Genomic DNA, 72,089 nt, shown 5'->3' with positions numbered 1-72,089 from the left:
ACATAAGTATTTTCAAGAAACGTTGGCGTCATAATAATCCTTGTTACATTTACGATTTCTTTATTATATAAGGTTTCGATTATATTTCATCACGCTGCTCCAAAGCGGGTTGATATATACACAAGTGGCTGATTACTACCAGACATATGCAGCACCGCCGAGTATGAAATACACAAATTAAGCACAAGAATATTCGAAAATCTCGTGTAAAGTAGGTAGCTACTGGACTATCTATGCGAGGTGTCAATAAATATACGCTTTGCCTAAATTAAAAAAAAAAAAAACACAATATCAATACTTCAATATCGACAACTTAAGAAAGCTCAGGAGACATTCCTAATCTAATCACGATTGGAACGGTTCTTGTTTGTGATTATCGTACTTACGAGGAGTTCTATGAAGAGGATAAGCCTGCTATCACACGTGCTCACTTGTACGCAGATATCCTATCCTGTACACCTATATATATATATATATATATATATATATATATATATATATAGCATATGAACATAATTATAATACAGCTATATATAAATTTCTTTGTTTTAAATATATTTAAGCTCGGCGTGCAAGGGACACAGCCAGAAACATCACCAACTTCGGATTTTTTTTGTCCAAGCAAAAAAATGCTTGAAAATATTATTTTGACACACGGGACTCACTCAAAGATTGGGTACCGTGTCAGAACACTCACATTAATATGGGGCTTCCTATGGGCTAAAGACTGTGTTGTATATATAGTGCACAAGTTGATGTGCAAACACAGCTTCCAAATCCAGCTTGCTATTGACACTTTTTGAGATTTTGAGAGAAAAACTCAATATCCTTAACTGAGCCAATTTTTGAATCCAGGACGATGAGATCTGTAACATTATGAACTACCCACTACCTGAAAAATGTTGAAGCAGTTGTAAAATTATATTCTTGAAATATTTAAAAACTTAAACAGCTAAGTAATCCGCACAACGCTGCTTATTACAATAATAATAATAAGCAATGAGGCTAATCTCCTCAAGTGCACTAATCCTCATATTTAACGTGTTTGCGGGCTGGCGGTCTGTGTGCTCATGCTTGTACCTTGACGTTTTGTTAACGTTCTGTCGTCGTTTATGTTGGAGCTTCTACGATTTAAGCGGAAATTTTGCACTTTTCTTTCGCTTATTATATGTACTAATGGTCTCATAGAACATTATGTACATAAGTGAGACATAACCATTATATAATTGAGAAGTGATATAGGAGTTGAAGTGTTGACAATAATCCTTGCAACTGTTTCCAGTTAAAAGGGCTTACCACTTTATGGGCAAAAAAAATGTTTCTTTCGTGTCACTTTTTCCTGTCACCAGTAGATGCAAAGATGGGTGTGATATCTTTTAGTTTTTTTTTGGTATCAATTATTTATATCCTAATCGTTTTAACTGAAAAAAACATAACTACATCATTTGGAAAGTATTATATATTTAGTAGTCAAATCGATGGACGAAAACTCTCTCGTACTATACTCTCTCGGACTCGTAATATAAAATATTAGAATAAGAAATAATTTTATTTAATTAATTCCTTAATATCCCACAATCCAAATTCCTACATATTGAACTACATTACTTAATTTTTTTTAAAACAAACATATCTCGACAGCACGTTCCGTCGGCGTCGGTGCCTTTGGTATATTTTGTATTACTTTTATTTACTCATATTTAATGTGCTTGCATGTTTTTCATTCCCTCATAAATCACATAAAAAACGTAAGGATTACAAACTATGTACAATTTTATTTGTGTCTGTCTGAGTTCATCGCGGCGCTAGCCTGTCTGATAAAGATGCAAAGGCCTCAACTGCAACTTGGGCTGGTGATTGATGCAAGGAAGCAAACACTAATCTTATTAAAAGGCCTTACTTAGTCTAATTGTGTTGTTATAATGAATATTTTTTACTATGTCTTTTACTTTTACTTATAATTTTGTCATGATGTATTTGATTTTTCCTTTCATGTGCTTTAGATTAAATTCATCGATGCTAGTTGGCTTATAAACTAACTAATATATGTCTTATTAGTACATATATATAGTAATAAGTATAATACAGAAGTGTATAGTAATAAGACATATATTTTGATAATTATAACTCAAAAACTACATTACTCTTCATTTTGTCGATATCCGTTGTATACGCGTTGATGTCTTTTCAATCACATCGGTTTCTTAAAATTTCTGAATCGTTATCGTTAATAGTGAGTCAGTTTATGAAACACGGGATTCTTAATCGGGGGTTGAAGGTTCAAACCTGGGCAAGGTTCACTGGTTTTTTATGTGTTTATGCTTATAATTTATCTCAGCGGTAAGCATCATGAAAACTAGGTGTGGGACATGTGTCCACATATGGACATTTACTGTCCATAGTGATGTTACATCCTCCAAACATTTTAAAGACACAATATATAATTATTATTAAACAACCCATGATCGTATTTTTTATTTGAAACAACCTTTGGAGGTCAGACCAATTCGTATGCCGTGACGGCAAACAACATGACGCTCTCTTATGCTCTTATACCCTAGGGGAGCACCTCGTCCCCCAAGGGAGCCGGGTACCTTTCTCAAGGTTTCCATTGCGTAAGAAAAAAAACGAAAATAAGAAGAATAGCGCGCGTGTGTGCATCGCCCGTATGCTATATACTTCTTCGCTATATATTATTATTATAAGAAAAATATATTTATTTTATTAACTTTGTTTAGATTTATTTTATTACATATTTATTTATTGGTTTTCTTGTATTATAAATAATTTAAATAACCATCCACTTTGATATTTCACACACAGACTGCCAGTCCATTGGCGGGCATTTTTTTTTTCATTTCTGAACAATAACTTACTGATTATAACTTGGTAGGTCAAGTATCAGGATTTGTTGAAAGCTTCAATCAATTCATGATTATAAATTGTATGATTATAATGTTGCTGGCGTCATGCAAGCTGGTCTTCGGGCTTTTTGACAGCTGCTTATTTATATTGTAATTAGAATTAAACTAAAGCGATGCCCTGGAGAGTGCTGAACGCGTTAACGCGCAAAGCCGCGGAGTGCTATAAACTGTGAAACCGATGCGAAATTTAATTCTCTTTAGTGTTAACCGAAAACACTATCGGCATACTGATCTTTCATTGTTCCTGTAATGAATGTTAGAGGTTGTTAAATCAAAGGCTATATTTACAGAATTGCTTGAGTGAAACGCCTCCAGTGTAATGGTCACATACCGTTAGACTTTAGAGGCGTTTTACGGTTTCACAGTGTTACTCCCTAATATTTTTAATGATATAGTAATAAAATAGTATCGAGCCTAGGGATCTTCCGCCCATACTGTGCAATTACATTAACATTTAACCTGCGAATCTTACTTATACTTATACATTTATTTAATATTTCGTAATATCTCGGATCGTTGACACAGGTCCAAATGCAAAGTGTAAGTATATTTTATGTTGATAAGAGTCAATATTGCGTGACAAACAAATTTTTTTAAATTGTAAGGCAGTATTATATTTTTAAATCATACTGTTACTTTATTTATTTATATTAAAAAGACCACGGATTTTTCTGTAGACATGTCTGAGATTGTCTAATTTTAATTGTACATTCCGTTCTAATAGCCCTCTTGTCAAGAATCAAAAAATAAATGTGACATATAGATAAACTGTAGAGCGTTTGTTCGTTCTAAAACTTAGAATAAAAATAGTATAAAAGTTTCATATCGATGGAATTAGTTTTTGGGTGAATTTGAAAAAAAAAACAATTACAACTTTTCTCCATTAAAAAATAGATCTTTTTAACGACGAAATTGTCTTCTTATCTATAAGAGATATTCTATCTATCTATCTTAAAATTCTATGAACAACATTGTGATGTAATTGTTGCACGAAGCTACCACATGTTCCGTGGAACTCTTCTGTAACAACAAAGTCGAAACTTACCGCAGAGCGCGATCGTTAATGGCAGAAACTATTATGCGACATTGACATTATAATTATAACAATTATTACAATCATAACATTTATAAGATACACGCAACAATATATCGTATCACCGTTTTCAACATGTTCACGATAGAGACAGGAATAGAGTTCTAGCATTTGACAAGAGATTTGTAATTATTTGTACGTATTTAAAATGTTCCTTACGAAATAAATAATGTATGAATCTACATTAATTGTCTTTGTATCTATTCTATCTGTTTATATTATATTATTTTGTTAAAATACTTTATAATGGTTTCGTTTGCTTCTTACGAAATTGAGAGCAGAGTGTTTTGACACAACGGCAGTCCATCTCAATAGAAGGTTTTTGCTTAAAACTTGTTACATACTGAAATAAATTATTTTTTATTTATTTTATACGCTTTCGATGAATATTTATCGCTAAATATAGCTAAAATAGTCATTAAATATGTAAATGTATATTAACTTTATATATCCCACTAAAATCTTGTTTCGAAACAGTTCTGAACTCGAATCTTCCAATATCAACCTGCATATAATCAAAATCCCTATCTACCGGTGCGCTTCCGTCGCACTAAATCCACCGCGGTGACTTAACGACGACATAAATACCGGTAGGGAGAGCGAGGGTGGTGGGCCGAGGGAGGGAGGTACAATTTAGTGTTTAATTGTGCGCCATCTATTAGCCGGACCGGGAAGTTGGGCCAAGAACTACAAAATTCCGCAGTCATAATAACTTACGTCAAGTTCATTGTGATGTGGTCCGGTCGATGACTTTTATCTTAATTTTTGTTTTATAATCCCCAATTAGCGAAGTGACAGTCGCAGGCACAATTCTGAACGGTACGTTGAACCCACTCCTAACACAAGTTACGCTTAAAAAAAGGAACCACACTGGTTCACAAGTCCAAAAACTTTTTTTATTACTTCTTTATTTAAAGTTTCAAAGCCGCATATGAACAATTTCATATCCGTTCTCGAACGGCTCCGCAGTAACACGTGAGCCGAAAATCCGAAAGTGTCTCACCGTGCCTTAGTAAGCTGAAAAACTCTTCGAGAGTAGTTGGTCGTTCGGATGAAGATATTCCATTTCATGGGCAAATAGCTTTTTTATCAAAATATAATAACAAGTATTTCTTTTAAAATGTGATTTATTTACCATATCAGCGTAATATTGGTATTAAGAAAATCCGCTTGACTTAATTTCCATTGCGTCTTTGACAACTTCTTCTACGCCTTTTTATGTTTTAATGTCACGCAATGTAAATTAAAGCAGTTGATATTGTAATGTGAGCTTATACATGCTGTACAGATGAGTTTATCATTTTTGTCAAATGTAGCAAAAACTGCTGCACACACTTTATTCACTTACGCTTTCGATTATTTTAATTCTGTGTCCTATCTATGTCGAAACACAGGTTGAGGAATTACAATTTTCTGGTGGCTTAAGCGCCATATATAAAAAATTGTATCTAAATAACCTCACTTTTCTTGTCATTTTCACAAAATTTAAGTATACATATTTTCAATAATTAAAGAGAATGATTTTAATAAAATAATATCCGATTTTAATAAATTTATCCGAAACGGAAAATAATCGAGGTTTTTCGTTCGCGTGCTTTTCCCAACACTAAATTGTTCATGACGTCATATTACTAAAAATGAGTCACGCTCGGTTTTCATACAATTTGACGAACTTGCGGTATCTATAACCAAAATATCTTTGTGCAAAAATAAAATTTCCAAAAAAAGTCTACTTATCCTTGCCTATAGCTCGAAAACGACGTTACATAAATTATAAAAAACGACAATAATATAATATAAAAAAATATATATTACCGAGACAATTAAAAAAAAGAACTACAAGAAAATACACCCGGATTTAGTATAAAATGAGCGTATTGACAATTAATATATTTTTAATGTCTTCGATACAATAATTATCGATAGCTAAATTCGCAATTATTATATTAAATAAAGGACTGATTATTACTTAATAGAGCGCGTTTTTATTCCGGTAACAATGAAGTTTCTTGCTAGTTTGTTTCATTGAATATTCATTACGACTCGATGATACTTTTCAATTTTGAACGAATAAAATGAAAAACTAAATTGAATATGGTAATGGTTTAATTGAAACTAGCTATTAATTACACACAGCCAGTAATTATTCTACTACGAGCCGTTTTTTCGTGCTTAGGGGAAATTTTTAAACTAATTCCATCATCCTGGTATAATACGGTAGATTGGATATCTTTTCCTTTATATACATATAATAAATAGGTAGTAAACATAATTTTTTTTTCAGCCTTTTGCCGTCCACTGCTGGACGAAAGCCTCCCCCATAGAACGCCAACCATCCCGATCTTGGGCAGTCCGCATCCATCCCGAACCCGCCACCTTTTTTAAATCATCGGCCCATCATGTCACAGGGCGTTCTATACTACGTTTGCCTAAGCGTGGTCTCCACTCTAACATGTCTCGGCTCTATCGGCCATCAATGCGCCTGGAGACATGACCAGCCCACTTCCACTTCAGCGAGCTAATTCTACGCGCGATGTCGGTGACTTTAGTTCTATGGCGAATGTCCGTATTTCGGATTCTATCTGCCAGAGAAACCCCAAGCATCTCGCGTTCCATTGCTCGCTGAGCGACCCTAAATTTGTGGACCAGTCCTACGGTAAGTGTCCACGATTCGGCACCGTACATCTGTGATATACATTTTGTGAAATTGTTCAGGCGCAGGAGCGACAGCTTTACGTGATTTCTAGGGCACGGAAGTGTACACAATTCCAACTTCCAAACACCGGGCTACTACTGAAAATTTTCTGATAGAAAAATACAATAACTTTTTATTGACCCGACCTGATTTAAGTTAAATTAAGCCCAGGAACTCCGGGTCTGCGGTCTTACATAAGCTGTAATTATTTTAAGAAAACATTTAAAATTAACGTGAATAAATACTAGTTAAGTATGAAACATTAAAAAAACGACTCTTTGCTTATATCTTTAAGCATATAACTCAGTTTAAACAAAATCCGTTATTTCACGTTATTGAGAAAACAAAAACACGCTAAAATTTACGAAAAGTACATCGATGGCCATTTAAAAAGCAGTCTTTCTCGATTTCTGAGAAACTGTGTTATAATATTACGTTAACAAAATAAAATTGTAACCTAAAATCAATTGAATACTATTATAATCTTCCAAATCGATAAAGCCATTTTCAAAGAATCGGTAAAAAAATAATAATAAGCGTCTAAAATATAACATTTATAATTTAACCATATTATCCGACTTCAAAAGAGCCTCTCTTCTTAAGAATTCCCGCAAAAGTTTACAGGACTCACATCTGGGCTGACAGAAGAAAGGTTACACAAACTTATTCAATATAAAATATAATATTTTCAGTGACATTTTATCTCAATATATTTTCATAATATTTCCTCTACATTACATAATATTAAAAGCATATGTCAGCCGTTTAATTCGCCTAATGGAGCCGTGAGCGGCGAAGACGTTCATTTATTGTTGTGGGGACGCTATTGTCGAACTGTTCGATATCATGACTACAATAGAAAAATATAGAAATACGAGAATAATTCGTTTGTGCGACGAGCCCGAGTTTGTTAAGGTTAAATTTGTATTGATGAAAATTATCTTGTTCGAACTAAATACATCATATTTTTATTATTGACGGCTCATAATTGAGTTACATTTGGCTTTAGAAATATTGTATGAATGATATATAATATAAATAAGCAAATATATACTTCAATGTATATCTAGTCGTATCGAAAACCCAAAGTTCATAAATATGCTGCTTTATAAAAACCCCTCATCATCTAGAATTCTGTTCATGATAAATTATAATTTCTAAATAAACAAATCCAATCATAAATTTTAGAATAAAGTGGTATAAAAAACGTTACATTTGTACGGGGCTTAGGCCTCCTCTCCTTTTAAGAGGAAGGCTTGGAGCTTATTCCACCACGCTCCTTATATACGTGTTGGTGGACCATAGCAGATTTTTATCCACCACATGCAGATCTCCTCATGTTTTCTTTACTGCCAAGATGAATTATAAAAATTATATTACACATATATTAAGTACATAAAATTTCAGTGGTGATTACCCGGGTTTGAACTTGGATTCATTTGTTAAGATTCATGTCTTCTAACCACTGCGCCATCACGGCTCTTAAACAGACTACAAACACCCATTCAGTAAAAAAATATCTGTGTGAATACATCAAAACGAATAAAACCAAGATTGTTTCAGCATCGATTAAAATCGCGCGCTTTAAGAATATCACTGTCGCACTAACTCGACACGCGAGTGATGTTCGTAATCGGTAACAGGGATACAGACGTTTTAGTATCGGTATTCATTATACCGATTGTTTGTTCAGCTCCGTTGGTGTTTTGCTGAACCATGCTGCCATCTAAATAACTTGTTAATCTGCTATGCAAATATTTCGCAACGATTAGATTGTTTCATGCAAATTGCTGTGATGTAATGCATTTAGATTTTAAGGTTTACGTTTAATCAGCTTGATAACGAATGCTGTCTTGTTTGCTTATGTAAATTTGATCTTTAATACTATAAATATAAATAACTTTAATAAAAACTCAAGATATTTAATTAGACACAAATTTAGAAGGTACTAATTTTATGAATATGATATTCTTTATTCTGTGTATGTAATAAGTGCATTTTAAATCAATATCACACACACACACATGTATATATATATATATATACATGTCACTTTATATATACATATATATATATTTTAATATATATATTTAAAATTATAAATATTTTTAAGCTAATATGATTGTTCTATTTACTGTAATACATATCTGTAAAACATTATGTTTATGTGTGTGTTTTTTTTTTGTTTAAGGTTTTCAATTTTTTTATTTACATTTGTATTTTTTAAGCGAATTTGGCTTTTACTTTTTTATATTTGCTCTTACTTATAATGGTCAGTGCTATGGTTTCTATTATTGACTGCATCCCTGGTCTAGTGGCTAGATATAAGGCCGCAGACTCCGAAGTCCTGGGTTCAAATCCTAGATCAGGCCAATAAAAAGTTATTGGGTTTTTCTGTCGAAAATTCTCAGTTCGGCAGCCAGGAGTCTAGAAATTGGAAGTGTGTACACTCCTGTGCCTCGAAAAGCACGTAAAGACGTTGGTCTTGCGTCTCAACTCTTTCCGGTCGTGGTGGACTGCCGTCCCATCGGATTATGAGAGTTAGGGAATAGAGTGCATCTTGTTTGCGCACACATTTGTGCACTACACACGGCCGCCGTAGCCGAAATCGGTCCAGAGGACATTATTATCATTATTATTGAAGAAGCATAAAGATAATATCATTATAAAAACTTAAATTGTAAGTTTATGTTGTATATTCATTGTTGGAGATAAAAAAGTACTCGTATGGTGGCGAAAACTCAACCCACCAACGAAACCCTTCCAATGGGTTGACTTCAGGCAGGCAGCCGCCCCTTTATAACCTGTCAAATTCATTTTCATGCGGCTTACAAACTGACCCAATTTTAAAACATGGGAAAAACAAGCGTTGATGAATTTAAATTCCTTTAAAAGTAATCTTTATATGTATTATTTTATAAAATTACTTAAATGCTCCTTCAGATATATCACTAAGTAAAAGCATTAAGGATATCGAACTCAAAGCCGGTAACACTTCTGCTTCAAAAGTATTATTGTGTCGTCGTTACGTGTGATCACGTACATTTACAAAGTAAAGCATCTGCATCAGAAAGCAGTTTAATATTTTCTCGGAAATTCACCTCCATATGTTTCGTGCCAACATAAATATATCCTAAGAAACAATTGTACATAAGTATACATGCGATCATGCCTCCTAACTAATTGATTTAAAGAATAAAATCGCTTGGCACGTGTACATATTGCGGGCGATGTCTGTGCGGTTCGCTGTTCGCATATAAGAATAGGAGCCGTGATAACCTAAAAGGTGTCACAAAGAGGTCGCGTCGAGGGCGAGGTGCAAATGTGCATCTCACGAGATGAGCCGCTTGAATGTACCCCGTCATGCAACGTGCGATCGTATGGATGAGGTATTTATATTATTACAAAGCTGCTAACGCAATGTTTATAAAGATGTTAACAGTGTTTTTAACTGATGCTGTAGGCTTTTAAAAACTGATGTTTAATTTTTACAACAAGATAAAAAAACTGTGCTGTGAAATTAAAATATTTTGTCATATGATCCAAAAATCTTTATTCAAATTGAAAAGTGTTTATGTCAATTTATATTTAAAATGATTTTAAGATTTATTTAATGAAATATTATTTATTTATCTTTTTAATTATGTACAGACATTTTTGTAAAATACAAAATTAAAATAGAAAGAACAAAATATACATTAAAAATTTGAAGCAAAAACACGCCGTCTAAAAGATTGTCCTGTGGCAATGTACCCAAGACGCTGGCACTATTGTCTCTCTGCACCGCTAGACTCAGCCTTTGGGCTAAATAAGTGCCAGCTCTTGGGTCTCCAGCAGTATGGACCAGTTTCTTAGTCTTTTATATTTTTTTTTCTGTGTCGGACAACCATGGACCCATTGATTTTGATAAATATATTTCGTAACACACGAATATACTTCAGTAACATACTGTAAATGTCTCACTGCTGGGCTAAGGCCTCCTCTCCCTTTTGAGGAGAAGGCTTGGAGCTTATTCCACCACGCTGCTCCAATGCGGGTTGGTTGAATACACATGTGGCATAATTTCAATGAAATTAGACACATGCAGGTTTCCTGCATCGCTTCAAACTTCTTCGCGACAAACTAATTGACTTTAAAAGTTACCCGTTCACCCGTGTCCACTCGTGACTGAAGGCAAAAGACACGAACAGAATATTATCAAAGCTATCGATATTATACATGATACGATTGACTCATGTTGACTGACGTATATTATTTGTACGCTGATATTTATTGCTTTTTTTAAGGAAATTTATTATTAAAAAACTGATACATTTGTTAGTTTCTGATACTTGAATATAAGGGACTGGTCGAAATTGTGCTAAATTCTTAAAACATTTAATTTTAATTTCTATTGGTGGCGTTATTCACAAGTTTCAACTAAGTTTATCTTTTGATTACTAAATTTTATCTACAGATGCAGGTGGAGTCGCGCGGTGAAGTGGTCGTATAGTCGCCTTCAGGCCAATTGAAAAAGTTTTGACTTAGTATTTTTTGGTATTAGATTATAACGTATAAATATGCCGCATGTATGTTTTTGTATATTAACGTCTCGACTCAGGGGCATGCTCCCGATGTTTTGTGCTGCGGATCGCTTCTGCATTTTCACGATTGTCGTCGCCGTGTTTCTACAGTGCGCCGCGCTGTTTAGTCGGTCTTGTTCTAGCTTGCTTTTTATTTAAATATAAAATAATACAATAATAATATTTTTCATTTCTTTTTATACAATTACACACAAATTATGTAAGTAGATTTTAAGATTGACAGTTAATATTATTGATATTTCATCCTATGTATAAATTAATGAAAAATCTCATTGTATAGGATTTAAACAAAAACGTTCTACAGGATACGTGCTTAGTCGAAAATAATTACATATTAATTATTAATAAAGCACTTCATAACAAGTGATACCTAAATACCGCAGTGACCATAAATCAGGGATGCCTGCGGACATTATTTATTACGCTTCCCGACAGCGACCCTATTAGGTGACAACTAACTTCTCATTTTTACTTCAGCATGAGAGCCTTTTTACCGTGCGATACGACATCAGCACACGACTAATGGTATCACACAGTCTAATTATCATTTTATTTATTCCTTAAAATAATATATTATTAATAGAATAACACTTATTACTTAATACAAAATTATATATTTAATAATAATGTACACTTTGTAATTAACAACTTTCATGCGGGACCTGTAATTTAATTGGTGGAAACGAATAAATGCTGCGTTTCCTGAGATTGTAATCTACGTAACTATATAATATTAAATCAAAACCTACCACCGGTTTGGAATGTAGATTGCTTCTTGGTTTTCTTAAATAAACTTTAATTCAAAATATATCTACTTTGATATAGTTTGAATTAAAATTTATTTGAATTGAAATACTTCAATACTAAGAAATATATTTATACAACAAAAACTATAAAAGCCTGAGAATGTTTATAATATTGTATTAAAATAAAAATGTTAAACGCGCTCGTTGGGCCGCACGACCGGTGTTACAGGTGATACAGAATTAAGTTGAAATGAAAACATTGTTATTATTTTATAAATCTGTTGCTGAATATTTTTTAAACTGTACATGTATGTAATGTCTAAATTTGAAAAACCTTTCATACATGTTTTTGGAAACCTATTGAGCGTTGGTAAATAATTAAGGATCCTCAACTTCGATGACGTATTAATTATTGTCATTTAACTTAACTACAAATTGAAATGTTTTACCAATTAATTGCAGTGTTTGCATGAAATACCTTTTAATAAAGTCCGTTTAATCTTTTTATTAATAAAAACGTTAAGTAATAAAAGTGAACGATCGTCTAAGCGCCATGCAGACGATCATAACAATCGAATTGCTCGTGTGCAATTGGCTTTAACAATGTCGGACTATCAGCCGTCGCATCGGCACGTGAAAACGTTCTAGCTCTTCATTCCACTCACCTACTCGTAAGCGAGCCTTCATACAATACGTTCATTACGTGTGAGTCCACGCGCCGCTAATTTCCCGCGCGGCCCATAAATTACGTGCAGTTTGTCCTCTTCCCCCGCTCGCCCGTCCCCCGCCTGGACCGACCGGCCCGCCGTAAAATGTTAGTATAAAATTATGTGAATGTAGTCTTTTGTCTCCTGTGCTAACAGAATTATTGAAATGGACTTTTCTGTTCCAGTTTTTCTGGATTTTTAAAATTAGTTTTTGTTTTACTGATGTGGATATAAATAGTTGTTCGAGTTGTGGTTTGATTTTTTTTAAATTACTTGATATGTACTTATGTACTTGTGTAGAGTTTAATTATCCTTGTAGTAAAACAGAACTTAAACAGTAAACTGTGCACTATAATTAGAACAAAATTAGCCCAATAAATAAATTTAATTTGTACATTATCTTTTGATAATGTATTAGTTAAATATATATGGAATAATAAATATATATTGTAATCTCCTGAACGATTGACTTCGTACTGCTCCTGTGAATTTCATCTTAGAAATATTCAGTAACTCGAATTGGTCCTACCGGGATTTGAACCCAGTACTTCGGGATCCCCAGTCTTATAAGATAAGTAAGTAAGAACATTTAGATCAGAAGTAGAAGATTGATTATAATCTCCCTAAGATCCAACTAAGTAGTAACTGTCCCACTCTCGCAAGTGGTCACCCGAGTGCCGAGTCAGCCACAGTCGACAGAACGGAAATATTTACTTAAGTCTCAGCCATTACTGTAACAATGTGTCTTTGGAACATTCCGTATCCTACTAAACTAAAGAACAGAGAATTAGTTTAGTTCACTCATTAAGACCGGACTGTTACAAAGGTACCTTTTAAATGATTTATGTATACAATACAAATAGGAAGTATCATATTGTTAATAATTTATATGTTTAGTAGTATTTTTATATTTTTTATATTTAGAAGTACACTATAGTATATACAGAATGTATTTTGTTTTCTGTTTTAACATAAATATTGATGTATCCGGAGTGATAGTTTATAAATTTTTAGATAACAAATATATTTTCAAGTGTCTGAAATATTCAAGTGTATACTTTGAATGAAAACAAAAGTGAAGAATCTATAATATATTTGAGAGTAAAGACCTCACTTGTGCAATGAAACGAGAGAAATACAAAAAAAAAATATATATTTGGTAACAACTTCCAATAGTAATACACTATTCGTAGAAATATAAATACGGCGTTGGTACGGCCTCAGTTGTTTCAAAATGATTGTTTGGCTTTGCTTGATTTGCAGTTTGAATTATTATATATATGTACTAAACAGACACAAGGTTCACTTGATGGAAAGTAACATGGACAACGGACAAAGGAGTGCTTGCTAGTGCATGGCTGGTCCGGGAAAACTGGAGGGAAACATGAGCTGAAGAGCTCGGCTTCGAATCTAGGCAAGCACCATTTACTTTTCACTTGCTTAATTTGTGGTCATCTTGTGTTCGGTAGTGTGTTAACATACATAAATTATTTATACCAAAAAGCGTTTAATAACATTTATCTATTTTAAAACTAGCATGTTATAATATTAATTTATATTAAGTTGCAATAACTCGTTACACCAAGCAATTCGTATACTGACCCGAAGATAGTACGACGCGGCGCGGGTGGTGAATTATGTGGCGACTGCAAGAAAGATTCTGGACTATAATTTAAGAATGACGATCCTTATTCGAGACAATCTTTTCATGGCCAGACTGGCCAAATACTATCCAAGTCCTATAAATCCAGATTCCCAATAAGACAAAAAAAAATTGCTAAACAAAAATTTTGTTTTTCATTGCAAATGAAAATATGCAGGATCCTAAAATAACAAACTATATTCTAAGGTCTGTGGAGACTACAAGACAAAACTTATTTTACTTTGAATAACATCATAATATTCTACAGTAACTGGTATTGAGTTGCATCGTATTAAGGAATCATATTATATTCATCAGGTTATGCTTGAGTAGCGTTGTAGAGTAAACTTCTATGAGATAAATAAAGTCTAAAGTGGTAAATAAAGGCGGCAGGCATTGTCTGCTTGAAATGAAAAAATCAAGGTACAAAATAAAGCTTCACGTTTGTAAGCGGTATTGCGGCGCCATGAAAGCGCTTTATGAATTGTTTTCTATTGTACCCGTTAAGTGTACAATAAATATCGTTGCACTCTCGGGAGCTGCCAGCGCGGCGGTCGCAACGGTCTGACGGGGATAGCGATAATTATGCTAATTGATGCTATAATATAATGATTTATTACCTATTTTAAGTACTTCTATAGATACTGCGTTACACGAATTCTTTTCCATTCAAATTCCACCTGCATTCATTTTGGTTCCTATATACCATAATATGTTTTCAATTAATTCCTTGGCTATATTCATGTTATTTAGTAAATATTGTCGCTTAGTATGTGATGTACGTTTATGTTTTATTTCCCTTGAACCAGTACACTGACTTATTCCCCTGAAACCGAGACACAGCAACACACTAGTAAGGCTCTGACAAAATATGTTCTCGTGAAAAGTTTACCGATTACTAATTAACAATGCTTCACATCGATTTGTGTTTTTCTGTATTTAGGAGACAGCTTGCGTAGTAAGACTGTACTTATTATGATACACGTATTTTTTAATAATTACAAGGGTAATTAATTTGGTTAAAGTATATTAAAATCACTTACATCTTCTTCGACGGTCTTCTCTCCTCTCTCTCTTGATTAGCTTGGTGAAACGTTGCTTACAGGTTTGGTGGAAACACATCTGGCAGAACTTCATGTGATAAATGCAGGCTTTTGTAAGATTCCTTCTTTTTCAGAGCATGAGATAAATTATAAGCCCTAGGAGTACCTACAGACAATGTCCAGTGCACGACAAAGATGTGTTCTTCCCGACCCCAACGTCAGTTACTTATCTACCAATTTAGTAATTAAGTAGGCATTGAGCCAAAATTATAAGATACAAGCTTTTACAAGCATTTTTTAACCGTTATTTTACAAGATCATTTTAAGTCTAAAGTTACCAACCGGTTTAAGCCTGTTCGGATCGTAGATTTTACCGAGAGAAATCGATATAAAACTCAGAAGCCTAAGAGTGTATTTATTAAATAGTTTCGTGTGTTATACGACCGAAACCTATCCCACCTCTCACATCCATCTCTGTCCGGACATGCCTGACTGTATGAGCACAGCGGGATGCGAAGCTACACGAGGTAAGGTTCAAATGGTATCTTTTGGTGTTTAAAAGCATTTCGCCATTAAAACTGCTAGCCTAACTTTTTAAAATAGTCAGTGATGCCGAAAATATGAGACAAATATTTCTAATTAAGTTGAAAATTCTTTGTTCTTGGCAATTGTTTGATATATGTCAATCTTTCAGCCTTAGTAGATACATAGAACAGTTAAAACACCCGCTGGCCTGTTTGGAAGGCAAATTCAATACTCTTGGGATGTTATCGTATATAACGCAGCAAATTGTGTGCTCGGCAAGAGAGTATTATTAATTATGCAAAGGTGACCTGTTTTAAGTTACTTTGTTTCGATTAACGTTTATTAAGTCTTTATGGAACGTGAGGTTAGAAATACGGTTTATTTCTCACGGCGTGTAAGAAGACTTTATAATATTCTTTGAATATTATCGGCTGTGAATAAATGTTCACGTAAGTCTTAACTGATTGCGGGTTCTAATATATTCAATCACTACTGAGATTTCGTGTATTTAAATTTGAGATTATAAATCATTTTATGCTCAATGCGTTCAGCATTGAGCATAAAATCCTATCCTATCTCCTAAGGAAACATGGTTATGTCGAATGAAATTATGGCTTAAGTGTATCGACCAACCGCATAAGAGGATCGCGGTTGAAAGCTTCTAAAACCTTAATCTTGTAAGTCATTTATAAACTTCTACTTTTTTTATTTAAAAATCGATTTTACAACAAGCAGAGATAATTCGATGTACTCGTATGCTGCCTAATTTGTTATTACGTTACATTGTTATTATTTTGGAATTACTGGTTATCATAATTTGCTATTTTAATTATGCAATTAACGCATGTGTACATGTGTGTACAAATTTAGAAATTTTAATTGCACAATACCACGTATATGTTTTACACTAAAGTTAATAACAAAATAATTGGTAATTCTCCACAACGTAACCGTTAACGCTTTGCTGATATCGGCGAGTATTACGGATAATAATTTTTGGAACAATGGTTAATCTGATTTTGTGATAAACTACATTTTATATAAAGCTGACGAACATATTAAAACTTTTTAATACAGCCGCTTAAAATCATTTCATAAAATTTTCCAGAAATATAGGACATGACAAAACTTTAATTTATTTATGACTTTCACTTTCAGCAGTTCGTTGTTATTTATTTACTATTATTTATTGCATACTCACTCATTTACATCCACTAACGCAATCTGATCTAAAGTATATAAACGATGAATATTTTATATTCGATTATATACTCTATTTATTTATTTTGTTATTGTATACTGTATAACAAAAATTAATTATACAAAACAAAAAGTTGTTCGAAATCTTGTTGACTTGCTGACAATGGTAGCAATAAATAGTTTATTCGATTGTTGTTAATTGTATGAACGCATTTGCGCGACTGTCTCGTTGGTGTAAAAAAAAGTTAGTAATATCTACTAAGACAGATAATTAATTGTTCAATCCGGACGAAGTCGGGGTGGGATGCTACTTTTATATCAATAGGTTGGTGGTTAAATGGACCTGATGGTAAGTGATTATGACACAACTGCCCATAGATATTGGCGCTAGCTAATGCGCCACCAACCTCGGGTACTAAGGTTTTATGTCACTTGTGCCTGTAGTTACATTTACTGCCTCACCTTTCAAATCGGAACACAACAATACTTAGTATTGCTGTTTGACGGTAGATTAAAAATGCTACCTTATGAGGCTGATCTCAAAGTATGTAGGGTGTCTTTTGTACAATGCCTTTTATTGTACATGTATGTATAATATGTGTCAATAAAAACTGAAAAAGATTAGTAAGCCGAGATGATATTTTGTCACTAAAGTTTCAAATATGTTTGTTTAAGCTACACTTGGGAAATAGAGATAGAATTTTTGTTTCGAGTTTTATATTTAAATAAAAATTAATCAATCTATTAAAAATGAACCGTAGGTTTCTACGGTTCATTTTTGTAAACAAGTAGAAGATTGCTTGTTAGATAATTAATTTTTCGCGTGCCCGAGAAGAGCACGCCATCTTGTTGACAGTGCTTAATGAATTCCAGATGTTTTATAAAACACTAGTCTTCTGTAATACTGCACGGCGGCTGTGGCCGTCGCAGGACGGACGCAGATATGAAACATCGAAATTGAGATTGTTATTAAAATAATTTAAATGTGTAAACATGGAGTAAAGCAAAACATAAAGTATCGTCACCAAAATAAATATATTTTATTATTATAATAATGTTTAGCAACGAGTATATAGTAGGCTCGCGCAACTCAAAGAAGTAGAGAGCGGCAGCGAAGAGTGGGCTTGACGGCATACGAGAGCGTTCCCTTTGCCGTCAAGGCATGCGAGTCGGTCTTACTCCACGGCACGCCAATATTTTTTTATTTTTGAAATTCTGTAATAAGCTTAAATCTAATTTTAGAAAATCGACTCATGAGAACATGACTGGTTCTTGCAAAAAGCTAACGCAATAAATAAAACAGGCAGTCGTAGGGATATCTGCTAATAGAAGTGAAAATTTTAAACTGTTAAATATATTTGTCCAATTTCCACATCTATTAGCACTCCAAGTAATAATTCCACCCCTTTTTATTACATACCTTTTTATTCATCAAAATACACAGTATGTACGTAGACTCGGCCCAAAATATTAATATACCTTAATTTAAATAAATAATAGTTAAGATATACTTATACTATTTGTATATAGTGTTACTATTTACATCAATCTCAATCATTATTATCCTCATTAAGTTCCATAATACTTAAATTACTTGTATTTTCAACGATTTCAACGTATTAACATTAGAATATCAGTGACGCAAAGTCACGAGTCTATCCCATACGATAAACCAGCAACGCGCATAAAGAAGTTTTCACTTCAAAAATACTGAATTATATTTTTTTAAATTCAATAACTGAAATTAAAAATAGAATTAAGACTTACGTTTGCCCTTTCATACAATTATGTATATAAAGGTAAATCCATATCAACTAGCAAGTAGCACCTTGCTAGTGAGGCAACAAGATATCCACTTACATATCAAGACTAGCCCTATGACAAATTATATTGAATAATTACAAACAAAGATGCACAGATTTTTCCTCTTAATATATATATGTATATATAAATGCTCGCTTGCAACGCCTGGCCCTTATTTAAAACGATTTTCTCGAATATGTTAATGTAGAATTTTTTTTTTTCAGCCTTTTACCGTCCACTGCTGGAAGAAAGCCTCCATAGAACGCCAACCATCCAGATCTTGGGCAGTCCGCATCCCTCCCTAACCTGCCCCCTTTTTTAAATCGTCGGCCCATCTTGTCACAGGAGGAGGAGTAGATATATCAACTTTAAATTATATACAATGAATCTAGTTTTTTTTCGCTACCTAACTTTTATTTCCCTAGGAAATTGAACGTACTTATGTCAATGCGTTACGACTCACGACCGTCGTCTATACAATCAAATCCGACTGTCTTGTCTAGCAGGGTAAGGGCACGATTCGCACCAGTAATTGTGATACGAGCCTAACACGTATCTCCTTCGATGTTTGAGTTTGCTGTTTGCTTTTCATATCGCGAAAATTAATTTTATTGTTTTATGTAGATGTGTAGGTTAGACGGATGTTATATTTACTTGTTTGCGAATGTAGCAATTGTTTACACATTCAATGTTTAATGAAAATTCTTATTGAATTTTATGTTTTCGAAACAAAATGGTAACTGTGAAAATATTTAAAAATATTATTATAAATCGTATTTGTTAAATTTCATTGTATGCGATACAAATATTTATATTACAATAAAAGTAAATGAAGACGCGAACAACGAGTCAAAAGTAGAATAAGACTCTCAAAAAAATAATAAAGTTTTCTAAGTTTCGTTTAGCATTTAAATGCCTTGATATTAATCAAAAACTTATATTAAAAATTTTAAAAACATATTGCCTTAATATAGTATTTGTATGCATATCGATACCCTATACACTGAGACCATTTCAATGAAGTCAATCAATTTCTGCTGTGAGTTGGTGAGGAGCTCAATGCTACGATAGCATTTATATAATATGTGTTATAATATAATGTCTTATTCTATAAAATATATATTTCTATAATAGAATTGCTTAGGCCATTTTAAATTTACCAAAACCTAAATTGTCATAATAATTTTTTTTTATTAAATAAGTCATATTATACTGTACAAGATTATATAATTAAATATTTCCCCATAAATGTTATGTTATTATATTTTTGCTATTTTTAGAATTTCTTCTTAGCTATTTATGAGTTAATTAAAAAAAAACATATATAATAAATTTATTCTTTACCAAAATTTACCAATGAGTACCAGCTTAAATTCCACAACGAGACGAAGCGACCAGTAATGTTGTGATCCCCGCACAATCCCGGAATTCCCGGGATTCAGGGATTCCGGGCAAGTTTTAGCCGCGTACTGCAGCAGCTAACGAATTGACGGTTAGCTGTAGGTGCATTTACGTCGAGCTGAGAATTCACGAGACGTGGAGCGGCAAATGAGTACTTTATCTTCGTTAATAAATCCTTGCTGCGAGCACGATGCTTAATATATAAGCGAGTAATTTACCAAGTCTCAAACAGACCGCCGAGTTTATTATATTTAGATTCCCACACACTACTAACAAATGTGTAATCTGTCTGCTAATTGTTAACATTTCGGCAGCAGGCATTTAAATATAGCAGATGTTATTTACTTTTATAATGCAAAATGCTGGCGCCTTCCTTTACATACCATTCGTACTTCATTTTTACTACATTTATTTGTATTATTATTTATTATTATGTATAAAGCTTCTTCACTTTTTATTTTTCTAAGCATTATCAGAGTATACTTGTGGCGATTACGTAAAAAGATCACACAAACATATTTACATCCACAGTACGTAAAAAACAGTAATATAAAGTAAAAAAACCAGTTCGGAAAGGTCCCACTGCAAGCTAAAGTGCCCTTATTATTAAATGTGAATGTGTGGACTCCATTCGACCACCTAGTACAGTTGGTGGATGTACCCATTTAATACAATGGCATCCTCCATCATTGAGATGAATTATAAACATATTAAACACAAAAATCTTATTGACTGGACATATTATTAATCCAAAGAACAAGTTTAACTTGTAAGCCTTATTTTACTATTAAATAGGGTTAGCAACTCTTTCGTTTAACTGCCTCGTTGGTCTAGTGGCTAGTTATAAGGCCGCAGACCCGGAGGTCCTAGGTTCAATTCCTAGGTCGGGCTAACGAAATGTTATTGGGTTTTCTGTCAGAAAATTCTCACTAGCAGCCTAGAGTCTGGAAGTTGGAAGTGTGTACACTCCCGTAAAACGGAAGTGCCTCGGAAAGCACGTAAAGCCGTTGGTCCTGCGTCTAAGCTCTTTCCGGTCGTGTCGAATTGCCGTCTCATCGGATTATGAGAGCTAGGGAATAAAGAGTATGTATGTATCTGTGCTTGTGCACGCACTTGTGTATTATAATATGTCCCGCGTTGTTGGCTAATGTCTCTTGAGATTGGCCGCCGTGACCGAAATCGGTCTGGAGGATATTATTTATTATTATTATTAACTCTTTTGCGGTACAATATACGGGCTCTCATAGCAGGATCCCAGAAATCGTTCAAAATATTTTACTTTGTATAAGCGAATTTAAAAATAGTTAAAATAGTAATACTTGTAACTTCTTTACAAAATTAAACTATTTGCAGATTTTTGACAATCAATAAGCAGTATTTTATTGGTCTCGTTCTATTATTGAATAAATATTTTGTTTTTGATTAAAACATAAGGACCAAATAAATATAATACCAATAAAACTTGCAGGTTGTAACGCTATTCTCAAAAGTTTCGTGTCTACCTTTTTACTCCGGTCATAACGAAACGCGCTATCAATCTTCAAACTCGAACAAACCTTAACTCGCAACGTCGCAACTGTAAAAGTCAATAGAAAAGGACATATTTCGCGTCGGGCCGTATAAGCGGAGCCGACGTCCACCTGCGGCGGACAAAGATATTAGTTTTCAATATTTAATACAGGCGGGGGCCGGTGGACGTGACGCGGGGTCCGAGATCGCCGGGACCCGGGATCTTGCTTAGGCAGCAGTTTTAATACAAAATGCAATATTAATATTATAGAATTTTGTATTTTGTTGCTTTTTGTATACGACTTTGTACAAGAATATTCTGTAATGGTAATGAAGATGATGATGACAATGTACTCCTGGTTGAATATAGTCAACAGCGCACGATATAATACTATAGTACAATTTCGTGTGTAAACATTGCACTTTCTATTCCGTCAATCTCATTCTGGGATGAGTAATCTAATATGAACAGCAACAGTCCAGGCGCAAGTCCGCCGGATTCATTTTCTTTCTGAGGCAATGTAAACTCTGCCAACTCTTAAGATGCTACTGAGAATTTCTTGACAGAAATCCCAGTGACCTGTTTTTAACTCGAGCAGTGATTTTACTTCACTTTATAAATATATTTATTTTCATATTAAAATAAATAATATACAACATATGTTTGGACGTTTTGTGTGAATTTGACAATTAAACTCTGCAACTTGATTCAGCAGATAGATTCATAGTTTAAGAAATATTTGAATAAACGCGTGACAACGATATATTTGAATAAATATCTAGGGGATAATATATACGAGCGTAATAGGGACAGACTAATCGCTTAGTACGATACTGATTGTCTTTTAAAACCCGTAAAAATAATTCTTAGCGTAAATAAAACTGTTAACTTAATACTAGCGAAGTCTAATTAAATGCATTCAGTCAAATAATCAAATAAAATAGGCCCAATAAGATAAAAGGAACACTTATGTAATTCTGTTGGTGCAGTATTTGTCACTTTGTCGCTTGACGTGGTTCAAGACCATGAAGTATAACGGAACTACGTACGTACGCGGTGGAGCTTGCTGCTGTCGGTCAACGCAAGAGACATTTCGCATTACTTGTCGTAGAACTGACTTTATTTGCTTGCAACTCGACTAGTCTGCGTCACAAGATGACGGTTAATATTGAATGGAAAGAAGGCGTTGAACGTGTGGGACAAATGACAGTGTTTGAAGCACGTTCTATTTTCTTTTAATTATTTATTTTATGTTCATAGGTCTACAAAACAAAATTACAATCAAAAAATTCAAATGATTACATTTCTCTTGATGTAGACACGACATTTATATGTATGCATTATATAATTTTACCGAGAGCCGTGATGGCGTAGTGGTTAAAAGACGAGAATCTTAATCAATAATTCCGAGTTAAAACCCGATCAAGCACTATGTGCTCAATTTACAGTAACAGCCTGCTGTCCCACTGCTGAACTAAGGTCTCCTCTCCCTTTTTGAGAACAAGGTTTGGAGCTTATTCCACCACGCTACTCCAATGCGGTTTGGTGGAATACACATGTGGTAGAATTTCAGTGAATTTCGACACATGCAGCTTTCCTCACGATATTTTTTTTCACTGTCGAGCACGAGATGAATGATGACAACAAATGCAGCACAAGAAAATTCAATGGTGCTTGCCCAAGTTTGAACCCACGATCATCGGTTAAGATTCACGCGTTCTTACCACTGGGCCATCTTGCATTTTTTTACGTTTATAATAATTCATCTCGTGCGCAGTGCTACAGGAAAACATCGTGAAATACACTGCACGTGCATCTACCATCTCGAATTTAGCAGCGTGTTAAAGTAAGCTCCAGACCTTCTACTCAATAAACGGGGAGAAAGCCTTTACCTAGCAGTGAGATATTTAAAGGCTGTTACTTCACTTTATTTTAAGTTACGATATGACTATGTATGCGAGCATCTTATAGAAAAAATCTTATCTGTATGTAGATATTTATATAATATAATAGTGGCTTTGTGCAAGTTCGTCTGGGTAGGTACCACCCACTCATCAGATATTCTAGCGCGAAACAGCAGTACTTACTTAGTATTGTTGTTTTCCGGTTTGCGGTTGTTAGCCAGTGTAATTACAGGCACAAAGGACATAATATCTTAGTTCCCAAGGTTGGTGGTGCATTGGCGACCTGGGCGAGGGTTAACATTTATTACAATGCCAATGTCTATGGACGTTGGCGACCACTTACCATCAGGTGGTCCATATGCTCGTCTACCTTCCTATACTATAAAAGTACATATGTACTAGCCACTCGTTCTGGCTTCGCACGGGGAAAATAATGGTCTACGAACATTTATTTATTTAGATACGAAGTTTATCACGCACATAACCATAATATGTAAGTGATTGATATCCTCATAAAACAATAAAGCTTCATAAGTTTAATGTAATTAAATTAACACTCACAGCTTACAATTTCCAACAAACCTTTAGTAACTCTTTCATTTTCTTAAGATTATAAAAACTCGATTAAAACACACGGTAATAGTAAGTTTTTTTCATTGAATTCAACTGACCTAATTTCTGAGTATTACATGTAGTACAAAAGATTCTTAAGATTTCTGCATCGACAGTAATTTATATTCAAAATAAAAATATAGTTTACTTCAGTAAGCTCTAACTAGCACTATAGACGTAAGGAGAGCCAACGAAACGACTTTTTACAGATGACCCATCAGCTATAATTATAACTAATTCAATTTATATCAATAAATATTAATTTTATCATTTATATTTTAATATATTATGTATAACTCGTAATGAGTAATGTGGCTTGTTCATGAATTAATGCTATTTTTTTTAACATGAGATTTGAATTAATTAATTAATATAAAATCGAAAATAAATGGGATTTTTACGAATATCATCTTTGGGTGGGATGTTTTGACGTTGCGAAGTCTAAATAGATTATATTACATAATATTTTTCCCAAAGAATATTTTATATGAATGAGACATATATACATATGTATGTAGACACAATTTTAGAATTTAATAAATAGTCAATAAATAAAAAACTTTGATCAAATATTCGTATATCCGTGTAGTCGCCCTAAGATAGTCGCCCTACATAAGGGCACTACGGTTTAGTCAGTGACCGTCACTCGGAGGTGTGTCGGCGAGCACTCAGTGTGTTGTATTCTTTTTGTTGTGAATTCTGGTTTTGTCCTGTTGATGTCATTTCGTATTTACTTGTTAGAATTCCACTTCAAATTTTTTGATAATTGTAAAACTATTACCTATTTTGTTTGATATATATATATATATATATATATATATATTTCTTTCACGGCCTATTCGTTCGTCCGGAACTTCTTTTTTGTTCTCGTATATATTAATGTTTCATGGCTTTTAAATTAATTATCGTACTAATATTACACTAAGGTAAGTTTTGTTTGTATTTGTTATTTCCGATTAATATTTCTGAAAATTAGTAATCCGATCGCGACTGTTATAGACTAGGAAATAAAATTTTATTTCCTAGTCTCACGTAAGTAACTCTATTTGTCTGTTTGTTCCAATAAACCGATTTTAATGAAATTTAATATGGAGTAAGTTCAAGCCCCATAGAGGACAAATGCATACTTTTTTATACCTAACACCTTTTTTTTTTTTTTTTTTTCTCGCTGGAAAAACACTTATGTGTTTCCCCCACATGAGGTGGGGGGGTATGTGGGACTCGCCGGCGCTGAAGGCGCTGGAATACCCACTAAAAAACCAGCGGTACCCACTCCATCTTGTCGGGGGACGTCACGGGATCGCTTGCGCATACTACCGTGCCGTCCCGACGGTTGGCCCGCTTCTGCGGGCCTCCAAATCCTAGGGGGTACACGGGGTACAGAGATCCCCCTGGCCCCGGCGACACTCACGGCGGGAGGAGAAGATGCGCATAGCGCCGGCGTCTTCTCCCCGGTCTTCTTCGGCGAAGCGGGTCAGCGGAGGCACTCTCCTCGCGCTCCCGCTCCGCGGTCTCCTTCTGCGACATGACATTTTCGCAGAAGGAGACCATCTCCATCCAGCACCTTTCGCTACCAAGCATGGCATTTATCACGCTCGGCAGCGAAAGGTCTCCGCCGATTAAAGTCGCCAGGGAAAGGCGCTGAGGCCCCCAAGCGGCACACTCCATCAGAGTGTGGCATGCCGTGTCCGTAGGGGCACCACATTCGTGGCAGGAGGGCGTTACCTCCCGCCTGACTATTCCGTGCAGGTACTTACCGAAGCACCCATGTCCAGTAAGCACCTGAGTCAGTCTGAAGGTCAGTGTGCCGCCTTTTCTCGTTACCCAGCGACTCAAGTGGGGACGGATCGCCTCCACTGTCGCCAGGCCTGCTGGTACACTTCCGCGAGCACCTCCGCCTGGAGCTCCCAAGGCGGATCGCCCGCGAGAAGTGTTGCCGTCGTCCACGACACCGTACGATATCCGCGTATCACCCTCACCGCTATGATTCTCTGCGGCCTTCGCAAGAGAACCTTGTTCCGAGCGGTGAGAGCGTCCACCCAGATGGGAGCACCGTACAGAGCCATGGACCGCACAACACCGGCGTATAATCGCCGGCATGGCGTTTCCGGCCCTCCTACATTTGGTAGGAGCCGGCTTAAGGCAGCAGCAGCGTTGATGAGCTTCGGGCCAAGTTGGACAAAATGCTGCCCGAAGCTCCATCTTCCGTCCAGGGTCAGGCCCAGATACTTCATGTGGGCCTGCACCTTAATCATAAACAATAAACGCCCCTCGAGGGGGGCCTCGACGTGGACCGTGGAATAAGAGGGCCTCCGTTTTTGAGATGGAGACCCTCAAGCCCAACATTCCTATGCGGTCCACTGTGAGCGACGTACCGACTTCGGCCAGGTGAGCCGCCTCCTGATAATTCCGCCCTGTCGCCGTGATGAGAGTGTCGTCCGCATAGCACAACACCCCCATTCTGGGAAGGACGGATGTCCGCAGGAGCCAGTCGAAGCCAACGTTCCACAGAATTGGGCCGAGAACTGACCCCTGTGGAACGCCACAGTCTACCCGACGCTAGACAAGACGCCCATCGCCCCCCTCCCAGAGGACTACCCGGTCCTGGAGGTATGCCCCCAACAGCCTCCTGAGATAGGAAGCCACCCCGTGGTATTGGAGTGCCTCCCCAATAGTCTCGAAAGGAAGACTATTGAAGGCGTTCGCAACATCTATCGATACTGCCAGAACTACGTCCCCTCGGGCCACCGCATCCGTGGTCCGGGTTTTCAGGGCGTCCAGGGCGTCGATAGTTGATCGACCCGCCCTGAACCCGTACTGAGCCTCTGACAGATCCGGCCCCAATATACCTAACACCTCTCCTGAGATGTAGCGACGAAAAAACTCAGAGGGATTTTGTTTTTTGTCAAATATAGCAATTATGTTTCACAATAAGAAAATGAGATTAGTAGTTTTTGATTTATCCCGAAAAGACAAACAAACGATAAAACTTACCTATACGTAGAATAATATTAATATGCCAGCACAACTTATTCAACGTCCAAATGTTCTCGAGGGTGAAGAAGACATGAGTGTCAATATTAACATCGCGTCGCAGTGCGGAGCTTCAACGACACAGAGGGAGTACGTACATATGTGTATGTTAATAAACAATGTAATAACCCGAATATCCCAGAAAAATATGCTCCCGTACTTGGTCCGTTACACGCGAGCGATGTCAGGTGAATATGGCGCGTTGTATTACACGAACGAAGCGTAGTATTACTTGGTGGTAGGGCTTTGTGCAAGCCCGTCTGGTTCGGTATCACCCACTTATCACTTATAAGCAATAATCTAGTATTGTTGTGTTCCGGTTTGAAGGGTTTATTGAGCCAGTGTAACTAGAGGCATAGCGGCGTAACATCTTTGTTCTTTTTTCATATGGGTCAGCTCAAAATATAAAATGTTTATTTGCCATGCGTGTTATGTGCCAGTCTACCGCCACCCAAACACATAGATTGTGTAAGTGGTATCGTATCGTTGTTTAAGGGCCTAGATTGGTAGAATAATCGGATGTTAGCCTTAAATTTTTGATTATATCGTAAAGCAAAAAAAAATTTGTTATAGTTGCCATAGTGAAATACTTAATTTTTGCAGTATATTGAAGTATCTTACGTTGTTCAATACTTCGCGGGAGCTACACTCCGTATGATATATACCTGTAAATGTTTAGACTTGAGAGACGCTAAATAATGTCATTTGTCGGTGCCACGTCGAGTGAAGCTCGCGGCACTCAGCCACTTCGTCTTATTAACTGCACTGAGCCACCGCGCTGTTTCATCTCACGCGTCTTTAGATACCATCGTTTTTGCTATAAATTCTAGTGTTCATATTTGATATTTATACATTTATACATATGTAAATATTTGCCTCGATAATTTTGTTCATTCATAAGTGAATCATCAAATATATATACACATTTCCGAAAACTGTATTCTGAAAGCTAATGTCAAAGGAAAGCAAAATAAATTTAGTAAAATACAAACATTTCAAGAGTAAGCGACGAGCTTATGAACTTTTCATTACGGTAATTAAAAATATTATTATTAAGGTATCAGCTTTATTTTTTTTTTTTGGAAAAGATTATTTTTTGCTAAATTTATCAATATTATCGTGAATAAACATAATTTTATAGTAAACATATTGTCATGCAACCGTAATCCTACTTTGTTAAAAGCATCCCAATGGAATGGATCGAGTTCCACGATTATACTGGATATGATAAAATTGAATAAAATGTATTCGATTTAATATAAAATCGAGAAAATTTGTAATGAAGAAAGAATCGGTTTTGACGACAGCAATTTAGGAACAATAATAATAATAATTTATTTATTCAAGTAACAAGATTCATATATACAATTACAAAAAAAAAAACGGTCTTAACTAAACAAAAATATAAAATATATACTACTATCTACCATTTATACAATTTACTGATCCAGCTGAAACTTTTAACGACCACGGCTACCCTTTGAACATCGCTATCATTATATATTAATTATAAACGTATATGTAAGTTGTCAATTTATTGTATTGTATGACAAATATTGAAAAAAAAATTAATATTTTATATAATTAATATAATATATTGTAATTTTCTTTTAAGCTTTTTTTCTTCAATTGAGATGTTTCAAGTACAGTTGAAATCTATGCAACACCTTAGATTTTTCTGGTGATGAAGGAGAATCTCCAGTAAAAACCTGCATGTGTCAGGTGAAGTTCTTCAACAGTTAACCACTATCTTTCTGTCTTTGTTCACATCACACGGAAACAATTGGATCGGTTTTACGAAATTCAGCAGGCAGATAATATATTGTAAAGCTCGAGGCTAGCGAAATAATAAAGTGATCGACTTTGAAATGTATTGGAAATTCTAAGATCGTTTACAACAATTTAAATGTTCCAAGACATTCTCCGAAGTCACATCTCACGTCTACATGCGGTTTCCAATGCTGTCAGGAGATGCAAGTCGGGTTACGGTCATTTATAAGGATAAGTCCCTCGTAGCGATGACGTGGAACCAACGCGCGCCGTGAGACTACACAGAGCCATGTTGAATATCAATGAATTAAACTTGTCCGGCTACATGCTTAACTTTAAATATCTTTTGAATAACTTATATTACGTTTTTCATATTACATATAATTTTGTATTTGCATAACATTAGTATTGTTGTGAGATTATATGTTATGTTATTTTTCTGAATTATTAAATTAGCAAAACTACATCGCATACAAAAATAAAAATTAAGTATATATAAGTATATCAAATTGTGGAATATCGATATGTCCTCTCTTTTCGAGATGGTTTGGAGCATTCCCCATCACGCAATTTCAGGAGATGATGGAAACAGATTAAGCGCTTACAATTTCATAAGTTTTGAATCCGTTATCTTCGCTTAATATTTGAGTGTTCAACCCACGAGGCCATGTCAGATCTTAGAAACTGGCGCTGCAAGAAATATAATCCACCCTTGCATTATACCTACCACCAACTATGGTATTTACTATGTTAATCCATTGTGCCTATAATTACACCGGCGCAATTAGCTCCTTTAGAATAATAGACGAGCGGGAACCCACAGATGGATTAGAATAATATTATTACTGCTTTACAATTTAAGGATCAGTGCAAGGAGCACAGCTAAGTAATTTTGTTAAATATTTGATTTGTCTATCCAGACATTATGCCTAAGTTATTTAAGCCTACGTAAAATAATGTTACATTAAGTTTACTAAAGTGGACGGAGTCTCACATCAGTGGGCACTGGAGCTCTTCAGATAGTCACACCACTATGATAGCAGTGCCAAGGCGCTAGCACGAACTAAGAGTTCGTTGACTATTATACATAGTAAAACAATATTCACTAATCATTATTAAGAATTTTAGACCGTATACTTAAAAGACGATGGTTGTGATTTACTTGGTATTAGGGCTTTGTGCAAGCCCGTCTGGGTAGATACCAACCACTCATCAGATATTCTACCACTAAACAGCAATACTTAGTATTGTTACGTTCTAGTTTGAAGGGTGGGCGAGCAAGTGTAACATCTTAGCTCCCAAGTGATTCATTGGCGCTGTAAGGAATGGCATATATTGCTTACATCGCCAACATCTATCAGTGGTGGTGACTACTCACCATCAGGTGGCCCATTTCTTGTCTGCCTGCATAAATCAAGCCGAATGTCATAAAGTTATAATTAATGACAAACATTACAAAATCTTATTCAAAAATTATTTTTTAATCATATAAGAACTTCGTACTACGTGTATACGGTTAATAAGGTATTTTGAACTTTGCAAATATATAATGTGCAAAATAAATGAATTATTTCTCCTAAAAATTACTTAGAACTAAATATCTCAAAGACTTGTAAATCTCGCTTAATATATTTTACGTTTTTGTATTTTTTTGAATACTTACAAAAACTTTATACGTAGTTCTTTTTGCGTACGCTTGGATAACATTTACGGCTCATTATTGCAATTCGATATCATCATATGAAATCACATCCTGTGTGGATCTAGCTTTACAAACGCTAGCATTAAGGAAGCGCACCGACAGACTGCGAAATAGCATCCCATCTATTACAGAGTATAAGCACTCGCTCGAACCAATTTACTACTAATACTTTGCACTATGTTCGGATATTACAGTGTTTGAAGTATGTACGGAGATCTTGGTTACATTTTGTTTGTAGGAATTTAAATCAGCTTATTGTTGTATGTTGATTTACACATATTTACACACATGCGTACATATAATAATATAACCTAATAGTAAAGGTGTTAAGAAATAATCGCAAGACCTCCCCGACGTAATTAAGGTATAAACATTATAACGTAAGGCCCCATACGGAACACGAGCAGGAAGAAATATATATAGATTAACAGTAAGAATACCTATTTAACATCATACAGTAACATACAGTAAGCGGTGACAAGAGTGCTGGCAGAAATTCCCAGTAGAATAAAAAAAAATGTACATACGAGCATTGTTAAAGGTTTTGTGTTAATGATCCTTCATTGATATTAAATATAAAATAAGCCGAGATGGCCCAGTGGTAAGAACGCCTGGATCTTAACCGATAATCGTGGGTTCAAACCCGGGCAAGCATCACTGAATTTTCATGTGCTTAATTTGTGATTATAATTCATCTCGTACTTTACGGTGAAGGAAAAAATCGCGAGGATCTGCATCTGCATGTGTATAATTTCACTGAAATTCTGCCACATGTGTATTCCACCAACCCGCACTGGAGCAACGTGGTGGAAAAGCTCCAAACCTTTTCCTCAAAAAGGGAGAGGAGGCCTTTAGCCTAGCAGTGGGTATTCACGGGCTCTTACGGCTTACGGATATTAAATCAGTGTCAGGTCCTCTATATTATTTTCTGTATTCCTGACAACATGTGTTAATATTTCATAATGATCGGCCGTGTAGTTGAGATGTGAAAGCATAACAAACAAACAGTCGCTTTCGCATTTATAATATTAGTTAGGACAATATTACTAAAGGTTCGAAGTTTAATATTTTATACAACAGCGGTAACTCACACTAAGTGCTTATTAAGAAATATGACTTTTAGACGTTTATACAACACAGCTCAACATCACAGTTTGTCAATGTCGGCAACAGTTTCTTATAAACGTCACATTTTCTTGAAGCAGTTCTACAAGTAGCCCAGAAAGATTAAAAAGAAGAAAAAAATACAGGACACATGAAAGCTTCATTTTATGATTAAATTTCGTAAGTAGCAATTGACCCTGGCCTAGGATTTGAACCCAGAATCTCGGCATATGGAGCGTTTAGTGTTAACAATAAGATCAACGAGATAGATATCCGTCCCGTTATTTTTTATATCTATATATTTTTATATCTGTAATTAAAAAAAGTATGTTGGAATACAAACGAATAAATAGGCTACTAAATATTAAATCTCGTTTTAAGGTACATAAGTGCCGTATATTTTAAAACTGCAAGTAACAATATGATTTATGTGTTCCCTTCGATGTAATTACACTATTCACTTTTTATATGAAATAGGTAAACAAATGGGTCATCTGATGTTAATTGGTTCAAAACTAGACAAAAACTAAAAATTTATGTGCCAAATTATTTATAAAGTATTTAAGATTCATCTCATGGTCAGCAGTGAATGAAAATATTGTTAGGAAATCTGTTTGTGTTAAATTTGAAATTCTACCACATTTATATCAACCAACCCACATTGGAGCCGCGAGATGGAATAATCTCCAAACCTGCTCCTCAAAAGTGGCATACGTAGTACGTAGTACGTAGTACGTAGTAAAGTCAATACACTACGTATCAATACGTAGTAGTAGTTTACACTTCAATACAAACGTAGTAAATAAATAAATAATAAACTAAGTAAATACTATCATAATCATCTATTTCTTATAATGCACTTAACAATTCATTAGTTGTCTGAATGGATATGCTACAACTATTGCAAGCGATGCCGGCGATTAGTCACTTCAAGCAACACGACAGAGCGTTTAATCCACTCGTAGTTAATAAGACCCGTCTGTGATGACAGTCGAAACGTAGACAAAGACGGAGACGTGCGATACATGAAATATTAAATTAATGTTCCAATTTGTATTGCACTTAAAGTTACTCGACAGTCAATGTTCCTACAACAGCTTAAAATACACTTACAACCGTTGTCTTATGCGTTTTTAAACAACTTAACCGTTTTTAAACTTGTTATATAAACGTGCACAATAAATTGCTTAAAGAAATAAAAAAAAGTAATTGAGTTTATTTGCAATACTTAGTGTACTTTTTTTTATTTTACTAAACATAACAACACCGGAACAACCGGACATATGTGAAAGACTTTACTTTGTACTATTTAAAAAAAGGCTCAAGCATTTATGTGTATAATATATATTATCAATATTTTTATATTTTTTTGTATATAAAGTTTGATTTTTTTAACTTTAAATTATACAAAAGTAATTACAATTTATTGCATAGAATAGTGTTACTGAATTTTCGAATAAAGTTCGAACAGTTCATATATAGAAAATGATTAATGAATGAAATTAACTCTCGTACGTGCGCCGTTACATCATTTTCAGTGAAGCTTATTTCAATGCAATAAAGTTTAAAATCGCATTCATATAAATGGAATATGGCTGTACATTTGTATGGCAAATGCAGCGTTTAATTCACCGTCGGCGCTGGCCGACTGCCACGGCGGTAGTTAATGATTGATTATGGCGAATCTATTTCATTTATATTTCTCTCGGGGCTTTGGCCAGTTGTAACGAAACAGCGGTGTATATTCCAACCGAGATTTGACAATGTGTACATGTTTAGAACATAATGATAAGAGAATGGTTTAAATTCAACAAGCAATATCGTTTACAACGTAAGTTAATTTATTATTCGCGCAATATTCTTAGTAAAAGCCTGATATGATATCTAAATACGAATTCTTGGTAAGGGATGTTTTCTATCTTATCCTAATTAAATATTTCAATATTATTTTCATTTATTATCACATCAGAGTAGCGTGGTGGAATAAGCTTTTAAATGTTTTCTATAGGGTAAAGGCCTTAGTTCAGCAGTGGGTTATTTACAGGCTTTAACTTTCGCTCTTTATTTAATTGCTGTAACAAAATTTGCTTTTAGCTTATCAAAATAACTTAAACAGTTCAATTTTTAATGTCACTTTCTTTACCATTTTCATCTGAAACAACTGAATAATTGTATATAATGATGTTTGTGTCCAGTTTGCATAAAGTTGTGCATTAGGTGTATACAGATCAGAATTGATTTCCCGTGATCTCCATAATTAATGGCCACTTAGCGATGAACAATTTATAAACAAGTGTAAATAAACTAGATTCAGTCTATAAGCAGATGCAGAAATCGCACCGGCTGGTAATGGCGGGTGATCTATCACAGCCTTCAGAGGAGACGCTAAACATGCGGAAGTGGACGAGAAATAATAAAACAAAAAAAAATGTTTTTAATTTTCAAATTGTTAATAAAAAAATAATTTACTAAACAAGAATTTATACTTTTATTATTATTATAGTATGTGTAACGGCGTCTAAGAGGGCGTTATGCCGTTTTCCATCACGGCGTGCGAGTCGACTTGCCACCAAGGTGGACCCAAACATGTTCATATAAAAAAATGTTTGAGAAATATGTATCAAAATTCGCACAGATAGCTTTAATCTCGATATCAGCACCGGAATTGTATGTTAGTTAAACTATGCAAATTATGTAATATTTACCAATTATAAATGCTTAATTTACTATATTATCCAGCAAATAATTCTATATTGCACTTAAACGCGTGTCTAGCGACTCGACATCACGAGTGCCTTAATAAATGCCCTGTCTTTACTATGCTTTATAATTTCTCAGCTGGAAATAAGGTGTCTATATTGTGATGCCGGGAAAATGGATTTTACGGAAAAATTAAATCTCCTTTCAGTTTGCTGCAAGCGTTTCCCGACAAATAGATTGTTCACGGCGGAATCGAAAGCAAACAGGGAATCAAACGGTAATCTCTCGACCGTTATTGTTTTAAAATACCCTCTTGCTGGGAAATTTCAATTTATTGTATTAAATATTGTAAAGTTTGTTTATATTCTACAATATTGCTTTTTGGTTCTGTTGTTTCTATCTGTATTTTGATTGTATATAATTGTATTTTTGTTTACAATTCTTCTTTATTAATGTTAAGCAATCGAATTTTATATATCCGGCATATTTCGGCTAGATTTTTCGTTTGCCTGTTAATCTACATCTGCAACTTTAGTTTAGTGGTTAGCTTCTATGGCAGCATATCATGAAATCTCAGATTCGAATACAGGATTCTTTCTTTTAATTTATTAGTTTCTATCCAATATCTTATGAAAAGTAATATCAATTACTTTTTATGTTCCTTGTTATACATATCTAAAGATTATATCTAATTATATATGTATATAATGCTGTTTTAAAAATTACTTTATCGACCTTTGGGATGTAGTTGGACTATCAAATAAATAATTCGCATTCCAAAAGTATCGCCATTATACTTGCTTGGCTTATGAAATTATTATTATTGCTGATCTACCAGGTTTTTAAATAGTAGGGGTGCATGTCAGTCACCTCTACGTGGTGCACCCTGGGCAAAGGGATCGATAAGCAATCCGATGTTTTTTAAGGATTACCTGTCGACCGCAGCTGAGACTGATGCGGTGGAAGTGCCACGGGCCGCTACTGGTACTTCTCTGCTCAGCAGAGTGGACTAGCGAGCGGCTTTGTAGCAAGTGGGTGGACTCCGGGGTCCTTTTGGGCCACCGGAGAGAGGAGGAGATGGTCTCTGGGATCCTTTCAGGCTGCCGGAGCCAGGAGGAAGTTGTAGAAGGAGGAGGGAGAGGTGGGTTCGCCCAGTGTCGTCGATACTGGGTAGACAGACTGTAAAAAGTCACCGCCTTCTCAAACTCGTTTCCCCATCCAGGCGTCAGCCTGTGGTGGAACCGACGGCCTTGCCTTCACCAGCTGGACCAAGAGGAGACAACCTCAATAAAAAACTAGTGGTGGGTCGCTCGACCAAGGCGACGGCCGCTGGTGGGGTCGCGGTGGTAAGCTAACGCGTTCCCGTAACCCTGCCACCATGCGGAAGCCGGGGAGGTTTTAGTGCGTAGGACAGCTGGCCTTCTGCCCCGTGAGTCCCACATACCCGTCCTGGTAGTCCGGGCGGGAAGCGTAAATGCCTATCCTCCTCGAAAACAAAAAAAAAAAGGTTTTTAAATAGTAATCGAATCAAATTCGAATTAACGTCTGGAAAGACACAGTTTTGAGTGACGTTTCAGTAATTTTGTATTTTAGTCCGTTGTCTCCCGAGTGCTGGAGGTGAGGTGATACTAAATGTCTTGAATACTTAATGTTGATAACGACGCTGTGTTTAAGGACAAAATATTTACATTTTGGAAGAACCTTGGATTTGACGTGGCGTCAAATTATCTAGAGTTTGTCTTAAGGTGTAATTCCAAATGATATTCAATTTTTTTAAATTTGGGAATTTGGTAATTTTTTTGTTGACTTTTAAACAACGTTATTTTTCGTCAAAATTATTTATTCCTTCTTTAATTATATTATTTGTATATTTTAAAGTATATATATTTTAACACTATCTGCAATACATTATTTAATAAACTATGTGTTAGTCTAGTGTCTATATTATAAGGCTGGAAATCTTGAGGACCTGGGTTGCCCCGATAAAAATCTATTAGCTAAATGGCTAAGTCTGGAAGTTAGGAGTGTTAACAGTTCTATGCCTCAGTAAGCATGTAAAGCTGTTGGTCCTATTCTTGAACTCTATCCGATCGTGTCGGATTTTCTGTCCTCGGTAGAGTAAGGGAATAGAGAGTGTACTTGTGCTTACGTACACATTATATGATAACAACCTGTGAATGTCCGGTGCTGGGCTATGGCCTCGTCTCCTTTTTGAGGATAAGGTTGGGAGCTTATTCCACTATGCTGCTCCAATGTTGGTGTAATACACACTTTTTTCACATTATATAGGTATTATAATATGTCCTACGTGTGTTCTACGTTAGCTAGTCTCCCTTAAGAATGGGTCATTGTAATTCGTCAGGAAACTCAGGTCATGAGAATCAGTATATTATATTGCAATCGCAACCAATTTCAATTTTTTTTGTATCCGATATTTATTTATTTAATGTTTGAAAATAAGTGCTAATTAAATATAGTAAAAACTATTGTAAAATCGAATATCCAAGCAACAAATACGGCTACGGAACACTGCATGGATAGACGGTAAGTCGATTAGCGTACAAAGATTTTTTCTCTAAGCTGTTTCCAATTAAATAAAATGGTATTCGTTTTAAAATAGTACGTAACTTTTATAATTCCTATATGATTTCGAGCAATATGGTCTCTTTAATGTATTTATATAAGATATATTTTTTTTAAAGAATTAGAATAATTTTTTAGAAGAAAAAATATTATATATTTTTTTAAAGAAATAATTTTATATGTGCCATTTTTTTAAAGAAGTATTTTCATGAACCAAAGCAAAGATTCACAAAGCAAAATATTAAATGAAAATTCCCCTCCACTTTTCGGTCAGCCGGAGCTCCTCTGACCATTACTAATATACAACAGAGCGTTATTTTTAATCGAGATAAAGCCGAAAAGGTTTATCACGTCAATATTAGCTCAGGCGCTGCATAAGTTGCTTTATACCGTATAATAAAACAACGAATTTGAATTCGTATCAAGGCACCAATTACTTTGGCTTTGAACGAAAAAACTTCGGAGCGAAACAAACAACTTATTTTTGGGCAACACAAAGAGTTCATGAATTTATAATGCGTTGGGAAATTAACTTTTTCCTCTCACTTGATGATATTTATTGACTGTGTCGCCCCACGTGGCTGTGTTTGTATCATTAAAACATTGTACCTGACCTGTGGAACTGCTAAGCTCGTTCGATAAAACACGTGGATCTCAACTCATCATAGCGGGTTCAGATCTGGACAGGGCAGAGTTCGTTATTTATTACAACTGGCACTTGTATTGCAGATTTATTAAATAATTGTTATATATGTACTAATAGAAAATACAATATGTATATACAAACGGAATAAATTCTGTGTTTTCCTTTAGAAACGAGCTTGAGATGAATTTTAAACACAAATTAAGTACATGAAAGCATTACTATAGCGGTACTTGTCCGGATTTGTTACGGTAATATTCAGTTAAGATCCACGTAGTATATTTACTTGGTCATCTCCGTATATACGTATGCAGTGACAGAGCAGTATGTATAACTTTCAAGCTACCAATTTTATTATATATTATATATCTACTAAACAAGAGATTATGGTAAGTAACCAACATATTATGTTTATATTATATACATAAAAGCTGTCTATATAAATAAAAATATGGTCATTTACAATAAATGTTACATCTAGCTCGTCATCCTACCCGTGCTAAGCCGAGATGGGTACGTATTACAAGTATTATATTATAATATATAGAGTTCGATTGGAAACATGTTATAGAATACTCGACGGCATTGTAGTTGTTGTTTTTAAGAATACAGAAACCCTTAGAGGGTAAGTCTCTCTGTCGATGTGTCCAATTTTGCTAACCGTTTCTTTAACTTCGCGATAATATGATGCAATTGTGCTGTTCAAATGGACTCAGAAATAGTACTTGCTTCACTTATTTAACCTTCAAGTGGACGGTTAGTAATATTTAATCGTAGCGGTCACGTCTGTTAAAGATTTAAATGGTTTAAAATATTTAATAATTAAATAATCATTTATTTAAATTAAAACAAGCATCTTAATGTCAGAGAACTTTTTAGTTATATTAATATATATTCTAAGTAATTGCAATTCAAATTTAAATCAGAAAAAGGTTAATTTTCTTTCAGTTAATATTCGAATTAAAATATTGGTCAAATAAAAAAAACCATTCACTTAAAAGGCTAAAAATAAATCTATATAAAAATGGTAAAACAGTTTTTAAAAATTTCTGGATACTTGTATTTGTATCCATGTTAAAATATTTCAAGGAGAAAAATTGTTATAAGTCGTAATTTGTAATTAATAATTAATAAATTAAATACTTTGCTAAAAGCTGCAATAAGAATCTTATATAAAATACTAGGCTTTAAGATATAAATGTCCGAGTATTGTAGACTGCCTGCCTGCGGATATCCTGCAACTGCGGCTTCCGCAATACAAGACAATGCTCTCAATGCGTAATCGGCCGTCACTTGTCGTACAACTGTCGGCAAGTGGAGCGGTGGAGCGGTCTAGCGTCTCCAAGTGGAGCGAAGTTAATCGACATTCGATCCACTTTTAATGTTTACTTTGTTTAAACCTATTAATACAAAGCTAATTAAGTTCAAAAAGTATTTATTTTTAAAGTTATTGACAACACAATTAATAAATTGAAAGCGATTTAAATAGTTTGAAAAATCAAATTGTTAATTAATAATTTTTACTACATACTTACTGTTTAAATATATTGAAATTATTCGATTTAATTACCCAAATAATATCCGTAACAATTTGTATATTTGTTGTTGACATTTCAGTGAAGGTTTCTGGCACAGACGCATTGCATGGTATGTCGGATATTAGGCAGTAAATGGTAGTATTTATTATTCTTTTCAAAGATGTTTTTTTTCGTTAAAAATTTCCAATATTTAATATTTCTCTTAGCTAAAAATAGAGTAAAATTAGAAAAAAAAGTCTAATAATTCTTTAAGTATAATCTTTGTCGAGTATAGTTGATATTTATTTTCAATTTTAAGTTAACTAGAATGTATTTACATATCGTTAGTGTTTCGGTACATGTACTCGTACGTACACAAGCGGTTTTCACGCGACACGGCAATGCTTTCAGCTCGTAATCTCGAAGCAAGGCCGCAATTTGTCGACGATTTGCTGTACTATTGTCGACAAGTGGAACGTAAAGGCGGTTACAAGTGGAACATTTCTTTTTAACTTTGTTTTTATTCTGTTAATGTTGATAATTTTATAGAACCTAATAAAAGTGTGTTAAGTAAAAGTAAAAAGACAACCTGTATATTTCCCACTGCTGGGCTGAGGCTTTTGAGGAGAAGGTTTGGAGTTTATTGCAGCATGCAGTATGTAGAAATATAGTACAGGCGTTTATAATAATACAGTAAATAATAACAATATTTATCCTCAAATTACATTAATCCATGTAATAATCAAAACTTCAAATCAATATTTAATCAAGTCAGCTTCACAAGAAAGCGTTTTCGAATTAACTCTACCATCGTTTTGGAAATCAAGCTCTAGCGAGAAGAAATGGTAATATGTTTTATTTGCTAAGGTAGATAAATTGACCAAAAATATATTACATATATAAGTCATGACTTTGACATTAGTAGTGTAAGAAATAACAACACTCGTTAAATTATTATACGGCTCCGTCACCACGGATACTCAGCTAGTATATATACATATTCAATTCAAATAAAATTACGTCACAAATATTAATATCCATAACAGCCTGTGAATGTACCACTGCTGGGCTAAAGGCCTCCTTTCCTTTTTTTTAAGGAGAAGGTTTGGACCTTATTCCACCACGCTGCTCCAATGCGGGTTGGTGGAATACACATGTGGCAGAATTTCAGTGTAACACATGCAGGTTTCCTCACGATGTTTTCCTTCACCGTAAAGTACGAGATGATTTATAATAACAAATTAAGCACATGAAAATTCAGTGGTGCTTTCCCTGGTTTGAACCCACGATCATCGGTTATGATTCACGCGTTCTTACCACTGGGCCATCTCGGCTTCATCAAAAAATAATGTGAAACTGTCAAACAGGTTCCAATAAAGTATATTGTCATTTTTTCCCTTGTGTCTGTAAAATGAAATATCTAATATTTGGCTTTTTGAAAATTATATTTATAGTATATCTAGTAAGTTTCAATGATTTATTTGTAATATTTGGAATTAATTTTATCGACATAAACAAACTTGTAAGTTTCAGTAATGATGTAGCGTAATAACTTATGTCCCCGTGTCGACTGCGGGGATAAATGGGGGTTGGAAGTGAGCCGTGAATACAAAATAAGGTAAGGCTGCTTAATTAGATTTCATAAGTATGTATATAAGTGTGTATCATCAAAAGGATAACAGAAAAAAGGGGAATCGCTTGGTGCAATTGTATCGTAGTTGCTTCTACATAGAAGGTACGTAGGGACCCGTTGATAATCGTATTTGCCATAGAGGTTTTTTATGCGGCCTCAGTATCGTTCTTGTTTATTTCTATGCGCCCTTCGTGAATTTGTCCCTATGTACGTACGTTGTAAAGATATAATTGTACTAGAAGTATAACGGCTTCATGCCATTTGGAGACCACCTACTTGTCGATAATTCTATCACTTACACTGTATATCGCAGCGTACTGACTTGAAGGGTGAGTGAGCCAGTGTAAATACAGATACAACTGATTAGACATTAGGTCTTATGATTGGCAGTACATTGACGGCATACATATACAGCTTATACTTGTAGTATGAACCACCAAGTCTCGTTTGTTCGTTTGTCTTTCCAAAATAAGATAATTCCATAATTTTTCCGAATAAATGAATCCTTTATGTTGCTCTGGGATGAAACCAACCACCATCCTGAGTTTAATTAAAATATACTCAGCGGTTTTAGGAATATGTTTACCGTTCGCGTCCAATGGGCAATGTTTTATTAATTATAAAACTTTTCAAAAAATAATTTGTGTACTAACATGCTATTGAGGAGGGCTATTTAAGGTTTCGTTTACGATTCTGATAATTTATGTCATCAGCGGATCCAAATTTTTGGGCAGAATTTTGAAGTTAGAAGTGTTTACAATCCTTTACTTCGGAAAGCACGAAAAGCTGTCAACTTGTATTATGAGAGGAAGGGAAAAGGAAGTCATCATTGTTTTGCTTGCAAGTTAGAACATTTTGCTTCTCAAAGTATATAAAGTAAATAATATTTTAATTTTAAAACAATAAAAATACAAATTTTACATCAACACTAAATCTTAGCAGAATTCTAGATGTTATAAGATTCATATTAGATTAATGAAACAATAATCCAGTAGGGATACGTTAATATTTTACTTGTATTAGTACAAACAGCTACCATGTTACAAGCAAACTATATTGGGTTCACTTAGTGAGTATCATTACAAGCAAACTTCCAAACAGTCGTGAGGATAATAATCATTAATTCTCACAAAATCCTTAAGCGACGATAAATGCGGCAAATTTGTATAAATTATGGCGGCGACACACGTAGCGGTCACGTCGCAATTTGCGCCCTTCTAAATCAGCCCGGAAAGGCTTAGCTTAGTAAATGGTGCCCTTCTAACAATATTTAACACGCCCGCCTAATTATACCGACTTTACACACTAACGATTTAAATATTTTGTTTCTATATTATTCTTTTTGATGTTATTAAAAAGTACACTCAGCCGATATCCAAGTAAATGGACACTTAAGCCTCGTAATGCTTAATGAGGCTTAGTATTGTATAGTATCTTTTTTATTATTTATGTAATTAAAATAAAGTACAAGATGGCAAGATGAAGAGAAAGTCCACGGGAATAATAATAAAATTGTATTGAATTATTATTCCTATGTTGTTTAATTGGTGAAAGGAGTAACTATTGCTTTTATTGCCGGACTTATCAGTCATATAAACTATAAAATCAAGACTTAACAGCGCTAGTAGGTCGTCTACTAAATTTTCATATGCTTAATTTGTGTTTTTAAATAAGGTAAAGTAAAGTAACAGCCTGTAAATGTCCCACTGCTGGGCTAAGGCCTCCTCTCCCTATTTGAGGAGAAGGTTTGGAGCTTATTCCACCACGCTGCTCCAATGCGGGTTGGTGGAATACACATGTGGCAGAATTTCGATGAAATTAGACACATGCAGGTTTCCTCACGATGTTTTCCTTCACCGAAAAGCACGAGATGAATTATAAACAGAAATTAAGCACATGAAAATTCAGAGGTGCTTGCCCGGGTTTGAACCCACGTTCATCGGTTAAGATTCACGCGTTCTTACCACTGGGCCATCTCGACTTTTTAAATAAGGGTTTTGTACAAATCCGTCTGGATAGGTACTACGTACAAATCACATATTCTACCGCCAAATAGCAATACTTAGTATTGTTGTGTTCCTTGAAGGATGAATGAGCTAGTGAACTACAGGCACAAGAGACAACATCCTAGTTCTTAAGGTATACCTATGTTATAAATAAAAATGTAATGACGCAATCTGAAGACTGATTATATATTTGAAGTTACCTTCCATTGAGGTCACCCATAAACACTATTCATACAAAATTATCAAAATTATTACAAAATCCTTTGCAAATAAAAATCTGAGCTAAAAACTAGAATTTAAAATAGGATAATAGGGGACCGACACCACAATGATCCGAAAGCTACACTAATTTCTAGTGGCGCGTGCTAATCGCAGAGGTAAACATTAAACGGAGCACTGAAAATGTTAAATGCTAAAAAAACTCGTTCCAGCGAGGCGGGCTGGCCGCTGCAATTAGCATATATATTGTCCTGAGCGACGCACACGCCTCTTTTGCTTTCATCCTGGACTCCTCGTTACACCGATCATTGTTTTGAAGAAAAAACTTCTTTGGAAAGGATACATTGATTCCTTATTTTTTACAACGAATATTGTATGTTTATATGTATCGTTTTTGGCTATAACCTGCACGTCCTTTATGTGTAATAAGTACCAAGTTTTTTTTTTATTGAAATGAATTTGTTGGCTGAAATTGTGCTTCAAGCATTATATCCACCAAACCGTATTAAAGCAGCGTGGTTGAATAAACTCCGATTCGATAAAAAGCACACGAATATAAATATTAATTTTAAGTAAATTAAGACGTGACAAGTACTACTAAAGAAAGGACCCCTCGATCTGAAGTGAAAGATTTGGAACTTATTTCACCTCGCTCCTCCACAGGCAGTTTATCTCAGGATGTTTACCTTCACCGTCGATCGAGAGATAGATTATATATACAAATTTAGTATTTTATATATTTTATAGTGAACTGCGACGGTGTGACGGGCGACGAGACTGCAGTGTGACCGTAGAGACCTACGTTGTACCGAAAGCTCGTTCCCGGATCGGTACTTGTTTGCGCCATTCTCTTTTATAGCCAACGTCAAACAAGCGCCTCATATAATTTAGTATTGAGTAATTGAATGAGAGAACTTTTAATTGTCTGACATTTCTAATGGAAATTGAGGAAAAATGTTTTAACACAGTTAGAATTAAGCTGACTTATATTTTATTACTTTAAGGGACGTGTTTTTGACAATTGGCTCGATAGGCTCGATATAAATTTCATGGTTGTCATTAACATTTGCTAGTCGGTCACCGATATACGAAACGATTATTTCATCCATATTAAACAAACGAATAGAACACTTAATATATAGTAAGAAATATGATGACTGTAGTCAAATATGTGGTTAAAAGAACTTTTTTTTTTTTTTTTTTTTTTTTTTTTTTTTTTTTTTTTTTATAGAATAGGAAGGCGGACGAGCATATGGGCCACCTGATGGTAAGTGGTCACCAACGCCCATAGACATTGGCATTGTAAGAAATGTTAACAATCGCTTACATCACCAATGCGCCACCAACCTTGGGAACTAAGATGCCATGTCCCTTGTGCCTGTAATTACACTGACTCACTCACCCTTCAAACCGGAACACAACAATACCAAGTACTGCTGTTTTGCGATTTATTGATTTGTATTGCTGTTTAATGTAAAACTATCAACGATGTAAAGAGGTTGTCGTGATAATGGTTGTAAATAAAAAATGTTTTATCGTCACGGTACGCCCGTCTGGTAAAACATCGTTGGATATTGAAAGAATTAATAATTAAAGGAAACCAATTAATAAACAAAAAAAATAATACGTACCAAAATATTATACAAATACCAATAAACAGTTTCATTAATCAAATAAATATATTTATGCCGAAAATGAAACGAAGTATAATATAGGATACGCACACGGTCACACCAGAGAGTATAGGCATGACTGCATAAGAAAGCATCATGCCGTTTTTCGTCACGGCTTACGCATACGAGATGGCCCAGTGGTAAGAAGCGCGTAAATCTTAACCGATGATCGTGGGTTCAAACCCGGGCAAGCACCACTGAATTTTCATGAGCTTAATTTGTGATTATAATTCATCTCGCGCTTGACGATGAAGGAAAACATCGTGAAGAAACCGGCATGCGTCTAATTTCACTGAAATTCTGCCACACGTGTATTCCAACATGCGGGTGCATTAGAGCAGTGTGGTGAAATAAGCTCCATAAGTTACTGATACGAGTTTGACTTACCCCCAATGAGCACCAATAGATGTTTCACAGAATACGAATACCAACATAAGTCGACTAAATTTTAAATTATTCCAGGACAATTCGCGTATAAGTGATTTAAAACGATTAAGCCCTGAAGCAAATATATGCAAACAGTTTTCAACTACGAACGAACGATTCAATGATTGACAAGTAAAACACAGCTATTATGCGAAGTTGATCGGGTCCCTGCTTAATCAGAATTTGTAGTAGTTTGTGTCAAATGACCATATTATATTCTACATATTTACTCGTGTGTCATTTATTTAACGAGAGTTGTGTTTCAGTTTCTGAAACGTTGATCGAAATGACTATAAATATTATTTAAAACATATTAAGTATCTTCTTTTGTATTTTAAGTTTAAGTTAATGTAAGAGTTTTTTTTTTCTTTCAGTGGGTATTTAAATATTGTTATCATGATTTTTAATTGTACGATTTACTTTGTCAAAAATGTAAAGGCAGTTACACTGCCTTTATTTTATTTATTGTATCGTAATTATATATATTTTATATAATATTTTTGTACAGCATAGTATATATAATTTTGTTGGTGTATTTAATAACGAAATATAAAAACATATAAAAATTAAAATATATATCAAAAAATCCATCCCTGTGGCACTCGTGTGGATCATTTCGGACGTCATGGACTCTGCTGCCGCAAAAGTGCCGGTCATGCATAACTCCATGGAAATGACGTACATCGTCTGTCTTTGGCCACAGCATCGATTCCTGCTACGTTAGAACCAATCAGGTTATGCAGAGATGATGACAAAAGACCTGATAGAGCCAGATTAACACCATGGTCGATGGGGCATGTCATTGTGCGGGATGCAACTTGCGTAGATACGCCACGGCCGCTGAAGCTACTCAAATACTCATGCGCCGCAACTATTCACTCTTATCTAACGAATATGAATTCGCGGGGCTTGGTTTTAAAATATTAGGCCCATGGTCGTCTTATACTAAAAATATTATAAAAGATCTCTCAAAGAAACTGGTCGACACTTCTGGTGACCAAAGAACTGGCGTTTATTTAGCCCAAAGGCTGAGTCTAGTGGAGCCAGCGTCTTGATTACAATGCTACAGGTCAATCTTTTAGACGGCGTGTTTTTTTTCTATAAATTTGTAATGTGTAGTTTGTTTTTATTTTAATTTTAGTTCTAGAAAATATTAATAAGTATGTAAATTGTCATAGTATTTTCTTGTTTTTTCTTTTTTTTGTATAAAATATTATTGAATTCCATAAAAAACAACAAACTAAAAATTAAGATTGATTAATTCTAATTTAATGTTAATTGTCATTCTTCAATGGCAACCAACGACCCCTTGGGTGACCAATCATCGTCCAGTAGATTTCAGAAACTATCGTTTTGTATCTTGCAATTGATAACTGCCACGGTTAAATAAAAATAATTATTTGTGTTTGAATATAGGAAATTAGCAGTTTATCTTAATAAATAAACACGCAGTTTCATACGAGCTCTTTATCAAGTAGCATAAAGTACTTAATGCAGACAAGCGTCTCAATTTATGGTCGCAGACAAGAGCAATAGTCACCGTACGCCTATGTTATTACTAAAATAAACACGAAAATTCGACCCCTTACAATAAATTACTGTGGTATTACTATTAATATAAGAACAATAACACCACGGGCGAACTCAGTTGCTCGAATCATTCATATTTAAAGTTGAAAATATTGTCAAAGAACATTTTATATCATAAAACTAACAACTTACAGATATATCTTAAAAATTAAACGATCGTCTCGAGGTAATTTCAAATATTAAATAATTATATACAACAATTATTGTTTAATAAAATAATTATAATCCAGTTTAGTTTCAAAGAAAGTGTAACAATTCTATGATTGAATAAATATTTTGATTTTGATAGTGTTTGCGATGTGCCACTAGTACTCGCCTGAACGACAAGCCTCAACGACGAAAAAACTTTATGGACGCGGCATTACACTGATAATAAAAACTTTGAACAGTATGATGTGATGAATAAATGGTAATAAAATCAAATCCTCTTTTACACTTCTATTGTTATAGCATCCTGTTACTCCTGTTCCGTCTTTGTACAACATTTCAGGGTACTTATATGTTTTATTATTATTATTCTAGCGCCAAATTGCAGTACTTTGTATTATCGTTTTTATTTTGAAGCGTTAGGTACCTTGTGAGATCACGGGCATTTTTCTCTCTTCGAGTTCTCATGGGTTGAACATGGTAATTACAGTTAGTTTTTCAAACATTGTCGATGCTATAACCCGCCTACATCAAGGTAGGAGAATTTTAGCTTATACAACAAAAATTGCGATACAATGGAAAAATACTGTTTATATTCTTGCCACAATTCAACGCAGTCATGATTTGTGAAGTAGATATTTTTTAGCAATGAAATTATAATAAATTAAATAAATATATAGGGCTTTGACGGCCAATATCTGGTGATCCTTGTGTGTATTCTTATGATAATACGATTATGATGTCCTCCTGACCATTCTCAATTTAGACAAGGCATCTCGACTCGGGACTTATTATAGTGCATGACTGTGCGCTCACAGACAAGTAAAATCAGACATGACAGGAGTTTAGTTGTAGAACCAACGGCTGTACGTACTTTGTGAAGAGTAAATACTGCTACCTCTCAGACTCTGGGCCACTACTGAGAAATAATGGACGTTAGCCAGCAGATCAATGAGGCGGAAAATAAAATTGTCAAGAAACATCCTTAGTATCGAATACCTTGTATTTTCGTTTTTATCTCGTATTCCATAGCATGTTTCATTTGGTATTAACGATATCGTAAAAACATTTATCCAACTTGCAATGAATGCATGCATGAGCCACGCGTGTTTAATTTTATCCTTGTCATTATCTTTTCACGCATTCATCTGTGATTCCGTTTTGGTTAATGGCAACATTGTTACATTATGATTGAATTAATGTTCACAAATATAACTTTATTTTATTTGGACCTCTGAACTATTTAGAAGGGTTTATTCAGTTGAATTTGTTAAGATCTATGGCTCAAGTCTTGCAAATTTATCTTTAGGCCCACTTTTGTAGACATTTTTTAAATGTCTGTCATAGACAGATTTTAAAATGGCAGACGTTAAAGGGTTATCGTCACAAACTGAATTCCACGCCGCTGGTTTTGCTATTTTTTTTTTTATAGAATAGGAAGGCGAATGAGCATATAGGTCACCTGATAGTAAGTGGTCACCAACGCTCTTAGACATTGGCATTGTAAAAAAATTCAACCGTCGCTTACATAACCAATACGCCACCAACCTTAGAACTAAGATTTTATGTTCCTTGTACCTGTAATTACACTGGCTTACTCACCCTTCAAATCGGGAAACAACAATATCAAGTACTGCTGTTTTGCGGTAGAATATCTGATGAGTGGGTGGTACCTACCCAGACGAGCTTGCACGAAGCCCTACCACCTAGTTATATATAAGATGACATAACATATAAAGAACATGTATGAATAAATTATACATCCTATATATAATATTTCAAAATATAAGCGGACAGAGACGCGAGCGATTGACAGCAATAAATATAACATTATGTATTTATCTCGCGTGTCTAATTGTTTGGTTTATACAGAATGACATATTGTAGTTTCCATGTCTACACAAAAGGTTTAAAGTTTATAAATGAGAGCTATTGAAAGTTCAAATTTTCCCCGTGGGACTCATTCGACTCGTAGTTTAATTTCTTTGTTAAAACAGCTATAAAACGAACGATATATATTTTATAATGTAATATAGTAAAATTAAAAGTTATATTAAATTGAATTATTAGTTTCAGTATTCTTGTAGTTTTTAATTGTATTTTTTTTTTGTAATATTATAAAAATATATGTATAATATCAACAACAGTGACAATCGCATATTCTGCTAAGGAATGGTAAGTGAGCCAGTGTAACATGCACAATGGACATAACAGCTTAGGTCTCACGGTTAGCAGCGCTTTGGTGATGTAAAGTCAATGGTTAATATTTCTTACGGCATCAACAGTGGTGACTTACCAACAGGGAGACCCGCCCGTCCGCCTACCAATATTATAAAAAAATGCATGTTCATAAAATTTTGCTTTCATAATATTTAACTTTAAAAAATTTATATCTTTATTTGAAAATATTTGAAAATATAAGCATTACAGTATTTACACCAAGTCGCTTATATCTACACTAATTATTAAACATTTTTTAATTATTCATACTAATTTAACATAACATACTAAAAGGATAAATAAAATAAAGTTTAGTAAAACAAAAATAGAATTAAAATTTGTAAACAAAATGAGCTTAAATCTATTTAGGAACCACAAAATTAATTTTTAAAATTCTGAAATATATAAATTTGTTTGAACATAGTATAAAAGGGATCATAAAATATGTCTACATCTCGACAACGTACGAAGTCATTTAAAAGTTTAACAGCCCTAGCAGTGGGGCTGTTGCTAGCTTGGGGAGAATGCCACATAGGTGGATAGCAAAACAATCTATGTTGCCGTCTTCCAACACCACGCATATATTTGTCGGGAACATATAAATATATTGATTCGCGTACAGCAGTGCTATCCACCCTATGCACTAGAATTAAATAGTAAAATTTTATAAGTGCGGCTTCCCGTCTAAGCTGAAGTGAATCTAGACCAACCATACCTGACACAAACATTGAAGGATAGAGAAAAGGGTAATATCCATATTTACGTTTAAATAAATATCTACAGAATTTTCGTTGAATTTTTTCTAACATTATACTATACATTGCCTCAAGCGGACTCCAAACTATTGCATTATATTCTAATTTACTACGGACATAGGCATTATACAATTGTTCTATTACTTGGGTATTCTTAAATTGCGATGATATTCTAATAATGAAACCAAGGCATTTATTAGCATCTTTGCATGTTTTAAGTATATGGTCATGAAAATTTAGTTTTCTATCCATTATAACACCTAAATCCCTGATTTTGGGTACATGTTCCATTGGTGTGTCAGACAGATTATATATATTTTTAATAAGTTTACGAGATCGAGAAAAAGTGATAGTTTTACATTTTGAATTATTAAATGATAATTTGTTTCTTATAGTCCAGTCAACTACGGCATCGATATCACGTTGTAGCGCTACACAGTCTTTAGTCTCGGTTACAGATAGGTACAGTTTCAAATCATCAGCAAACATAAGGCATTTGGCATTAGAGATAACACTAGGTAAATCATTTATCATCATCAAAAATTGCATAGGACCCAAGGTACTACCTTGACTAACCCCTGATCGTGTATAATACTCTTCCGATTTATACCCGTCTAGCTTAACAAACTGTCTTCGATTTTTTAAATAGTGAGCCATCAATTCTAAGAGCGAAGTTGAAAATCCTAATAAAGCAAATTTGTTTAAAAGTACATCATTATCTACAAGATCGAAGGCTTTTTTGAAATCAAAGTAGGCGGCATCTACTTGACAACCAGACTTAACTTTAGTACTTATATAATCTACAAATTCTGTATGATTAGTCAATGTGGAGCGTCCAGGACGAAACCCATGCTGGCAATCATTCAATTGCCCCTTTATTTGTATATAAATGATGTTATTAAGAATCGATTATTCTTTTCAAAGAATATCAATTATTCTTTTCAAATAACAAAACTAAAATTCATTAAAATAAAAATAAAGTGCTTGTTTTAACATATTTGAAAATTATGAAATGGTTTTACAAAACAGCGTTTCCAAACGTGTAAAGGTTGATAATATAACTGAAATAGCAAAGTGGCTTGTAATATAAGCGTTGTTTTATGATGATCCTCTTTAGTGAATACAGCGTATTTTACTGCCATACCAGAAGATTATGTGGTGTACAATAGCATTTGCTTTGTTTTCACTGAAATTTGCGATTTTGATATTTAAAAGCAACTGTGGTATGTATTAATTGATGAACTTAATTTGTTTGTTTCATATAGACTGGTAAATGAATCATCTATTGGTAAGTGGTTACCACCATTAGTATTTTTAGACATTATACTGTAAAAATATTAACCAATACCATACATCGTCAACGCGCCATCAACCTCGGAAACTAAGATGTATTGCGCTTGTGCTTTTAGTTACACTGGCTCACTCACCAACCTTCAAACCGAAACAGAACACAATAGTATTGCTATTTGGTCATACAATATGTCATGAGTGATCACTCACTCATGACATACCTGGACGGGCTATATAATTATCACTACATAGTCTGTCTGTCTGTCTGAATGCGATAAACTCATAAACTAACGGATTTTCATATGGTTTTCAACAATGGTGGAGTGGGAGGTTTAATGACGTGTGCCGCGTGAATATATAGACGTTTCACGCTGTACCTTATTCTAGTTGTGCGAAGGCGGAATGGATAGCTAGTATATACAATAGAATAGAATATGCTTTACATCAAAAGAATTACAGAAACATATAGTTGTAAACACAGACAAAAAAAACTATAAATGTGCAAAGAGCTGACTTATCGATAAAAGAGCGATCTCTTCCAGACAACCTTGGTTTTATTATAATATTTTGTCAATTAAATAATAGGTGCAATGCGTGTTTCTAAGCAAAAATATAGTTGTTTTTAATAAGACTAAGTTAAGTTTTATATCTTTGTAGTTTAAATTATACTGGAACGGTTTCTCTGATTGACAAGTAAATGACTGCGGTTATGAAAATTTTATTAAATGGACCGAAGATTTGCAGTCATTTGTTGATCGCGTGTCTACGCGGATTGTTCATGTACGTATGAATTCTATACATATTGAATACTAACAGTGCAATGAATTATGAATCTTCATATTTTTCTCTCTAGTTAAGGCTTATGGTCGGCACCACTATAATAGTCTGAGACCATAATTGTCTGAGATATTAGAAACTTGCAACCTTCTCTCTCTCATCCCTCGGTGACAGGATTTTTTTAATGTATCATATGTATGTAGGCAGACGTAACGGGCCCTCCTGATGGTAAGTGGTCGCCCAAAGACATTGGCGCTCTAAAATTGGCACAATTATATAATGACAATGCCTAATGGGTAGTGGTGACTACTTAACGTCAAGTGGTCAAAAATTAAAAAGAAATATTAACTATTCCTTACATCGCCAAGTGGGCTACCAAACTTGGGAATTAAGATGTCATGTCCCTTCTGCCCTTAATTACAAAGCTGACTCAGTTTTCAAACCGGTACAACAATAATAAGTATTGCTGTTCTGTGGCAGAAAATATGAAAAGTATCTATGAGAAGTATCTAACCAGACGGGCTTACACAAAGTCTTACCACCAAGTTAATTTTATGCAGAATGTGTGATGTTTCAAATAAAAAACGAAATAATATTACTTATTAATTTTAATACTAATAATATAAACTAATACTTCTACTGAGTAATATCTGTAAGAAAGATGAGAATATTTAATATGAATTGAATTTGATTTTGTAATTGCATACGATTAAATTTTAGCATCATACTCATTTATATAAATCAATAAAAACTAACTTCACGGTATTTTATCAAATAAAGTATAGACTATTATTTTTTATTAGAGTTTAATTTACTTTAAAAATACTTAAATAAAAACATAATTTAATCAAGTTTTATTTATTTTTCCCATTGAATTCAAATTTTAATTGAATATTTCATATTTATATTTAACTTTCAGTATAGTTTTCCTAAAAATTTTGTTTTAATACTTCATAGTAATAATATTTGCTGATGAATTTGTGGAATAAATTGCAGTAATAAAATTTTAGTTACATTGTCGCTTTCAAATATTTAAACGGAATTCACAATTGAAATGCCGTAAATTTCGTAAAATATAACGGTTCGTCATTTCCCTATTGAACAAGTGCTGTAGTTTAATATGCTGAACTAGACTAGGTTATAAGGGCACGTATTTTCAACAACAAATTCCTTAGTAGTAGTCAACAGTTAGGACACAATCGATGCTCTGTGTTTCTAAAAGCATGCTTAGCCCTGTCTTGCGCCCCATATCCTGATGGCGTTGGATTGTCACTTCATCGGTGGAACTGTTTCATTTGTTAAAGGTCAATGTATAAGATGAGGTGGCCCGTGTTGTTGATATGTTTGGTTGTGAAACTTGCCTTAATAACTCCAGCGGCGACGAGCATGGTCGTTGATTATTTTACCAACAAGCATGCTCCGTATGTGTGCTACTTTACATGTGGATCTAAAGTCAGTAAGTATATAGTTGTAAAATTATCAATATGTGTATATAATTACGTCACATAAATGTCTTTACGTGTATAACTAAAATAATGATAATAATCATAAAATACTATATCGTACCCCCAAAAAAGGAAAATAAACGCTAAAAAGCAATTAGTTCCAAACAATTAAAAGGTGAAGGAGAAACATATCTGAAACTTGGCGGTGAACAAAAACATCGTGAAGAAACCTACTTGCGTCGCATGAAAATTTGCAACTCGTGTATCCGCAAGCCCACATTAGATCTGCGTGGTGGCATACGCACCAAAAATTTTGCTCTTCAAAGGGAGAGGATGCCAAAGCTCTACTATTAATCGCTTTTCCAGTTAATGACTAATCGTTTAAAATTGGAATATCATAATTTATTTTAAAAGATCATTGGTAAAAATCAATAACATTTTACAGATAACAAAAAGAAAATTGATGATTTAATGCACAAAGGTATAAGAGTATCGATGCAGTTAACTGATAAAAATGGCGATGAACGACTCCAGAGTAGCTTGCTGCAGCGGATCGCTCCAGTCGGAGTACTATTGGAATGGGCTTGCGACAATAGCGAGATTGTTCTAGAAATGGTGACTAGTGTCCAACAAGTTCGAATTAGTTACTCTACAAAATATTCTATTGAATTTAAGCTGCAAAGCTTTTTTTTCTATACTTGCTTTTATATTGAAGAACATTACAATGAGTATATTATTTAGATTATTTACAATAGATCTATTTTTTATTGTTTTAAGCCGATCTTACAAAAATAGACCTCTGTCGTTCTTATATGTGTGTATTGTATGCATACTTAGAAACTATAAAGCGATTTTTACGAATCTTTTACAGTGGTAATCTTATCTTTATTAAATAATCGAAATACTACTTATCACGAGAGCTCTTGAACTATCCGCCCGATTGACTTGAAATTTGCCACCGTTACTCCTTTCCCGACGTAGACGCTCACTAAGAACGGATTTTATGCAAAACCTATCCAAAATATTTTTTTATTTATTTATCCTGCGTGAAACCGGGACGATTAGCAAGTTGCTAGTATAATATATTATGAGTTATATAAAAGAAATACATATTTAATATTATTTTATTGTAATAACGTAACTGGTAACTTAAATAATTATTTATAAAACAGCAAATAACGTAACCAATGTGAACAAATTTCAAAGTAATATATACCCAACTAGTTGCCCGTACCGACTTCGTACGGGTAAAACTCATACAATGTTATTAATTCCTCACATCGTCCCCCTTAAAGTTGAAATTTCCAAAAGATTTCTTAGCGCATTACATAACTTACAATAGTTCTCATTCTAACGTTACATAGAAAAGATTGCATTTATGAAAATGATTGATCAAGGTATATATTTTGGTTCCGCCAGGCGTCCAAGAAAACTCTATTTGATTCAATGCACATGTGGCTTATCTTGGAAAACGAGATATCGAATGGGAATGAAAATAAAATAAGCTCCTTGGATATTTTAAAGCAGATGAATCTCAGTGTCGATGCTGATGTAGTCGTAGCTGTTAATAAAGGTAAAGGTTACAAGTATAATCATACTTTGATATTAAGATATTATATTATAATTTATTCGAATAGGATAATAACTTCACCCCAACATTACATTTATTCTGTGATATTTCACGTGAAAAGTAACTTAATTATTACTCATGAATATTTGAACTTGCGACCTCAAAGTTAATGATCAAATCTTTATACATATTATGATGCGTAAGGTCTCAATAATTTATTGTATACAATTAAAAATTATTATATAAAAATAAAATATCATCAGATATTCTACAGCAAAACAGCAGTATTTGGTATTTTTGTGTTCTGACTTGAAGTGTGAATGAGCCAGTGTAATTACAGGCACAAGGGACATAACACCTTAGTTCACAAGGCCTATGGCGCATTGGCGATGTAAGCAATGGTTAACATTTTTTACAATGGCAATATCTATGGGCGTTGGTGACCACTCACCATCAAGTCCTACACTTAAAATAAAAAAAGAATAAAAGAAAACAAATCAAAAATAAGAAGAAAGAAGAAGGACCGAAATAACAAATAAGTGTCAAATAAATGTGATAAAAGTCAAGGTAGTTCGGTGCTGGACCAAGTGCGTCTTAACTTTGCAAGCTATCAATGTTGTCGGATTTTCTAATAATTGCTTCTTATGTAGATCAAATTGTTTGGTATTTTATTTATGTTGAGTTTACGTTTCCACAAGACGTATATCTCCGTCCGTGTTCTATAAACAAATATTAATTATGATATTTCTTCCACCCAGTTTTAGTTCGAAATTTCTCTGTAAAAATATCTAAGTTCAACTTAAAAAAATAGTAGCGGAAACTGCATTTTGACATCAAGTAGCAAAGTAAGCCGTGTAAAAATAATTTTGTAAATTAACAGTAAGTGAATATCCCACTGATGGGCTATGGCCATATCTCTTGAATAGAAGGTTTAGAGCTCATTCCACTAGAGTGCTCTTATGCGGGTTGGTGGATACATGCATGTTGCCTAACAAAGTTTTCCTTAAGCACTGAACACTAGACTTATAAACAAATGAATGAATCAGTGATGCACTTGAACATGAAATCTTCAACCAATACGTATCTATGCGTCGTCTTGGATAACCGAGCTTGAAAATAATTCAAATATTTATCTTCATTTTATTCCGTGCCATCTTTATTACTAACACAAGCAATATGATCATTAGTATTTTAAAATCTAGAAGAATATATAAAATAAAATTAGGTGATAATTTTCGATAATTTAAAAAAAAAACATTTTTTTTTTAAATTATACTTTTAGTATTTATTGGTTAATTACCGTAATGATTGTTTTGGTTTTCGTATTAAATTATCACCTAATTTTATTTTATATATTCTTGTAATATATATATAATTTTATTTTATATATGCTACGGTTTAAAAGGAACTGTGAATATTCGTAATACTTTAATTCATATAATAATTATTTCGCAGGAGAACATTACGATTTTATAGATGTATTTAACTTCGGTAAGATTCAAGGTAACCATTTGGAGAAGAAATACATAGGGACCTGGAGTCCGGGAGGCGGTAAGTAATACCAGGATAAAATATTCAAAGCGTTGGAATTTGGCACTGATTCGTGTTACACAATTTCAGGTCTCAACGTTTCGTTGAGCGGATTCAAATATTATGATCGCTGGGATTTCCACAATTTGACGCTGCGAGCCATATCTGTGGTGTGTTGGAACTTTTCGATATTATTATACCGATACTCGTATATTTATAGTAAAAATGTTTTAAGCTTGCGACAGTTTGTGAATGTTCGAGTCTTATTAATACTGAAATAATATAATACTTCTGGCTGATAGCTTTGTTATGGTGAAAGAATTACTAAAATCGGTTATGTAGTTTCAGGGTTTATCGATTACAAACAAACAAATGTTCTTTATAATATTAGTGTAGATAAAATCACATATTAAAGATTTATTTCGACATTTCATAATTACACGTATATATTAAATATTTATGGTACTTTTTAGTATTTTATTCTCATTGAATTATTTTATTTTTATGATTTTGTTACGTTATTGTAATGAAAATACTCTATATTATATTAAAATTAAATGATTGTTAATATTTTCAATGTTTTAAGAGATCAGAAATCTAATAAAATATAACACTGACATTTACATATACTCGTAACTACTTGATATAGTATTAAAGTATATTGTATTGTCTGTCATCTCGTGCTTATGCTTAAAACTGATTCATACATTACTGTACTGTACTGTTTGTTGATTGTTTTTTAATTTTAAACTATAACTTTGGGCATAATGGGAGTTTAATTTCTGTATGCACCGTAGCAAACTAAAACTTTTCTGACACTTTGTTTCGTAACTTTTGTCATGTATAGTGTGTCGTAAGTTCTCTTTTTAATTTGATTATATTACAAAATGTTTCTTTTTGCAGATTTTGGACCGTCCCAAGGTGTTCAAGCCGGAAATGTTGTCAGATCTAGGTTACACGGTCGGTGTGTCGGTGATGACTAAAATTGTTACCCAGCAACTGTGGGTACTTAAAGAAATGCATAATTTTAGGTAAAATCTAACATTCTATTGATTATCATCTTTAAGCCGAGATGACCTAGTGGTTAGAATACGTGAATTTTAACCGATGATCGTGGGATCAAACCCGGGCAAGCACCACTGAATATTCATGTGCTTAATTTGTGTGTATATTAATTCATCTCGTGCTTGATGGTGAAGGAAAACATCGTGAGGAAACCTGCTTGTGTCTTATTTCATTGAAACCTCTCTAAACCTTCTCCTCAAAATAGAATCCTATAGCTGGGCTAAGGCCTCCTGCTTTAGCCCAGCAGTGGGAACTTAACAGGCTGTTACTGTTACTGTACTGATTATCATTAAAAATAAGATGTATAATATATGATCCGTACAGGGAGAATATCTAATGTAGAGAACGTAAAAGTTCACGGGTTCACGGGTTCAAATCAGGGCACCAGTATAGTATTTATGTTCTCAATCATTTAAAAAAAACATTTTTGATTATATCCTTCAGTGGTGCAGGATCCCGATTTAAGTTCGGAATTATCGGTTAAGTTTCTCGACTTCTAGCCACTGTGCCACCACGGCTCTTCTAAGTGTAAACATTCATTTTTAAATATGTACACACATGAATATAATGTTTATAGCAATTTTTTATGAGGGTTACTAGAGTAGACTCGTTGATTGCTGGCACTGACTAGTGTTCTGTTAGCGGAGTATTACTCTGCCCGTAGACTTTTGAATTGTAAGAAGTGTAAGCAATGCTTTACATCGTCATTTCGCTGTCGTTCATGAGAATTAAGATGTTTTTTCAAGGGAGTAATTGTAGTGACTCACTTATTATTCAATCTGTAATCGCCAAAAATGAATACTTTATGTCAAAATAATCATATTTCGCGGTAGAATAAAGATAAAACTATGACTGCGTGATACCTACTCAACTGGAATCGCTCAGAGCGATTATTGTATTTGATAAATGTAAAACCATTTATATTTTATTTATCAGATTCAATTATACGATCGCCGGTCGATGGATTGGTTCTCCAAAACTAAATTCTACTTTGGTAAGATCGCTCTTTATACAGTATTTTCTTAAACAAAAAATTAAATATTAAAATATTCATTTCAAGTTCTGCATAGTTTAGTGCAGTAACGCTGAGAATACATGCCATTTAGAAATAAAGTTCAATTTTATTTTGCAGGCGGTCACCAATTCACTGTACTGGGGCGAGCAAGACATTTCGTGCACTTGTGCCAGGATATTCACACAGTGGTTGGATTGGGTGGACGTATTCTTTCCACCAGCAACAAGACTTGAGTGAATTATTAATGTTTTCTTTGAAAATTTAATGCAGGAGCCTTTTTTACAATATTTGTATTAAAGTTTATACATATATCATATGTACTAACATATATTTTTACATAAATGTTAAAGGCAATTGAAGGTACGCCGTTTACCGTCTGTAGACCATGAGTTGAGGCTTGGAATCTTCTCTATTGTTCATCTTATTGCGCGTTTGACATGGGTTGTGCGAGTATGTAAAAAAACACTGTGATCCAAAAAAGATTTAACGGCACAAAGAAACATTAAACAGTCTATAGATACTTTTAGTACGCGTCGTGTTAATGACGTAACACGCAAACAATTAAATCAACTTGCACAAGCGTCTGCGTAGACTGTGCGCCAAATGCAATTGCGATTCATTGACAATCTGATTTGATTATCCCATATGAATTCTCTGTTCTATATATTATATTAAGATAAAAATGTTAGTGGGTTTGCGTGCTGAACTTGTTACAAGGATAGTTAAATTTAAAGTTGATTGAAAAAAAAATCTTTGTAGAAGTTGATTAAAAAATTTAAATAAAAATAACAAATATAATTCACAATTCCATTAATAGCATAATATTTAGAACAATAAAATACGAATGATATTTCAATGATTAATATATCCTTTTATTTATTCGTATTAGTTTTTAACTGATCGTTGGTCAATCGTTGGTCATTAAAAATAGTTAAGTGGATTTAAGATTTTAAATATAATAAAATTATAAATTATATTTGTAGGACAAAGTTTTATTACTTAATTCTGGATAAAGGCGTGGGAGACTATGAGAATCGATTCCTAACTCCCCTGTCAGCCGGTGTCTGGTGGTGCACCATCGTCGCGTGCTTGGCTTGCACTGTGATATTGGCTGTAACTGCAGTTCTGGAAGCCAGAGACGAGCCGGGTTTATATGCCGCTTTTAGCGTCTTTGCGGTTATTTGTCAACAAGGTAAAAAGCACCGGATACTTTTGATAAGACAGCTTGTGCTATTATTAAAAGTCAATTTTTGTTTACAGCTTATGAAGATGGAGTGCAGCTGTTTGAAGAAGCTACTTCGAGTCAGGGTATTTGAAAATATTTACTATTAGTTGGAAATATTTGAAATTAGTTTAGAATTAAAAAAATAAGTTAATTATTTTATTAAGTTGTTCTAATGGCGTTATTATTTGGCTATATATCATACATTTATGTGATTTTTTTAGGTCGTCGTTTAATTCTTCTAGTTGTAGGGCTAATGAGCATGCTCTTGTACAACTATTATACTAGCAGCGTGGTGTCCTGGCTACTCAATGCTGCAGCTCCCATTTTGGCTGACATGGACGCTTTGGTCAACAGTGATTTGGAGCTTGTGTTCGAAGATATCGGATATACGAGGGGTTGGCTTGACGTATGTAATTGTAAAAATTACATTAACGTGCTTAAGAAGTATTAAATTACATACGAGCATAAAATAGTTACGAGCAGATTTAGCTTCTCGTACAAGTCATTATGACGGCAAATGTTAACGCTTTTGGCAATCGAAATTCATAACATAACTTTTTTGTGTTTTTTTAATGTTCTACGTGACAACACAAAAAGTAATGTTCATATATTTATAAAAGTGTAAAAAATTCGGTAAAAATTGAGATTTTTACAATTTAATTGACGGGCCAGAACAAATATTTTCCTTGATTTCCTCCGTAACCGTAACCGTAACAGCCTGTGAATGTCCCACTGCTGGGCTAAAGGCCTCCTCTCCTCTTTTTGAGGAGAAGGTTTGGAGCTTATTCCACCACGCTGCTCCAATGCGGGTTGGTAGAATTCACATGTGGCAGAACTTCAGTGAAATTAGACACATGCAGGTTTCCTCACGATGTTTTCCTTCACCGTAAAGCACGAGATGAATTATAATCACAAATTAAGCACATGAAAATTCAGTGGTGCTTGCCCGGGTTTGAACCCACGATCATCGGTTAAGATTCACGCGTTCTTACCACAGGGCCATCTCGGCTTTTTGATTTCCTCAAAGTAAAATAAATATTTTAGAGATAAGTCACGTAAACTTATCGTTAATGACAGATTCCTAATAATTAAATTATGTTTAGAATCCCGGATTCTTTTACTACAGCGGTTATAAAAATCCAAAGGAAGATTATTTGAGAATGAAGAAAGTGACAATGGCAAAACGAACAGCAGCTCTTCTTCAACCTGCAGCTGCTGGAATAAATCTCATTCGAACTGGTGGTACAAATTATTATTTTACAACTAGCTTTTTTGTCCTGAAATACGTCGTGAATAATAAAAATATACACTTTTAAGTTATACCTTACTTACTCTTAGTTACTAATCTTAATTACTTTACCTCAATACAGCTATCGCAGAAGTAATAGATTCAGTGGATCAGTGTAATAATTAATAAAACATACAAGACATAACATTGTACCATAATATTTAAAATATAATGTTTTGGTCCCATATCAACATGACGTTTTCCATATATCCCCAGTCAAGTCCCCCATTATACCTATCAATACAAAGTAATCTAACCTACTAAATGTCTGCTGATAAACATAAAAGATATTCGTAGTTCACGTAACGTAATTCTAAACATATTCATAGGGATATATTCCCCATTATTTTCAGACTATGCGTATCACACCGAACCCTATACAGCGTATCAGGTCCTATCTAAGACGTTCGAAGATAAGGAGTTATGTGAACTAGGGTCGTTGCAGATGATGGCACCCGCTCATGTCTACATAATGGCGCAAAAAAGGAGCCCGTATAAAAAATTTTTCGTTTGGAGGTAAGTAACCAATAATTTTTTTTTGTCTGCGTATTCACATTAACTAACCTTATTATAGTATCAAATATTTTTTTGCATTTTATTTAAATTTAAATATAATTGTATTAAAAATAATATGTATAATTATAACGTAAAATTAATACGTTATTCACAGTTTGATGCGCCTTCTGGAGCGTGGTCACACGTCAGCAGTTCGAGCAAGAGTTAGTGGTTATATGCCCACGTGTTCAGGAAGAACTCCTCGCGCCTTAGCCCTGGGACAAGCTGCGCCCGCCTTTGCGATACTTGCTCAAGTGGCAGTTGTTTCTTTAATCATTTTGCTATGCGAAATTTATTGGCATAGGTATTCAGTTTTGTTTTAAAATATTATATAAATAAATAACTGTGTCAGTCGGTAGCAAGTATGTATATACAACACGTGTATCTTAATCGAAGAATGAGCGACAAGCTCGAAACGACATGCTGCAAGGTCTTAAGATGTGTAATTTGCGTTTATAATATTAATATCGTGCTTGGCGGTTACGTTTAAAAGATCATGAAAATACCACCTCGCCACATAAGAGAGTGTGCTATGATCTACCATTTGAACTAGTGAGATGGGATCAGCTCCTAACCTCAGGAGAGAAGATCACTTATAGATTGTCGTAAATATTTAAAAAGTTTCTTAATCAATAATATATTTTTTCTTCTTTTATAAAAGCACTTAGTGAAATTAATTTTAACGGCTCATAATACCGTAGTGCTACCTCTACATTTAATTCAATTTATCCCTTTATCAAATATTGGCGAGATGCTCCAATAAGTGACAAGACAATCCATCAATATTATTTTCAGAGCCCAAATCAAAAAACAAGTTGGAGGAACGCTCAATAATCGCGAACATAACGCGCAAGAGGCACGACGGAGGACTGATTCCCAGGGAGCATAAAAAAACAATAAAGGGAAAATATTTGATAGCCCAAGCCAGGAGGAAGGCTATCTAAGCTCGTTTTCACATTGGCAGCGTTTAGGCTGCATTGCTTTCCAGCGGATATGAGTTTTCATCTTGTTCGATTTCTATAGCTATGTGTGCAGTGTAGTAGTGCAGTGTAGATTTCGTTCTATAATTTAATATGCTTTTTTGTATTAGGATTAAAAATATAAAAGTTAAATATTGTAATTGGATATTTTTATTAGAATTGAGATTGGGAACTTATTAAAACTTTAACGTTTTTACTTTAACTTAAACGTTTAAAAAGTAGATTTATAAACCATGAGCTTAGAGTAGAATGTGATTCTTAAAGCTTAGGCTACTTTTAAAGTCTTTTTCACAAATATCCCTGTTCTGAGCGGGTTAAGGTGGCTTAATTATATCAATTTCAAGCAAAATTGATATCCCTTACATCCCTGACACCTATCCTGTTATAATAATAAATAAGAAACATATAGTAAATTATAAATAATTACAAAAACGTTATATCTAATTTTTATAAATTAATTATACACAGTGAAAACTGTATAATCAAATGTTCATCTTTAAAATTACCGTAACACTTAAAACTTTGTATATCATCATTAGCGTCATACGACTTTAATATATATCGACAATATATTTACCTATTTTTAAGAAATTTTTAATAAAAGTCGCGGCTCGCGTCGTACGTGTGACGCGTCTCCAAGACATTTGACGCGCGGGCCCGGTGGCGGTGAGTAATGGAGGCGCGTCGGCGGGCTATCTGAATCGCGCGTTATAAATGACGCGATCAATTCTTGTTTACTCCCGAGGGTCCTCATTGAATACACTCGCTTAGCTCGAGCTGCACTCTACTTTTATATTTTAATAAGTTTAAGAAGGTAATTTAAATTTAAAGAAATATTCAATATTTTATTGGTTTTTATGTTTTTTCGAATAAAATAATTGACAAGACGAAGTTCGATATGTATTTTAATGACATTTCATAACATATTAGACAATATTATATATTAATTAAATTGTTGATATAATATAAATTACTTTGTATAGGATGCGATACACATAGTTCCTATATTTATTTTATTATGTTTATTGCACATCATCAAAATAAGAGATTTTTTTGTATAATATAGGTAGGCGGAGCATATGGGCCACCTGATGGTAAGTGATCAGCAACGCCCATAGATATTGGCATTGTAAGAAATGTTAACCATCACTTACATCGCCAATGCGCCACCAACCTTGGGAACTAAGATGTTTTGTGGCTGTAATTACACTCCTTCAAATCGGAATACAACAATACCAAGTACTGCTGCTTTGTGGTAGAATATCTGATGGGTGAGTGCTACCTACTCAGACGAGCTTGGACAAAGCCCTACCACCAGTAAATCACATTACTACATATATTGGAGAGGCAAGGGGAATCACCGTGCATAAAAACTTATGCAAAAGAAAACACGCATCCATCTCAAGTAAATAAGACAAAGGCAAGGGAATTATAATATAAATTAAAGTAGATTGTATAAACCATAAAAATTGTAATGATGTTATAAATTTTGAACACACTATTAAAAAAAATTATATTGCTTTCAGATTTTAAATTATTTTTGTCTTAGTGTCTAGAATTAATTTCAATGATAAAATATTTAAAAAAAATGTCCAACTTAAATATGCAAGGTAGAAAGTGAGCCTTTTACGACAGCGAAAGGTTGAATGAGACTTTAAAATACATAATTTATTTCATTTAAGCCTGTCCATAAATAAGTAGATACATCACACCAGAAAGTGAGCGCTCATTTTATTCACACTTAAGTGTTACGACAAAGTGTTCGTTGGTATATTCAAAGTGTAGTTTATAAAGATACATACGACTGTGAATCATTTTAATTGTAAGCATATTAATACTTAATTATTATTTGTATATTAAATTATTATATATTAAATTATTATTTGTGATTATAATTCATCTCGTGCTTTAAGGTGAAGGAAAACATCGTGAGGAAACCTGCATGTGTCTAATTTCACTGAAATTCTGCCACATGCAGGTTGGAAGCTTATTCCACCAACCCGCGTTGGAGCAGCGTGGTGGAATAAGCTTCAAAACCTTCTCCTCAAAAAAAAGAGAGGAGGCCTTTAGCCCAGCAGTGGGATACTCACAGGCTGTTACGGTTACGGTAATACTTAATTAAAAAAATAATCTTCACTTCGAAGGTATAACTACTAAATATATAGTTCGAAGCACCGCAGCATTAATAGAATTGTATTCTTTGCATTTGTTATGTAACTTTAATATGTTTTTATTTTATTATTTACATTAATTGAAAATAGCTACTGTACAAATTATGACCGCATGAATACTAGCAGCATTTCCCCTTGAATCACAATTCTGATTCTCTGGGCGATAAATGAACCAGCTCTTCTGTCTACTAATGACAGAAGGCCTGGTTAATATATTTTTATATTGTATATCTATTTTTGATATTTTCTCCACCTCTTTTTCAATTTGTTTGATAATATTTGTGACATTTCAAATGTTAATTAAATAATTTCATCAAAAGAACAAAACTGATATAGCATTAAAGGGAAACAATTGTAATCCTTTGGATTTATTTCTTAGATTTTAATAATAACCTTTGCATTAGGTATATTTTTACTTTTAGTGTATTCTTTTGTACACGCAGTGTGTGTAAACAAATTTGGGCACGCAGTGTTTAGGTAAATAAAAAGTTGACTAAAAAGCAGCATAATATTTTGACACTCTCTAGCCCATAAACTGTCACAAAGGAACGTCGATTTGTTGCTCTATTCCTGTGGAAGGAAAATAAACTAGCAAACAGCATTTTGTATTAACAATACTTACACACCTAGTGTTCTATTAAAGTTTTATGTAAATAATCACATTTCATTGCTGCGACTACAGTAATTATTCTTTCTACAAGTTTCTCTGTCAGAATCGCATTCACTCTAAACCTATTCCAGTGTAGTTAAATGAGGAGATTCGGTTCGAGGAAAATGGTGCAGAGGGAGTTCTCGCCAAGACAGTTAAATATGTCTTCAAAAATTAAATGTCAGAGATATTAGTAATGACGTTACACAAAGACACGTACCCGGATGTCGACAAATGCATTTGCATACAAATGGAAGTGTCGCTCGGTATTTTATATTACTTAAACTGAGGGAAGTGTGCTGTTTGTCTTACGTTCGCTTTATTACGTTTTTTAGGATGAATGTTTTTATATTTCGCTCGTCCGTCCATTAAAAAAAATTAAACATTTGGATTCAGTAAGTTGATAATATTATCAAATATTAAGTAGTAGGAGTAGTAGGATATCAATGAGGGTTCGACAATATGTTTCGGAATGACCATAGATGCCATTATGAGATTTAACAATTTTCCTGTCTTGTGAGTCACAATTAGTCAATTGTGGTTACGTGTCAATTATTGTCAGCCGTATAGACAGACAAGTTGTTAGATCCTTTGTTATACATTTTCATTACATTCAAATTCAATCTTGATATCGTATTCTTATCCTTCTCATATAAGTTTAGACTTTTATGAATAATATTCTTTATAAATATATAATTCTTTTGTACGTGTGTATGTCACTGAACTCTAAACGGTGGGACCGATTTTATTTATTTTGTTTGTGTGTATTTGAGTAGGTGGACTTATATAGTATATTTAAGTATTTTCTTGTTACGATAATAAAATAATAATCACACTTACACCATTCTATACCGAACGTCAATTTCCCTTATTGTAAAACAACAGAGTCGTGTATGCTTAACAATGCCTATTAAACGATAGACCTCACATAATTAACAAACTGCTATTTCAGACACAAATTCGCATCGCTACCGAACTAATTAGCGCGCCGTAAGAATCTCCAAATTAATTTGGTATTAGTCTAAGTTTTCATAGCTAATTGAATACGCTCCGATATTGGATTCCATTTATAGGTATTCGGTTATATTGAGCGCGTATTGAGTTTGTAATTGAAAATTGATTGCAACGTTATTGAATAGCCAAATAGTGATTATGTCTTCGAATTTATGAAGAAAATATGATTTGAATAATACATATGGTTTTGTTAAGAGTAAACAATCAAATAATAGATGGCGTTGATTCACTATTTGAATATCCTGCATCACGCTCTCTAAGTTTTTTTTTGTAATAATACGTATACGCAATGTCAATGTTACAAAATTGATCAAATTTATTAAAGTACTGTGAACAGGGAAATTTAGTTATTATTTCGTTCATCGTTTGGTCCCTTCGAGTACTTCGGGAGTAATCAGTTTAATTATTTGATTTATCAGTGCTTCGCTCACCTGTTAAATGAATCGTTGATTTAATTATCAGTTTCACTTGGTAACATGTAAAATAGTCTTTCAATAGATCAACGCACTTTTTAATCTGTCATTTTAAAGCACGAGGAAAATAAAAGGCTTCTACTTGGTGGTAGGGTTTGTTCAAGGCCGTCTGGGTGGAAAGAATATATGAATGGATTCTCATTACATATTTTATTGTTGTTTATGTGTTTAGGTTTAGGTTAAAGACCTTTTACGATCAGATGGCCATTTGTCTGTGTGCCCTCTTATTTTAAATTAAAAATAATAATTCCACAACATTGGTTTTAATGATACAAGTACCATTGTTTCACCATTAATTCAATACTTTTAATTGTAATTGTTCATATTATTTAAAATCTCACTGATATTTTAAAATCAAATAAAGTTATTCATTCGAGTTATGTTCCGCTATAGGAAAGCCAAAATTGATGTTTTGAAAAGCCTTGTTAGGACATCAAAATATGGCAAAAAGTCGATTGTCAATAATTCATTCCACGCGTCCGACAATAGGGACAGAACGTAAAAGTTTTATATGTCATAAAGTCGCCGTCAATATTGACTGATCGTTGGACGGAAACGGACACGGACAATTTGTCAACCGAGTTTAAAAAGAGATAGTGACTGATATTTATTGATTGAAGTTAAGTTATTACTTTTCATTCTGGCTGTTACGTTTCTCGCCAAAACCACTGTGTGCATTGCACTTATTTATTAATAATCAAAGTTAAAGTAACCTGAGTTAAAGTGATCTGAGAAGAGCCGGTGAACTAAGCATTTTAATTAATATATTATTAATAATAATAACCCTTTATTTAACATATTAAAACAAAAAACAGTCATTGAAAATAGAATAAAACACGTCAATTTGTAATTAACAATAAAGAAGGTTGCATTGCATTGTATTGTTGAGATCACAGCAGTGTGACGTTACAAACACGATAGTGCTCGTGAACTACCTTCATAGTAATATAATAATAACGTCTTCCAGACTGATTTCGTTCACGGCGGCTAATCTCAAGAGAGATTAGCCAATTGCACAGGAAATATCATACTGCACAAGTGTGTGCGCAAAAACAGGTGCTCTCTCTATTCCCTAACTCTCATAATCCGATGGGACGGCAATCCGACACGACCGGAAAGAGTTCAGGCGCAGGACCAACGGCTTTACGTGATTTCCCAGGCACGGTAGTGTACAAACTTGTACAACTTCCAGACTCCGGGTTGCTACTGAGAATTTTCTGACAGAAAAACCCAATAAATTTTTATTGGCCCGATTTGGCAATTGAACCCAGGACCGCAAGGTCTGCGGCCTTACATCAAGCCACTAGAAGACGAGGCATAGTAATATATTAGATATATGATAGTACTCATCATAAACTTGATTGTATATCATTTATATGAGATAACATTATAATTTTTTTATAAATACTTAACTTATCTTATCTATGCCGATGACTTGTCGTTAATGCAGTAGACGCAAGCTGGTTTTCTATTGACATTGCAAGTTCGACGTCTGACCTCGACAAATATTTGTAAAGGCCGACATGTGGTCTTCGGCGTTTGAGTGTTTGCGTTGTTTGTGTTACTCGATTCTCAACATGGTATCCTAATGGGTAAGGCGTTTAACTACACCCTAGATAGACAAAGAGAAACAGCATTACCACACTGATTTCATAGTGTGTAGATTTGTATTAAAGGTAGTTTTGTGCAGCCTCTTCTAGTTAGTGGGTATCATAGGTGCCTTTATTGTCACCACCAAGCAGCAATTGTTTGTACTGGTATGCTTGGTTTTAATAGTAGGGACAATTTTAATAGTAATTTTAATTCAAATGAGATATATCTATAACAATATATCTTTTGACCCATATTCCTTGTTAGTTGATTACCATCAGGTGGCCAGTATGTTCATTTGTCGTGTCGTCACTTTAATATACTTTTTGAGAGAAGATGTAGATGAGCAGAAAACACATTCCAACATTTATAATAAATCCTTGATAATATTTCCTTTCCTTTTAAAATCATACAAGCATTAGCATCGTTCATGAATATATTTTGACCGTTCAAAATGTTCAAATATTAACACGAGAAGTGGGATTTGTTATTTGTCGCGGTTAAAGACCATTTATACTGTAAATCTAAATTGCAAACAGATAGACAAAATGGAGCAAACAAAAACGTTTATGGTGTGGCAATAAATCAAAGTTATAAATCAGGCTGTTACGGCGCGAAATGTAAACCGCACCACATTAAAAGTTCGACGCAGGAGCGGTTGAGCTCTCCGTCAGCTTTTCACTTTGTTAGGATTTTATTTGTGATTCCCGACCATATCTGATGCTCACCGACCGGCGTCTGGTATAAGATAATAGATATAGACCAAAACAGTCGAACGAAAACCGTTATGAATATTATAATTTGGTACATTTCATGTTTTTATTTTAAGTTATCCACTTGTGATAGTCACTATTATTACAATAGATGATGTTAAGACGTTTAAGTGAAGTTTCTTATTGTGATCGTGATATTCGTAATAAAACAGGGGGAGAACGCAGCAAATCTTGAAAAAATAGTAAAATAAATGTAAAATTTATTAAATTGTAAACCTAAAAATTCTAAATTTTCGTAAAATAAAAACACAGGCAGGCACATTAAACTACTTTTCAATCAAAATAATAGAAAGTTACACCTTGGTCATGGACAGCACATCTGTGGAGATTCGTAAGCTTAAATAAAAAAATCCTTATGTATAAAAATAACTAATAAATAGTTTTGAAGCGAAGTGGATATTTTGTCACAAATATTGAAAATTAAAAAACCGGTTTAAACAGGTTTCACATTACCAAAATAGAAGTAATATTTTCTTTTATGTCGTATTTGAAATCGCTTCAGCTTACATCTTAGCTACAAACACCTCTCATTGATCTCTCTTTTAACTGAAAGGGTTCACGTCTAAGCCATCTATAGGTTCTTCAAAAAGGCTTTGTTGGAGTTGTTTGGACCAATCTTTCTTCAAAAGCCGCGTTATCATCAGATACTTTTATGAGGTTTTTTGTTGGACTGTATTTTAATGTTTCTTAATATCAAAGGACCGTATCCTTGAAGGGACGCAGAATTAATAATGTTAAGTATATAATGGATTAGATGATTTAAAGAATAATAAAAACCTTTTAATAATAAAAAAAAAGATATTCGACTTACGTTAATGGATGTACTTAGTTCTAAAAGACATATTGGAGGTTAAACTTTTGTACAGATTTTAACAAAATGGCTATTGTTGCAAAAGTATGTCTGAAGTAATAGGCTACTTTTAAAAGTAATAATTCAAGCTTATTATGGTGAATGGTTATTTTCAAACTTACTAACAATGATCATCATACATCTTATGAGACTACAGGTGGCTAGCTAATAAGGCTGTAGATCCAGAAGTCCTTGGTTGAAATCCTTGGTAAGACAAATAAAAGTATTATGAAACAGAAGGTGGGCCAGGATAGCGTAAGAAGTGTTGTGTTGTTATAAACAATATTTATTAAACAGGCAGAGTAACCACCCTGCTCAAGTTCAACAATAATTATAATCGTTCATTGTAAATAGATCGCTATTTATACAAAAGTCAAATCATTTTAATATTGATAGTTGTAACAGTCATCTCACGAAATTAAATAACATTGAAACAAAAATTAGAATGAATCAACTTAACTTAAATAAATATTAGGATGTTCTCAATTATATACGCGTTGATTGTAACGTTGAGTTTAACAAATAGTAGTTATTGGACTATTGGTATTACACATAATGTCTCGGAAAGCATGCGAAGCTATTACTGTTGAGCCTGATCTTTCCGGTTGCGTTAGATTGACGACCTATTGAACTATGAAAGTATAGTTCCTGTGTATTAATATCACCTGCACAGTTGGCTAGTGTTCTTTAGCCACCGTTCCGGAAATCAGTCAATAAGACATCAAACATCCTTCAAACGAAGTACACACGTTTTCAAATTTTGTTTAAAAAAATTTAAGCGTAATAGTTGTTAACATAAAAATAGCTTATCCGATGTTTTTTAAAAAATCTAGTCAAACTTAAATTTGACACTAAGAGCTTAACAAATACCTGAAGTTAGCGAAGTAAGTAACTTAGTACAGCAATAGAACGTTAAATACTCAACGGTCGCGATTGGCATTACTCCAAGTCTCGAGAATTTTAGAGAGTTAAGCGCTTGCTTGGGTTACTCGAATCGCGTGTTATCAGTAGCGAATGTCTTCTTTAAAAAGTAAGCATTTAGCCGGAATGCTTTTATTATTTCAAAATCAAATTAAAAAGGCATTCAAAGCATGCGATGTTTAAGTTACTGGTAATAACTTGGTGTTTATAGTGAAGTCCATATTTAGGTAATTTAAAAATATTTTTCGTTTGCAACATGTTAAAAAATGCTGACTTTTGATATAAAAATCTGGATTTAAATTTCGTGACGTATGTTCTGCTGACCGATTTCGGCGACGATTGCCATTCCAAAATAAGACTTTCTAGTTGTGTGGGACATATTATAATGTTCAAGTGTGCGCTCAAACGCATTAAGCGCTCTGTCTATTACCTCATACTCATAACAATTCATGAGTGACTGAGACAGCAAATCCGATATGACCAGAAAGAGTTCAGGCTCAGGACCAATTTACTGGTGGTAGGGCTTTGTGCAAGCTCGTCTGGGTAGGTACCACCCACTCATCAGATATTCTACCGCAAAACAGCAATACTTGATATTGTTGTGTTCCGGTTTGAAGGGTGAGTGAGCCAGTGTAATTACAGGCACAAGGGACATAAAATCTTAGTTCCCAAGGTTGGTGGCGCATTGGATATGTAAGCGATGGTTGACATTTCTTACAATGCCAATGTCTAAGAGCGTTGGTGACCACTTACCATCAGGTGGCCCATATGCTCGTCCGCCTTCCTATTCTATAAAAAA

The 72,089-nt window shown here is 34.1% G+C and overlaps 1 protein-coding gene across 1 annotated transcript; it reads left to right on the top strand.

The window, feature by feature from the left end:
- The first annotated feature begins 27,404 nt into the window (after positions 1–27,404).
- On the top strand, positions 27,405–62,763 carry LOC126768423 (ionotropic receptor 75a-like). The gene is made up of 15 exons (XM_050486452.1): positions 27,405–27,525; positions 54,067–54,236; positions 55,041–55,194; positions 56,647–56,742; positions 56,812–56,891; positions 57,625–57,752; positions 58,723–58,780; positions 58,919–59,034; positions 59,785–59,993; positions 60,062–60,109; positions 60,248–60,432; positions 61,130–61,268; positions 61,668–61,830; positions 61,985–62,173; positions 62,665–62,763. Exons 1-15 carry the CDS (start codon positions 27,405–27,407, stop codon positions 62,756–62,758), a joined length of 1,950 nt encoding a protein of 649 aa, XP_050342409.1. The 3' UTR covers positions 62,759–62,763.
- Positions 62,764–72,089: the final 9,326 nt, after the last annotated feature.

The sequence above is a fragment of the Nymphalis io genome, chromosome 5 (assembly GCF_905147045.1).
Source record: "Nymphalis io chromosome 5, ilAglIoxx1.1, whole genome shotgun sequence".
Lineage (NCBI taxonomy): Eukaryota > Metazoa > Arthropoda > Insecta > Lepidoptera > Nymphalidae > Nymphalis > Nymphalis io.
The sequence above is the reverse complement of the archived record's forward strand: the minus strand, read 5'-3'. Positions and strand labels throughout refer to the sequence as shown.

Excerpts from the sequence above, each read along its gene's own strand:
- LOC126768423 (XM_050486452.1), top strand. The coding sequence starts at position 27,405 with ATGCCAGCACAACTTATTCAACGTCCAAATGTTCTCGAGGGTGAAGAA. Across the intron at positions 58,781-58,918 it reads CAAAACTAAATTCTACTTTG|GCGGTCACCAATTCACTGTA; the intron begins GTAAGATCGCTC and ends TTTATTTTGCAG. Across the intron at positions 62,174-62,664 it reads TGCGAAATTTATTGGCATAG|AGCCCAAATCAAAAAACAAG; the intron begins GTATTCAGTTTT and ends TATTATTTTCAG.